The sequence below is a fragment of the Pleurodeles waltl genome, chromosome 6 (genome assembly GCF_031143425.1).
Source record: "Pleurodeles waltl isolate 20211129_DDA chromosome 6, aPleWal1.hap1.20221129, whole genome shotgun sequence".
Lineage (NCBI taxonomy): Eukaryota > Metazoa > Chordata > Amphibia > Caudata > Salamandridae > Pleurodeles > Pleurodeles waltl.
Window position 1 is genome coordinate 386,554,079 of NC_090445.1, and position 72,089 is coordinate 386,626,167.

Consider the following 72,089-nt stretch of genomic DNA (forward strand, 5'->3'; position numbering starts at 1 on the left):
CAGTCTTAGATATCAGACATTAAAGCTCTATTTTGGTCCATGGATGGTGCTTCCGATTGTGCTGGTCTTTTGGAGCAGATTGATCGCCAAGTGGAGTATATGTCAGACATTTCTTTTGATGTTGTGAGGACCACAGCTCTCTCTGGGGCGCATGTGTGGCTGCTTGATGCAATTTAGTGTTGAAAGACTGACACAGGGATTCATTCAGTTCAGAAGGTGTCAGCTCTCAGGCTTCCTTTTGAGGGTAACCAGTTTTTTGGGGCAGAGCTAGAGGACAAACTCCACAAATTGTTTGAGGAAAAAAACATTCTACTTCTTTAAAGCAGTCTTCTTCAGACAACCAGCCAGTTAAGCCTAAGTCTCCTTTTCAATAGCCCTCTTGCAGACAGCCTCTACCCTCCCAGCATAAGTTATGGTCAGAAAAGAGAGGGACGAGAAGGCTAAATCTCCCCGTAAACCTTGCTCCTGACAGTACAATAGAGGGCCAGGAATTTGTGGTCGGAGGCAGGATTCAACACTTTCTGCTGGAGTGGGGTGGGTCTACTTTTAACACATGGGTTCTGGGGATTGTGGAAGAGGGATACCGAATAGAGCTTGCCACACTTTCAAAGGACTGGAGATCAGGCCAACTCCATGGCCCTCAGGCAGAGCAAAGAGTGTGTTTCTTTGGCAAGGGGCCAAATCCCTTTTCCAACAGGTGACAATTATGGAGGTTCCTCGATCAGAGAGTTGTAAGGGGTTTTACTCCATTGTGGTTCTGGCGGAGAAGTTAATGGGAGGCTTTCAATTGATGTTGGATTTGAAGGCCCTCACCAAGTACATTCAGACCCTTTCTTTCAAACTGGGGACTCTTCAGCAGATCATTCTGTTAGTGGTCAGGGGACGTCTTCAATATATATTAGATCTGCAGGATGCCTACTATCTTGTCCCTTTTCATTCTCTGTACCAGAAGTTCCTCAGGTTCTGCATTAGGGGGAGCCACTTTCAGTCCCCAGTATAGTCCTTTTACTTGAATTATGTTTCCTATTGCGTTCACCAAAGTAGTGGCTCCTTTGGTGGTATCTTTTCATTTGAAGGGAATTTAACTATGTCGGTAACTGGACATCTGGCTTGTCCATGCTCCTTCAAGGGGCCAGTTGCTTTAGAATCTGGCTCTGGTGGAGGCCCATCATTTCATCTTAACTAGGGAAAGTGTCAGTTGACTCCTGCAACAAACAGGACTTTCACTGAAGCCAGGTCATGCATGGACTTAATAAGGGTTTTCTTCCAGAGGCCAGGGAAGCGGTGATGGGGTCAATTTCCCTACAACTAATGCAATGGCTGGCCACTCCGTTCCTGTGCGACAGTGGTTGCAACACGTCGGTCACATGGCAGCAAATTTTCATCTTCGACCTCTGGTTTCTTTTGCATTCATTTTGGGATCCAAAGACTTAGAATTTTTGGTCCAAATGACAAAGAGAGTAATCCAAGAGTTACAGCGTTGGTTTCGGCTGGCCTCCCTTTACAGGGGTGTGTCTCTTCAGCCAGATCTGCCATCAATCCTGACAATGGATGCCAGCTCCTTTGGTTGGATAGCCACTGTGCAGGAGTTGTCCCAGCAGGAAATGTGGTGTCTGCACGAAAGCAGACGATCTTCCAATTGAAGAAAGCTGATGACTGTGTTCAGAGCAGTCTTGGGGTTTCAGCAGTATCTGGTGAGTTGCAGTTTGGTAGTCAGATGATGCAATTAAGTGACTGTGGCTTACTTGAACAGTAAGAGGAGTAACAGTAACAGTAACAGGAGATCCTGGTAGAGTTCTTTGAATGCTGTTGCTATCCTGCTGTTTCAGTGGAGGGAAATAAACTTGCAATCTCTGGTGGTGGTGCATATCAGAGGGGTGGGAAATGTGGTATAAGAGTCCCTCAGTCAAGTTTTTTCCTTCCTCCCAGGAAAAGGCTTTGACCAGGGCAGTCTTCCTTCAGCTGTACAGGTCGTTTGGTGTGCCTTTTCTGGATCTCTTTGCCTACTGGCACAATGCGCAAGTTCCCAGACTTTGCTCCTGCAGTTCAGAAATGTGGGTCATGGGGAGTGGATGCTTTGACTCAGCTTCGTCTGATGAGCTTCTGTATATGTTTCCTCCTCTACCTCTGATTTCAAGACTGTTGGTTCAGCTGATAAGGGAGGTCAGGGTCTCAGTGGTGCTCCCGTGCTGGCCTTGGCACTCTTCGTTTCCCAGGCTCAAACTTTTGTCAGTCCAAGATCTGTGAAATATTCTGTGTTGTCCCTTTCCTCTCAGGGTATCTCCCTTCCTGTCCATTCAGAAGTTACATCTAATGGTTTGTAAGTTGAGAGAGGGAGTTGCAGCGAAAAGGGCTGCCTCACCTTTTAGCCAAAGCTGTTCAGTTCAGCATTCCTGAAAGACATTCAATTTAAAGTCCTATGAAAAGCTTTGGAGAAGTTTTCAGAAATGGTTTAGGACTCTCCAACTTTCACCTTTTGAATGTCATTTGAATGGTGTATTACAGTTTTTGTGGGAAGGTTTTGAGAAACATTTATCAGTCTTCACTTTGAGAGCACAGTGGACAGCTATAAAAGCATCCAGGTCTCTGTGGGGTAATTTGGCAGATGCAGAGGGTCTGGTAGCACAGGTGCTGTACAGATTTGCCCTGTCAAGACCTTTGGTTTAACCTTTGTTTCCATTGTGGGATTTGCCTCTGATGCTGAAGGCATATATCTCCCCTTCTTTTGGACCTTTAGGATCCGTGGATATAAAATTCCTGACTTTCGAAATTGTGTTTTTGATGGCCATGACATCTGCAAAATGGACTGGAGACTTGGGGGCTACTATGGCAAGTGAGCCATTTTTGTCTTTCTCTGAGAATAGAACATATAACACAATTTAGCGTTTTTAAGGGGCAAAATGGGAAAAGGTGCTGTGCAATACAGCATTTGTTTTTTTTCTAAAAATGAAGTTCACCATCTTCCTAGCTTTCAGGAACAAGCAAAGATGTGTAAAAAACATTTTTCACCACAGTTGTGGCATTTTTCCAATATGTTGTCCATTTTGGGATTGAAGTTTGTGGGAGAAACTGGAATGAAACCCATGGGTGATGCCAAAAAAGCTATGCATTACTGAAAGTAGAGAATATTTTAATATCAATGAGGGGCCATTTGCGTACATACCTTGATATTTCTCAAATAAACAAATTGTTAATGTCAAAAACTAAAGAAAATAAGTGGAACAAAATAGCAGTTGGTGACAAAGGCCCTCATTACAACATTGGCGGAAAAAGCCGCTTACCGCCGTGCAGAAGACTGCCAACACACCGCCGCGGCAGCGGAAATCCGCCACAGCTATTATGACCCGTAGCTTGGAATCCGCCAAAATTCAGACACCCACACAAGTCCGCCTCACCAAAGGTGTGAGAAAGTAGCCTCTTTCTAGCCTTGTTACCTCCACTTTGGGCCTGTTTGTGAATGTATGTCAGGGTGTTTTCACTGTCTCACTGGGATCCTGCTAGCCAGAGCTCAGTGCTCATAGTGAAAACCCTATGTTGTCAGTATGTTTGCTATGTGTCACTGGGACCCTACTAGCCAGGACCCCAGTGCTCATAGGTTTGTGGCCTATATGTGTTCCCTGTGTGATGCCTAACTGTCTCACTGAGGCTCTGCTAACCAGAATCTCAGTGGTTATGCTCTCTCTGCTTTCCAAATTTGTCACTAACAGGCTAGTGACTAAATTTACCAATTCACATTGGCATACTGGTACACCAATATAATTCCCTAGTATATGGTACTGAGGTACCCAGGGTATTGGGGATCCAGGATATCCCTATGGGCTGCAGCATTTCTTTTGCCACCCATAGGGAGCTCTGTCAATTCTTACATAGGCCTGCCAGTGCAGCTTGAGTGAAATAACGTCCACGTTATTTCACAGCCATTTACCACTGCAGTTAAGTAACTTATAAGTCACCTATATGTCTAACCTTCACCTGGTGAAGGTTGGGAGCAAAGTTACTTAGTGTGTGGGCACCCTGGCACTAGCCAAGGTGCCCCCACATCGTTCAGGGCAAATTCCCCGGACTTTGTGAGTGCGGGACACCATTACACGGGTGCACTGTACATAGGTCACTACCTATGTACAGCGTCACAATGGTAACTCCGAACATGGCCATGTAACATGTCTAAGATCATGGAATTGTCACCCCAATGCCATTCTGGCATTGGGGGAACAATTCCATGATCCCCTGGGTCTCTAGCACAGAACCGGGTACTGCCAAACTGCCTTTCCGGGGTCTCCACTGCTACTGCTGCTGCTGCCAACCCCTCAGACAGGTTTCTGCCCTCCTGGGGTCTAGGCAGCCCTAGCCCAGGAAGGCAGAACAAAGGACTTCCTCTTAGAGAGGGTGTAACACCCTCTCCCTTTGGAAATAGGTGTGAAGGCTGGGGACGTGTAGCCTCCCCCAGCCTCTGGAAATGCTTTGATGGGCACAGATGGTGCCCATCTCTGCATAAGCCACTCTACACCGGTTCAGGGATCCCCCAGCCCTGCTCTGACGCGAAACTGGACAAAGGAAAGGGGAGTGACCACTCCCCTGACCTGCACCTCCCAGGGGAGGTGCCCAGAGCTCCTCCAGTGTGTCCCAGACCTCTGCCATCTTGGAAACAGAGGTGTCTGTGGCACACTGGACTGCTCTGAGTGGCCAGTGCCAGCAGGTGACGTCAGAGGCTCCTTCTGATAGGCTCTTACCTCTCTTGGAAGCCAATCCTTCTTCCTAGGTAGTCAAACCTCCTTTTCTGCCTATTTAGGGACTCTGCTTTGGGGATCTCACCAGATAACGAATGCAAGAGCTCATCAGAGTTCCTCTGCATCTCCCTCTTCACCTTCTGCCAAAGGATCGACCACTGACTGCTCAGGACGCCTGCAAAACCGCAACAAAGTAGCAAGACGACTTCTAGCAACCTTGTATCGCTTCATCCTGCCGGCTTTCTCGACTGTTTCCCAGTGGTGCATGCTCTGGGGGTAGCCTGCCTCCTCTCTGCAGCAGGAGCTCTGAAGAAATCTCCCGTGGGTCAACAGAATCTTCCCCCTGCAACCGCAGGCACCAAAAGACTGCATCACTGGTCCTCTGGGTCCCCTCTCAGTACAACGAGCGTGGTCCCTGGAACTCAGAAACTCTGTCCAAGTGACTCCCACAGTACAGTGACTCTTCAGTCCAAGTTTGGTGGAGGTAAGTCCTTGCCTCCCCAAGCTAGACTGCATTGCTTGGTACCGCGAGATTTGCAGCTGCTCCGGCTCCTGTGCACTCTTCCAGGATTTCCTTCATGCACAGCCAAGCCTGGGTCCCCGACACTCATTCCTGAAGTGCACAACCTTCTGAGTTGTCCTCCGGCATCGTGGGACTCCCTTTTGTGACTTCGGGTGGACTCCGGTTCACTTTTCTTCTAAGTGCCTGTTCAGGTTCTTCTGCGGGTGCTGCCTGCTTCTGCAAGAGCTCCCTGATTTCCTGGGCGCCCCCTCTGTCTCCTCCTCCAAGTGGTGACATCCTGGTCCCTCTTGGGCCACAGCAGCACCCAAAAACCCTTACTGCAACCCTTGCAGCTAGCAAGGCTTGTTTGCGGTCTTTCTGCGTGGGAACACCTCTGCAAGCTTCATCGCGACATGGGACATCCATCCTCCAAAGGGGAAGTTCCTAGTCCTCTTCTTTCTTGCAGAACTCCAAGCTTCTTCCAACAGGTAGGAGCTTCCTTGCACCCTTAGCTGGCATTTCCTGGGCTCCTGCCCACTCTTGACACTGTCACGACTATTGGACTTGGTCCCCTTGTCTTACAGGTACACAGGTCCGGAAATCCACTGTTGTTGCATTGCTGGTGTTTGTTCTTCCTGCAGAATCCTCCTATCACAACTTCTGTGCTCTCTGGGGTTAGTAAGTGCACTTTACACCTACCTTTCAGGGTCTTGGGGTGGGCTATTTTTCTAACCCTCACTGTTGTTTTCGTACAGTCCCAGCAACCCTCTACAAGCTCACATAGGTTTGGGGTCCATTTGTGGCTCGCATTCCACTTTTGGAGTATATGGTGTGTGTTGCCCCTATACCTATGTGCTCCTATTGCAATCTATTGTGACTGTACATTGCTTGCATTACTTTTCTTGCTATTACCTGCATAATTTTGGTTTGTGTACATATATCTTGTGTATATATCGTATCCTCTTACTGAGGGTGCTCACTGAGATACTTTTGGCATATTGTCATAAAAATAAAGTACCTTTATTTTTAGCACTTCTGTGTATTGTGTTTTCTTATGATATTGTGCATATGACACCAGTGGGACAGTAGGAGCTTTACATGTCTCCTAGTTCAGCCTAAGCTGCTTTGCCATAGCTACCTTCTATCAGCCTAAGCTGCTAGAAACACCTCTTCTACACCAATAAGGGATAACTGGACCTGGCACAAGGTGTAAGTACTTCTGGTACCCACTACAAGCCAGGCCAGCCTCCTACATTGGTTGTGCAGCGGTGGGATAAGTACTTGTAACTACTTACCACTTTGTCATTGTGTACTTTTCATAAGAGAATAATATACAAAACAGTTCAGTGTATGTAACCAAAAAGTTTTGCTTTTCTCCTCTTAAACTTTTTTACAAAGTACTGAAAAATATTCTAAAGCTTCTAAAAGTTTCTAAAAAGTTAGAAAATGTTTTTTTCTCTGTTCTTTAAAAAGTTCTGAAACTTTTTCTTCCTTCTCACTATTTCTAAACCTTTCACTATCATGTCTGATGTAGAGTCTGCTCTTAAAATGGTCAATACTACTTATGACAATTTAAATTACAAGAGCCTAAGGAGTCTCTGCTTAGATAGAGGTTTAGTGATAGGAAAGAACCCAACAAAAGAGTTTCAATTTAACATGCTTATTATGAATGATGAGTCCCAAGCAGGCACTTCAAATGAGAGGTTAATAGAAGGTTCTAATTCTGACTCAGGGGATCTCTTTGAGGGAGGTGGGGAGGGTTCTGTACCAGATCTGCCCCCTAGCAGGACACCTAGTAATGTTGGTAGTAATGGAGGTTCCCATCATAGTAGGGGAGTCTTTATTCCTGGAGGTCAAGTTGCTAGGGTTCAGTCAGTTAGGGACAGATCCCCCTCTGTTGTTTCCAATTTATCTTCTGTGTCCAAGCATTCCCACCCACCCACCCTGAAGACAATATGCTAGAAAGGGAACCCAAAAAGTTGAGAGTTGAAGAAACCAGACTGAAGCTTAAACAGCAACAGCTGGCCTTAGATAGGGAATCCTTAGACCTGGATAAGGAGAGACAGAGATTGGGGTTAGGACCCCATGGTGGCAGCAGCAGTATTCCAGATAGTAATCCTGTTAGAGAACATGATTCCAGGAATCTGCACAAGATAGTCCCCCCTTACAAGGAGGGGGATGACATCAACAAGTGGTTTGCTGCACTTGAGAGGGCCTGTATGGTACAGGGGACCCTCAAAGGCTGCTATATTGTGGCTATCTTTCAAAGGAAAGGGTAGGGATAGGTTCCTTACTGTTAGAGAAAGTGATGCTAACAATTTTGCAGTTTTGAAGGATGCACTCTTGGATGGATTTGGCTTAACCACTGAACAATACAGGATTAAGTTCAGAAACACCAGAAAAGAGTCCTCACAAGACTGGATAGACTTTGTTGACTGTTCAGTGAAGGCCTTGGAGGGGTGGTTACATGGCAGTAACATTTCTGACTATGAAAGCCTGTATAATCTTAGTCTGAGAGAGCATATTCTGAATAACTGTGTGTCTGACTTGTTACACCAATATCTAGTGGACTCAGATCTGACCTCTCCCCAAGAATTGGGAAAGAAGGCAGACAAATGGGTCAGAACAAGAGTGACAGAAAAGTTCATACATGGGGTGACAAGGATGGCAAGAAGAAAGATGGTGAGAAATCTGAGGATAAGCATGGGGATAAGGGTAAAACCAAAGATCCTTCTTCAAATCCTAAACACTCTTCAGGGGGTGGGGATAAATCAAATTATTCCTCTTCTTCACAACATACACACATTAAAAAGCCTTGGTGCTATGTGTGTAAAAATAAAGGCCATTGGCAAGGGGATAAATCCTGTCCAGGTAACCCCATGAGCCAACCACCACTAATACATCAAACTCTAGTGCCCCTAGAAGTAGTGGTAATAGTGGTGGGACTGCTGGCAACAGTCAAAATAAGGGTGTAGTTGGGTTCACTTATGGGTCCATCATATAAACTGGGATAGTCAGTCCCAAGACAGTTTCTGTCACACCTAGTGGCATTGGCCTTGCCACACTTGCTGCTTGTCCCCTTACAATGGATAAGTACAGGCAGACAGTTTCAATAAATGGTGTTGAGGCCCAGGCCTACAGGGACACAGGTGCCAGTATCACTTTGGTGACTGAAAACCTAGTGTCTCCTGAACAACACATCATTGGACAACAGTACAATATTATTGATGTCCATAACTCCACTACGTTTCTTCCCTTAGCTATAGTTCAGCTTAGTTGGGGTGGAGTTACTGGTCCTAAGCAGGTGGTAGTGTCACCTAGCTTACCTGTAGACTGTCTCTTAGGTAATGACCTAGAGACCTCAGGTTGGGCTGAGGTAGAGTTTTATACCCATGCAGCCATGCTGGGTATCCCTGAGGAATTGCTTCCTCTCATTTCTACTGAAATGAAAAAGAAAAGGAGAGGAACAGGCCTGAAAACTCAGGATCCTTCTCCAACAACAGGTAAAAAGGGCATCACAGTATCCCCTACCCACCCTGCCATTCAGGATACCATTCCTGTGGTATGAGAAACCTCTCCTGGGGTAGCACCTGGACCAAGGGAACCATCAGCTGCCACAGCTGTACTCCCTGAGGTAGAAGTACCTCTCTGTGGGATAACTAATATTGGTGAGAAAAAGTCCACCATTGTAGTTAACATGGAGCATCCCTCCAACCCTCACAGAGAAACTTTAGTGCAGCAACCCTGCACTGCCTCAAAACACTTAGGACAGCAGCCCTGCCCTAGTGTGGAGCTCATAGGACAGCATCCCTGCCCTGCTTCAAAACAAGAGAAACAGCATCCCTGTTCTCTCTTACAGCCATATGGACAAAGTTTTTGCCCAGCTATGGCTTTACTGAGACAGCATCCCTGTCTGGCATTCTCATCACTAGAAATAGGTCCAGTGGACAATTCCCACTGTTCTAAACTAAAACTTACTGATAGGAACTCTGAAAATATATCTTCACATTGTTGGTTAGCTAAAAAACTTCAAACAGGGTGGTTTACATCCCCACAGGGAAGTAACCATATAGTGGATGATAAAGGGAGTAACCAGTCTATTGCAGAGCTATTCTCCACTTATCAACACTTAGAAAATAAAGACTCAATTGGCGAAGGTTAGCCTTATTGTCCTTCGTTTGGGGGAGGGTTGTGTGAGAAAGAAACCTCTTCTAGACTTGTTACCCCCACTTTTGGCCTGTTTGTGAGTACATGTCAGGGTGTTTTCACTGTCTCACTGGGATCCTGCTAGCCAGGGCCCAGTGCTCATAGTGAAAACCCTATGTTGTCAGTATGTTTGTTATGTGTCACTGGGACCCTGCTAGCCAGGACCCCGGTGCTCATAAGTTTGTGGCCTATATGTGTTCCCTGTGTGATGCCTAACTGTCTCACTGAGGCTCTGCTAACCAGAACCTCAGTGGTTATGCTCTCTCTGCTTTCCAAATTTGTCACTAACAGGCTAGTGACTAAATTTACCAATTCACATTGGCATACTGGTACACCCATATAATTCCCTAGTATATGGTACTGAGGTACCCAGGGTATTGGGGTTCCAGGAGATCCCTATGGGCTGCAGCATTTCTTTTGCCACCCATAGGGAGCTCTGACAATTCTTACACAGGCCTGCCAGTGCAACCTGAGTGAAATAACGTCCACGTTATTTCACAGCCATTTACCACTGCAGTTAAGTAACTTATAAGTCACCTATATGTCTAACCTTCACCTGGTGAAGGTTGGGTGCAAAGTTACTTAGTGTGTGGGCACCCTGGCACTAGCCAAGGAGCCCCCACATCGTTCAGGGCAAATTCCCCAGACTTTGTGAGTGCGGGGACACCATTACACGCGTGCACTGTACATAGGTCTCTACCTATATACAGCGTCACAATGGTAACTCCGAACATGGCCATGTAACATGTCTAAGATCATGGAATTGTCCCCCCAATGCCATTTTGGCATTGGGGGACAATTCCATGATCCCCCTGGTCTCTAGCACAGAACACGGGTACTGCCAAACTGCCTTTCCGGGGTCTCCACTGCAGCTGCTGCTGCTGCCAACCCCTCAGACAGGTTTCTGCCCTCCTGGGGTCCAGGCAGCCCTGGCACAGGAAGGCAGAACAAAGGACTTCCTTTGAGAGAGGGTGTAACACCCTCTCCCTTTGGAAATAGGTGTGAAGGCTGGGGAGGAGTAGCCTCCCCCAGGCTCTGTAAATGCTTTGATGGGCACAGATTGTGCCCATCTCTGCACAAGCCAGTCTACACCGGTTCAGGGATCCCCAGCCCTGCTCTGGTGCGAAACTGGACAAAGGAAACGGGAGTGACCACTCCCCTGACCTGCACCTCCCAGGGGATGTACCCAGAGCTCCTCCAGTGTGTCCCAGACCTCTGCCATCTTGGAAACAGAGGTGGCGGTCTTTCAACCGCGGTATTCCGTTGGCGATACACACCGCCGCGCTCAAAGTACACACACATATACAAAACACAGCCACATTCGACAAGTCTAAATACACACACCTGATACACATGCACACACCACTCCCACACACCCATTACAATATAAAACACACACCCACATCACCCACAAACCCCTACGACAAAACTACTGAGAGAAGGCCAGAGAGAGACACCACAAAGCATCCATATGCACACAATACCATCACCCACATAACTTCCACGCACCTCACACTACACACCACTAAATATCACCCCACTTATCACTACACACACCACCCACTCATCACCCACACCACCACATGGCACGGCAAAGACACCCCAGGTTTCTCTGAGGAGGAGCTCAGGGTCATGGTGGAGGAAATCGTCCGGGTAGAGCCATAGCTATTCGGATCACAGGTGCAGCACACCTCCATAGCTAGGAAGATGGAGCTATGGCGCAGAATAGTGGACAGGGTCAACGCAGTGGGACAGCACCCAAGAAATAGGGATGACATCAGGAAGAGGTGGAACGACCTACGGGGGAAGGTGCGTTCCGTGGTATCAAGACACCACCTTGCGGTTCAGCGGACTGGCGGCGGACCCCCACCTCCTCCCCCACAACTAACAACATGGGAGGAGCAAGTCTTGGCGATTCTGCATCCTGAGGGCCTTGCAGGAGTAGATGGAGGAATGGACTCTGGTAAGTCAAATCTTAACTATTACATCCCCCACCCTACTTGCATGCTATCACATACCCCCACCCTCACCCTCACCCCATCACTCCAACTCCTCACAAATGTCCCAACATCACAAACCACACATCCTAACACCAAGCCCTGCATGTAACAACAAAGCATGGACACCCATCACCAAAGCATGGACACTGCACATACCCATACACCCCCCTAAACCACCATCACACAAGGACCCACACAGGAATGCAAGCACTGGGGTACACGGTCACCCACCCATTGCACACCATGGCACACACAGATGTAATAAACATCCTTTTAAACCCCTGCAGGACCTCTACCCAACGTCACCGGACAGGAGGGTCCACACATGTCCACACCACCAACAGAAGAGGCCCACAGTGATGACAGCAGCTCTGTCCAACTGGATCTAGATGACCAGACACAGTCACAGGCCACCACAGAACTTTCTCCCTCTGGAAACACCAGCACAGCACCCACCCAGCGGGCCCATACCCCTGTCCCCAGGACATGTCAATCAGCAGTGTGTCCACCACTACAGGGAACCCAGGGTAACCCACCACCCCAACTACAACAGGGACCTGGGGGCAGTGGCAGTGGGCACACAGTCCAGGGAACGGAGGCACCGGAACACAGGGGAACAGAGAGGGCTGCTGTGCGACAGGGGGAGGACAGGCCAAGGGAACCCACTCTCCACAAGGCCCTCTCCAACATCATGGGAGCCTACCACCATTCCCAGGAGACGATGGCAACGGTACTGGCCAAGTTTCAGGAGACCCAGCGCCTGCAGGAGGAACAGTATTTGGGCTTCAGGGAGGAACTCAGATCCATCAATTCCACCCCAGGCACCATCGTGGGGGTGCTGAAGGAAGTACTCAACACCAGGAGGGACACTGTGGCACAACAAGGGGCCCCTAACACTAGCCTGGACGATGAAATGCCCACCACCTCCGCTGGCGCTAGTGGACAGGAGGCACCACCACAGGACCACCACACCAGCACCCCACCCCTTGCAGAGGGAGAACCACCCAGCAAACGGTCCCTGAGATCCAGGACAAAGACAGAGAACGATGCCAAGACCCCTGCCTAGTAATTAGACCGCCCTGAATGTCATCCTTTTGTCCCACTTTGTCACCCTGTCCATCCTCACACTGCCCCAGCCTCACTTCCTATGCCCATTTGGGCAATGCACCTGTGAGACTAATAGACTGGACTCTGCCATGGACATTCCTCCACCATCACCCCTCACCATTTTACAACCCCCTCCAATATTGAGCACTTAAATAAACACCCTTAAAGCGCAAAACAATCTGGAGTCTGTCTGTGATTTCGAAATAGGGCATTAGCAATTACAGTGACAAAATGCTCTTTCAAATGTAATGTCAACATACCTATATCACACAGCTCTAGTCCATGAGGAAACAAAGCAGATGTCACACAGTAGGACCCACATCTGTGAAATCGTAAGTGGGAAAGTGAAAACTCAGTGACCATACACTGGGTGTAAACGACAGACAGTATAGAGGTAGTAGTGTTAAAGTAAATGTAGTAGGCAGGGTTGTCTCCTTACCTGTGTCTCACTGGAAGTATTGCAGGATAACCGAGTTCCTGTTGTCGATGTCCTCTTCTTCTGCTTCCTCGTCTTCACTGTCCACAGGCTCCACAGCTGCCACAACACCGCCATCTGGACCATCCTCCTGCAGAAAAGGCATCTGTCATCGCAAAGCCAAGTTGTGAAGCATACAGCAGGCCACGATGATCTGGCACACCTTCTTTGGTGAGTAGAACAGGGATCCACCTGTCATATGGAGGCCCCGGAACCTGGCCTTCAGGAGGCCGAAGGCCCGCTCTATAATCCGCCGAGTTCGCCCATGGGCCTCATTGTAGCTTTCCTCTGCCCTTGTCCTGGGATTCCTCACTGGGGTCAGTAGCCATGACAGGTTGGGGTAACCAGAGTCACCTGCAAATGCCGCGGGCAACTGTTAGACACACACTAACCTGTATGGATATCCCCAGACCCAGACAATCATTCCCACTGACTTGCTTCCAGGTGCTCACCTAATAGCCACACACGGTGCCTCTGGAGTTGCCCCATCACATAAGGGAAGCTGCTATTCCTCAAACTGTAAGCGTCATGCACTGAGCCAAGGAATTTGGCATTCACATGGGAGATGTACTGCTCTACCCAACACACCATCTGCACATTCAGGGAATGATAACTCTTCCGGTTTCTGTACACCTGTTCACTCCTGCAGGGGGGGGACCAAAGCCACATGTCTCCCATCAGTGGCACCTATGATGTTGGGGATATGTCCCAGGGCATAGAAGTTACCTTTCACTGTAGGCAAATCCTCCACCTGAGGGAAAGCGATGTAGCTCCGCATGTGTTTCAGCAGGGCAGACAACACTCTGGACAACACGTTGGAAAACATAGGCTGGGACATCCCTGATGCTATGGCAACGGTAGAGGTAATGCATGCACTCAACAGGTTGTACTTCTGTCCCCCCCCCTTTTTGTGGTCTCCCTGTTCTTGTGTGCATTTGCATCATCAGGCGGAGGAGCAGTGGCACCGGAGCTGGAGGGAGCTGCATCCCACATGGCCCTGGAGGGGGACACAATGGACATGGATTTCACCAGTGGGACGGAGGGCGAGGGGAGCTCCACGGCGGGGACAGGAGCTGACACCAGTGATACGGACTCGTCCTCTGATGGGAGCTCCCTTGTGGTGGTGGCAACATCTGTGCCCCCCGCATCTACAGGTACAGCCACCACCCTCCCTACCAGCACCGCCCTCCCAGCAGCCCCTCAGCCTTTTCCCCGTGCCCGCTCACCCAGGAGGGTGGGTATCACCTTCGCCCCAGGCACCTCAGCCCCTGCCCCAGTCACAACTGCTGCCCTCAGTGAGGAGGCCATTGACCTCCTCAGGTCCCTCACTGTTGGGCAGTCTACCATTTTTAATGCCATCCAGGGTGCAGAAAGACAGTTGGAACAGACAAATGCATTCCTGGAGGGCTTTCATTCTGGTCAGGCAGCCCTTCAGAGAGCTTTTCAGACTCTGGCCTCAGCACTGATGGCAGCTATTGTCCCTGTCTCTAGCCTCCCCTCTCCAACTTCCTCCACCCAGACCCAATCCCCAGTACCTCAGCCTATCCCCAGCACACCTTCAGACCAGCATGCACACACCTCACACACAAGGGAAGCTCAGGCAAGCATAAGCACCACACATCCCACAGGCACTCACGCAAGCATCACACACATGCAGACACACCAACATCCACTGCCTCCACTGTGTCCCCCTCCTCCTCGTCTCCCTCCTCCGTCCCAGTCTCGTCTCCACTCACACCTGCATGCACTACATCTACAGCCACTACTTCCATCACCAGCACACCCACCACCACACCCGACACCACACCCCGCTCACGTGCAGTCACCACCCCACTACCATTCACACGTCCCCTGTGTCCTCTACCAGTGTGTCTGTGACGCCACCTCCCAAGATACACAAACGCAGCCACACACCCACCCACCCAACAGCCATCCACCTCACGACAGCCTCCAGCGCATGCACCTTACACAAAGTCACCAAATGAACACCTCCTACAACCACAACCTCTTCCTCCACTCCCAATCCCCCTCCAGCTACCCTTTCCAGTGTTCTCAAAAAACTTTTCCTGTCCAGCCTTGACCTCTTTCCCTCACCTCATCAAAAGTTGGCCAGTGTCCGGCGGGAGAGGGAGAAGACTCCAGCCACCAAAGCCGCTCCCAGGGTTGCAGGTGGGAGTGTGGATTCAGCTACAACACCTTCTAAGGTGGGGAAGGGGCACAAGAAACTCAGCAAGTCTGGGAAGAGCAGCACGGCGGAGAAGACCGCCATCATCCCCGCTGCCCAGGAGGCCACCGCCAGCACCAGCCCTGCTGCACAGGAGGCCACCGCCAGCACCAGCCCTGCTGCCCAGGAGGCCACCGCCATCATCCCCGCTGCCCATGAGGCCATCGCCATCATCCCCGCTGCCCAGGAGGCCACCGCCATCAACCCCGCTGCCCAGGAGGCCACCGCCAGCACCAGCCCTGCTGCCCAGGACAGGACCACCAGCCCTGCTGCCCAAGACAGGACCGCCAACACCTGCCCAGCTGCCCAAGACAGGACCGCCAGCACCAGCCCTGCTGCCCAGGACAGGACCGCCAGCACCAGCCCTGCTGCCCAGGACAGGACCGCCAGCACCAGCCCCGCTGGCCCATAAAGGACAGCCAGCACCAGCCCCGCTGGGCCATAAAGGACCGCCAGCAGCTGAGTCACTGCCAAGGACCCCGCCACCACAAGCACAGCTGAACAGGACACTGCTGCCACAAGCACCTCTGCCACGGACACCGCCGCAACAAGCACCGCTGAACAGGACACTGCCGCCACAAGCACCGCTGCCAAGGACACCACTGCAACAAGCACCGCTGGCCCATGAGCGCCAAGGGCACTGACGCTACTGGGTCCGTCACGAGCAGGATGAAGCACTCTGGGCACAAAGCCCCCTCCAGAACCAGTGAAGAAAGGCATCCACTACCTCAGTCCTTGGCAGGATGAAGCACTCTGGGCACAAAGCCCCCTCCAGAACCAGTGGAGAAAGGCATCCACTACCTCTGTCCTTGGCAGGATGAAGCACTCTGGGCACCAAGCCCCCTCCAGAACCAGTAGAGACTGTTATCCACTTGAGAGACTGTGGCTTTGAACTCAACAGGATTGAACAGTGGGCAAACCACCCACTGTAGAGACTTGAGAGACTGTGGCTTTGCACTCCCCAGGATTGAACAGTGGGCAAACCACCCACTGGTGAGACTTGAGAGACTGTGGCTTTGCACTCCCCAGGATTGAACAGTGGGCAACCCACCCACTTGTGAGACTTGAGAGACTGTGGCTTTGCACTCCCCAGGATGGAACAGTGGGCATGTGGCCCCCCTCGTGGATTTGGCATTGTGTACTCAACCGGCTGAGGTGCCCCCTTTCCCTTCCCCCTGAGGTGCCTGTTTTATTGCTATCTGATGCCCCTGCAGTGTTCTCTCCATCATGTTCGGGGATTGAGTGTGGGCCTCGCCCATACCGTGTGGGCCCAGTGTTGCACGGACTTCAATGGAGCACTACCTGGACTACTATTCTTGGTGTATATATTTGTTAATAGTGTATATATATTTTTGCGTACTGGATTTTAATATATTACAATGGTTACACTCATTTCCTTTTGTCCTTGCATTCTTACAGGGGGATTGGGGGCGTGACTGTAATGTATCATGCTGTATTATTGTGTGTTTTGTCGTGGGTGAGGGTGGGGGTGTCGCATGTTGTGTGTGTGTGTCACAGTTTTTTCCCTCCCCCCTCCCCTGTGTCGTAGGTGCAGTACTCACCGTGGTCTTCGCCGCCGGCGTTCGTGCTCCTGGTAGAGGAGCAAGAAGATAAGGGCTGGCAGGATCTGGAGCTCGGGTTCCATGGCGTCCGGATTCCTTGTGGGGTGTGTTGAGGTGAGCGTTTTCCCTTTGGAGTCCTGTTTCCGCCGTGTTTTTGTTCGCAGTGAATCTACCCCGGAAAATGTGGCGGATTGGCCTCTCCTGATACTGTGGGCGGTACATTGTCCTCCGCCTGTCTGTTTGCAGTGACCGCCGAGCTGTTTGTTTGCACCGCCGTGGCGGTCGGAGTGTGAAAGTGGCTGTCTTTGTTGGCGGTTCCCGCCACGGTCGTGATTCCATTTTTTTTTCTCGCCGGCCTGTTGGCGGTCTTACCGCCGCTTTATCACCAACCGCCAGGGTTGTAATGACCACTAAAGTCTCCATCTGTAATTTTTTGTTTCTTTGGTCAATTTACTAAAGCAATATCCTGTGTTGTTAGCCAGATCATTGTGGTCAAAAAGATATAAAGGGTTTGTACGCTTTCTGTAAACATGTAATACCCTGTGCCAGTAACTAAGTTGCAGCTTATATATTTTTTTCACATGTGCCAACCTTGCTTTCATATGATTAAGAAGACATTTTGTACAATGGTTTTTTCTTCCACACTGGGTTATATTTGGACACAGAAAATGCACCGAAATCCAAATTGTAATAACAAATACTCTACTATTCTGTGTTCCCACACAGTTTCCAATAAAAATGGTACTCATGTGGCTGTAACTAGCATAAGCACAAGGATTCCAAAACGTGAACTGGAGGCATCAAATTTCACCAGGCAAAAACAATGCTGTTTATAATGTGGTTACCTTAAAATTACACACCCAGGAAAATCCATAATGGTGTGACTTGTGTGGATCCCGCAACATTTTCCTACCCATACGGCCTTTCAAATTTCAAACATTGGCGACAAACAAACATTTTCCACACATTTCCATGAGTCAATGTTCAGGAATCCATGGGATCCACAATTTTCCTAGGTGTCTGGTTGGTTTTCTACCCCCAGGAGTGCAGATTGTGGGCAAAAATCCACAATCTGCCTCCCAACAGGGGGAGAAAGTATGCATTCACCTTGCTTTTGGGGAGCAATGACTTTTACCCAAGGGGCTACAACTCCGTTGGCAAAATAAGTCCCTGGAGGCAAGTGAGATTTCAACTCCTGGGTGGGGGTGGATTGGGGCCATAACTCCTGGGGGCAGAAAGACTACAGTGGTCATTATAAACATAGCTGGAAACACTGCCAATCACCGTGGTGACAGTGAACAGAAGACCGCCATTGGTGGTGGACAGCACAACGCCATATAATTATGCCAAAACCAGAAACCAGCAAAAATTCTGCAACCTCCAGCCACCGCCAAGCAGACAAATCCTCCGCCCACCAAATAATGATGCAATGGGACCCAACAGAAAGAAATGCAGACATTGGCAAGTTTGAAACTCACACACCTGACGTACATCCACAACACTATAAAACACTCACATACACACCCCAGCAATCCTTTGCAACGCCAAGTGCACGACAGATATTGAGAACACTACACGCGTACACTGTACACAACATAACAAAAGGCACACACAGATACACAAAAGCACCCTCACCAATACACCCAGAACCCAACACCCATAACACCCACCATGGCACTCCCTAAGCACTCATACTTCACAGATAGGGAGCTAAGGACCATGGTGGACGAAATACTGAAGGTCAAGCCACAAATCTTCGGGGCACAGGTCCAGCACACACCCATCGCCAGGAAGATGGAGTTATGGCAGACGATTGTAAAACAAGGTCAACACAGTGGGAAACCATCCACGCGCAAGGGACAACATCCGCAAGAGATAGAACGACCTGCATGGGAAGGTGAGGTCAATGACATGCAGGCACAACATTGCGGTCAAGAAGACTGGGAGAGGACCCCCACCTACACCCCCGACTACACCTACTGTGAGGAGAAGGTACTGGCTATCCTGCACCCTGAGGGCCTCACTGGATTCACTGGAGGGCTGGACTCAGGTAAGTCATCTACAATTACTTCACATCCACCACGCTTGTAATGCATGTACCACCCCACCCCTCCAACTACCACCAGGACCACTACCCCACCCAGGGCACAATAACTACATCCAGTCACCCTGCATGCCCACAAACCCACTAACAGGCCCACATCCCTCCCCCTGTGCACAGTCACCTACCCCTGCAAGGAATCACAATGGCACTACTGCAACCTCAATGCACCTCCACATCCCATACAAAATATAAGGACAACACACACAATAGGTCCTAGCATGGCCAGACGGGGGAATAAACAGCACAAAATAGGGCAGAACTGTGCATCCTTATTCAAATTAGTACATGTAGCACACATGTTGATTCCCCCACAGGTACAACCCCCCATGCCACCCTGACGGAAAGGCCAAGAAGTGCCAGCACCCCACACAAAGACAGAGGCCCCATTCAGGCGACTGGAAAAGGATGTGTGGACAGTGCGGATTACCCTGGGCTGTCACACAGTCCTGGGCTGTTACCCTCCAGCATCCCCACCTAGGATACCCTACCACCCAGCCACCACCATCAGCTTAGGCCAAACGACCCCACACCAGTGTCTCCAGGCCACAGACTGGCAGACGACATGTACAGAGGCCAGATTCACCATAAACTAACAGGCAGGATGATGATGGCCCCAGTGCAAGTGGGACTGCCAGACCTGTGCAGGGGACACAGGCACGGGGGGCTAGGCCAGTGGGAGGGCATCAGTGGCCAGGGGGGAAGGACAAACGATGGATGCTGCAGCCCAGAAGGTAATCTCTGATGTCCTGGGAGCATACCACCATACCCAAGACAGGATGAGCCAGATCCTGGCCACCCTGGAGCAGAGTCAAAGGCTGCAGATAGCCCAACACCAAGAGAGCATGGAGCAGTGGAAACAACTCAATGCCACCATGGCCACCATTGCAGAGGTGCTGCAGCACCACTACTTATGCCAGCCTGAGACCCCCACAAACCTGGAAGCCCCTACCACTGCCCAGGACACAGACCTGCCCTCTACATCTGCAGCAGCACCTGGACTGGTGGCACTGGCAGAGGACACACAAGAGACCAGCACCCCTACCTTGCAGGCCAGCACCAGTCACTCAAACATGCCCTCAGACTCGGATATGGCACTGGAACACCTGCCAAGACCAAGGCCCCCACTAAGAAGTGACTTTGACCTGAACTGTCTCCCAAGTATGCCACCTTGCTACCATCTTCACCCGCCGATAGCAACATAACAACTTGCAAGGGACATATGGACCAATACTCACTGCCACCAATCGCTGAGCTTATGTACCTGGTATGGACATCCACCATGATCCCACTCCCTATCACTGTACAGTGCACCTTTGCAATTGTGACACGTAATAAAACACATTTACACCAATTTGTATGGCCCCTGTCACTATGAATATTCAATTGTAAGTGTGAATGCATTAGCCAGTCAATTCAATTTTCATACCTTTATTGCAGAAATGGTACCCCACACACAACATCGTCTGGAGTAAATCAAAATGTACACCACGTTTGTTTCCATGGCGCATGCAACCTCAGCCTTCAGGTAACACTGTCAATGACTAAGGACACCACATCCCCAAACAGATGAGTCAGCCAAACATGTAGTGCAGACAGCATCATCATTTAACAGTACCTCATAGTCACTAGAAGTATAGGTGGATCAGCTGGTTCCTGGAGTAGACATCACCCCCTCTTCATCCTCACCATCACTCTCATCCCCTCTCAGAGGTAGCAGGGCTGGATGTACAGCACCCTCCTCCTCTAATAGGGGGATAGCTCTCCTCACAGCCCCGTTGAGCAGCATTCAGCAGGCCACCACTAGTCTACACTCCTTTTCAGGGCCATAGCACAGGGATCCCCCAGAGAGATGGAGGCAACGAAATCTAGCCTTCAGGAGACATATAGTGCGCTCAATCACCCTTCTGGTACGTCCATCATTATAATTCCTCTCTACATCTGTCCTGGGATTTCTCACAGGTGTCAGGAGCCATTGCAAGTTGGGGTAGCCAGAATCACCTGTGAAACAGGACTGTAACAAATTGCCATTATTTGCATATAGCCTGTCTGTCAGCTATGTACTGATCCAGTGTCATACACTGTCACCTATGAGCCATCCTCTGTCCCTTTGTAGTTGTTCCATCATGTGTGGAACACTGCTATTCCTCAGGACAAAGGAAACATGAACTGATCCTGGAAACCTAGCATTTACATGTGAGATGTACTGTCAGCAGTACACTCCAATTGTATATTCATTGAGTGGAAGTTCTTTCTGTTCCTGTCCATCTCTCCATTCACTCTTGGGGGGAAGAGAGCTATGTGGGTGCCATCAATGGCACCTATCACATGGGGAATGTTAGCAAAGGCATACAATTGAGACTTGATGGCCTGGAGATCAGCCCTTGGGAAAACTTGACATATGTCTGCATGTGTTGTACGAATGCATCCAGGAATTTGGAGGGGAAGAGGCGAAACATTGGCTGTGAGAACCCTGAACCCATGCCCACTGTCACCTGAAATGAGCCCGTAGCCAAGAAATGGAGTACAGAGAGCACTTGCACTTCAGTAGGGATGGCATGCTGAGTCTCAGTACAGGATCCAGTAAAGCACATAGGTCCTGGATTGTTGTACGATTGAGTCTGATGGGGCTCTCCCTCACCACATGGGTCTGTACCTATGGGGAGGAAAGAACACATATGAGGGACACACAAGCAAAACATGTTGTGTATGAATAACTGGTGTACAATACGTAGGTTACACACACAAGCGATGTATGATGTACAACTTTAGGGACATGTATGCAGTGATACCTCTGGTCTGAAGTGAGGAACAGACACTCATATGGGCAGGCGACTAAGGGCTGGGATCTGAAGGCCCTGAATGGGGCCCATGACCAGGAAATATGTATGTGGTGCTAGCAAAATGGCAGCCTCCTGCCATCCAGATAAGAAGGAGTGGAAGTGACATCATTCCGCTGGCGGTAGTTGTCATGGCGGAAGGCGGTGTTCATCGCCGTGCACCCATTCATTGGTTTACATGGTTGTCTATGGGGAAACTGGGCCTATCATGATCGCCACCGGCAGTGACGGTGCACACCGCCGTGGAGCGTACACCATGTGGTCACCCCAATTTCACTTGACTCCAGAATCCTGTTCATGCAAATACTCCACTGAGTGTGCTGCTGTGTCCTGACTCTGGCTACTCCAATGGCACGAGTCACAGGGGAAAGGGCCACGGCATTCACCATGAAGGAGCTGGAGAAGCTGGTGGACGGGGTCCTACTCCTGTACGGCAAGTTATATGGGCGACCAGAGGAGCAGGTGAGTTGCTGGTTGTCTTGCATGGATGTGAGTGATGGTAGCGGATGTCTGTATGCATGTGTGCTCGATTTGTAACTGCACAGGCATAGATTGCGTGGCAAGCACTGTTAGTGAGGTGGTAAAATGATCCTGTGAAGTTTCTGTCCCATTGGACAGTTGTATCAGATGGACATATCCTGACGTCTGTTTTTCTTCTCTGTGTGTCCCATACAGGTCAGAAGATGGGGACTCTGGCAGGCCTTTGCCAGGGAGGTGTGGACCCTGGGGGTCTACAACTGGCAAAGCACCCACTGCAGGAAGTGGTGGGAGGACCTGCGGTGCTGGTCCAGGAAGACCTGCCAGGCCCAGATGGGGAAGGCCTCCCAACGAGGAAGGGGTGCCCGTCGGACCCTGACGACCCTAATGTCCCGCATTCTGGCAGTGGCATATCTGGATTTGAATGGGCGCTTGCAGGCAGCACAGCAGCCACAAGGGGTGAGTACCAACACTATTTGATACCACTTTGATGGATGTGTTTGGGTGCTGTGGTATGTATGTTGTCTAGTGCCAGGCACTCTAACAGGTATGTTCCAGCAGTCCTGCCCCCCATGGGCACGGAAACGGTGTGGGGCAGGTGTAAACAGTCACAATAGGCCCTTGAGGATTGATGTACCTGTATCTGTACTGGAATCCACATGGACTAGTGGGTGCATTGGCTGGCCATGGTCCCCCATGTGTGTAGTTCACACAGTTCATCAGGTCTGTGTTTCATATAGGAAATGAGTTATATTCTGGGGTAGTGGCCACTAGTCAGGGGCATAGTCATGACTATTGTTGTAGGTGCTGCGTGTAGGTGTGTAAGCTGGATGTCATTGTATGTACATCCATTCACGTATTTTCAGATATCTCTCATGTTTTGTCTCCCCACCCCTATGCTCCTGTGTTCTTTGTGTACATCAGCATTATCTAGCGAGGGAGCAGTGGCACCGGCGAGTGGGGATGCAGCGGCCCACGGTTCCAAGGAGGCAGAGTCGGTGGAACCAAAGGGGAAGAGTAGGTTGAAGGGCGAGGGGAGTACCACGGGACAGGCAACTACCACTGGCGGTAGTGACTGATACCTTCTCCGATGCGAGCTCCTTGGTGGTGGCGGACCCTAGTAGGCCCACCCATTCTGTGTCATCTTATGCCACCCCTATACCACCATCCCAGTGGCTCCCCACCCAGTTGCCTGTGCCCGCTCACCCAGAAGGATGGGCATCTCTTTTGCCCCAGGCACCTCATCCCCTGCCCCAGTCAGCCCTGCTGCCCTCCCAGAGGAGGCTATTGGCCTCCTGAGGACCATATCTGTAGGGCAGACAACCATTGTGAATGCTATCCAGGGGCTAGCATCTCAGATGCAGCAAAGCAATGCATACCTGGAAGGTATTCACAGTGCCATGACTGGCCTACAGAGATCTCTTCATGCTCTGGTCTCCTCTTTGATGGCAGCCAGTGTCCCTGGTCTTTCCGTCCCCCCTCCAACCACCTCTACCCCTTCCAGCACCCCACTCCCTTCACCCATCCCAAGTACATGTTCAATCAGCCATGCACACACCTCAACAGACAAGAAGCACACACAGAAAACAGAAGCACCACACTTCCCAACACAGGCATACACACAGCCAACATACAAAGGCACAAACAACAACACCTCTCCCGCCTTCCTGTCTGTCACCTCAACATGCACACCCACAAGCACTGCACCCTCAGTCACTGCCACTGGCCCCATTCTTGCAGTCACCACAACATCTGACATCCAGTCATCCACCCCAGACACCACACCTGCACTCACCACAACCACATTGACTTACAAATGCAGCACACTCACCCGACCTGCAGACACCCAGACAACATCCATTTACACTGGCAGCCTGTCTTGTCCCACTGTGCCCACCCCCTCACCTCCCAAGACACTCAAAAGTTCCCAGATACCCACTCAACACACATCCACCACATGTCAGCATACTGTACAGGCACCTGCATCCACGTCCAGCACACCTAGACCTGTTACAAACACTCCCTCTACCTCCACTCCCACACCTTCCTCCATATCCACCCCAACTGCCCCTAAAAAACGTTTCCTGTCCCGTGTTGACCTGTTTGAACCCACTGGCCCACCCCGTCTCGTCCCTATACGTGCCTATCTCCTTCCCCTGTCCACTCCTTCCTCATCTAAGTCTGCCCCAGTCCACCCTTACCATTCCCGTGCCCCTTCCACAAAGAGAAAGAAGGTCCATGCTGCTCCAGGTCCCTCTGCCACCCCCGGTTCCAATCCCGCACCCCCACCTTCCAAGGACAAACCCAAACCCCCTCCACCTCCCAAATGTAAGCCCAAGCCCCCCCCTTCCAGGTGTAAGTCACCACTCCCGCCACCCCCTGTTCCCTGAGGTGCATAGCTGCCACACTGATGTCCCTTCACGGTAGAGTACCCTGTGCATATGTGGGAGTCAAGTCCGGGCCATTTGGGCCCTTCAGGGTATGGGAAAGTAGCCTCTTTCTAGCATGGTTACTCCCACTTTTGGCCTGTTTGTGAGTGTGTGTCAGTGTGTTTATACTGTGTCACTGGGATCCTGCTAGCCAGGAACCCCAGTGCTCATAGACAAAAACCTATATGTCAGTATGTTTTGCCTGTCTCACTGGGATCCGGCTAGCCAGGACCCCAGTGCTAATAGTTTGTGGCCTAATGTGTATGCCTGTGTAGTGCCTAACTGTGTTACTGAGGCTCTGCTAATCAGAACCTCAGTGCTTATGCTCTCTCTGCTTTTAAATTTGTCACTGTAGGCCAGTGACCTCATTTACCAATTCCAATTAGCACACTGGACTTCCCTTATAAGTCCCTAGTATATGGTACCTAGGTACCCAAGGCATTGGGGTTCCAGTAGATCCATGTGGGCTGCAGCATTTATTTTGCCACCCATAGGGAGCTCAGACAAACCCTTACACAGGACTGCCATTGCAGTCTGCGTGAAATAGTGCACACACTATTTCACAGCCATTTTCACTGCACTTAAGTACCTTGTAAGTCACCTATATGTCTAACCTTCACTTGCTGAAGGTTAGGTGCAAAGTTACTAAGTGTGAGGGCACCATTGCACTAGCAAAGGTGCCCCCACATAGTTGAGGGCCATTTCCACAGACTTTGTGAGCGAGGGCACGCCATTACACGCGTGCACTACATACAGATCATGAAATTGTCCCCCCATTCCACATCTGGCATTGGGGAGAAAATTACATGCATCCTGGGGGCTCCACCATGGACCCCAGTACTGCCAAACTAGCTCTCTCTCTGAGGCTTGCACTGCAGCTACAGCTACTGCCAACTCACAGACAGAGTTCTGCACTCCTGGGGTCTGGGCAGCCCAGTCCCAGGAAGGCAGAACAAAGCATTTCCTCTGAGAGCAGGGTGTTACACCCTTTCCCTTTGGAAATAGGTGTTACAGGCTTGGGAGGGGTAGCCTCCCCCGGCCTCTGAAAATGCTTTGAAGGGCACAGATGGTGCCCTCCTTGCATAAACCAGTCTACACCGGTTCAGGGACCCCTTCTCCCCTGCTCTGGTGGAAACTGGACAGAGGAAAGGGGAGTGACCACTCCGCTGTCCATCACCACCCTAGGGGTGGTGCCCAGAGCTCCTCCAGTGTGTCCCAGACTTCAGACATCTTGCTTTGCAAGCTGTGGGGGCATTCTGGAGGCCTCTAAGTGGCCAGTGCCAGCAGGTGATGTCAGAGACCCCTCCTGATAGGTCCGTAGCTGATAAGGTAGCCAATCCAACTCCCAGGGCTATTTAGGCTCTCTCCTGTGGGTTCTCTTCAGATTCTGCTTGCATGTTTCCTTCAGGAATCCTCTGCAACAACTTCAGCATCCTGTGACCTCGGATCTACGACAGCCTGCTCCAAGAAATGCTGTAACTGCAACAAAGTGTCTACAAGAGACACTGTTCTTCAGCAACCTCAGCTCCAAGCCAGCAACTGCAACAGTTTACATGGAGTTCATGCTCTGGGGACTCCCTGTGTTCATCCTGCACTAGAAGGATCAAAGAAGTCTCCCGTGAAGTGACGGAGTCACTCTCCTGCTTCGAGCAGGCACCTTCCAAGGCGATGACTGGTACCCTGGGACTCCTCTCATGGTGATGAGCGTGCTCCTAAGGACACAGAGTATGGACATCATCGAGATAGACTGTTCTGAGGTCCTGATGACGCAATTTGGAGGAGGTAAGACCTTGCCTTCCCAGAGAACAATAGTACCCCTGTGTTTTGTGTTTTCTTCTTCTCCTGAGGCCTCTGTGCACAAAATTCCTTCGTGCACTGCCTGGCCCAGTTCCCCAGCAATCCACCCTGCAATGCTCAACTCGCTGAGTTGTTCTCCGGTGGCGTGGGACCTTCTTTTGGTGTGCTGCATCAACTGCGTTTTGCACCTCCTTTGAACCTGGATCCTGTGGCTTCTGGGGGTGCTGGCTTCCATCCTGAGGGCTCTCTAAAGTACTGAGAGCCCCCTCTTTCTCCTCACACAGAGTTGTGGCCCCCAGGTCCCTTCTGGGTCCATCCAGCGCCATTTGGATGAAAAATGCACTTTTTCCGTAGCCAAGGCTTGTTGGTGCCTTCCAACATGAAATCTCATCTGCAATGATATTCAAGCCGTGGGACATCTTTTGCATCATGCAGGAACCTGCTGGCATCTTCCAAGGGTGGATTTCTGCAGTCTTCTACTAACCGGGGACTTTTCTTTTGCACACTCTTCTGGGTTGGCAGGGGCTCCTGTCCTTCCTGGAACTTCTTTCGACTTCTGGACTTGCACACTTCCTTTGCAAGTCTTCAGGTCCAATAATCCAGCAGTTGTTCTTTGCAGACTTGGTTGGCTGCTGCAAAATCCCAATAACGAGATGTAGTGTGTCCTAAGGAAACTTGCAGTACTTTACTCCTGCTTTTCTGGGCTCTGGGGTGGGGTAATTTACTTACCTTTACTCTATTCTTACTCTCCCAGCGATTCTGCGCACACTACACTTGTTTAGGGGGAATTCGTGATTCACATTCCACTTTTTTAGTATATGATTTCTGTTGCCCCTAGACCTATTTTCTCCCATTACATTCTATAGGATTTCCTACTGTTTGCATTGTCCTATGACTATTTACTTCTCAAACTTTTGGTGTCTAGTGTATATATTGTGTATAATACTTACCTCCAGAAGGAGTATTGTCTCTAAGATATTTTTGGTACTATCACCCAAATAAATACCTTAATTTTTAGTAACACTGAGTATTGTCTTTACTTGTGCATAAGTACTATGTAACTATAAGTGGTATTGCATGAGCTTTGCATGTCTGCTAGTTCAGCCTAAGCTGCTCTGCTATAGCTACCTCTATCAGCCTAAGCTGCTAGAACACTACTACATTCACTAACAAGTTATAAATGAACCTGGTGTAAGTACCCAAGGTGTCCCACTACAAACCAGGCCAGCCTCCTACACAGGGTATTTATCATGGACTGGCCAATGGCCTTATTTTGACATTCATGTATTACTTTTGTAATAAGGTTTGTGTGCCCCATGGTGGTGTTGGCACAATATGGAGACGTGGTTCATCGTTTCATTGTACGGGTGTGGTGTTCACATGTGTGTAATTTCGGCAGGTTTTATTTGCCTTGTGTCGGGTAAGTACCTCTTATTCTGGTGTGTATGGCTTGTGATGGGGTGAGGGGTTTGGAGTGCAAGGGTGGGTGGGTGTGTAACTGTGCCTTTTCTTCCCTTGTTTACTAGGTTACCGTCACCATCTTCTTTGGCGGTCACGTTCGTGGAGGTATATTGCAAGGAGCAGGACTGCCATTATTTGCAACTCTCCCTCCATGTCTGCTTTGGCGTGTTGTGTGTGCCTACGGTGAGTGTTTCCTTTTATTTGGTTTGTTTCCGCCTTCCCGCCCCGGTCTTCCAGGTCTTGAGCTTCATTATTTGTTGAGTGGGTAGGGCTTTTCCATCGGCCTGAGGGCAGCCTCTTCCATCATTGTCGGCACTCCAATGATGGCGGAGCTTTTGACCATGTTGACTGGGACATCCTATGGAGAAAGCTGTGTCAATGAAATGTTCCACATAGAGTACTGCGAGGGATAGAGCAACTTTACAAAGGTATCTGGGTCCATGTCAAACTGGGTGATGGCACATGTATATCAGAAATATTTTGAATAACAGGGGCTTAAAGCAGGGTATGTTTTGGGCCACTCACCTTTTCAATTTATTTATGGATGAGGTTAATTCTGATGCCCTTTGCCTGTGTTCCCTCCAACTGATGCACCTTGCCTATGCAGACAACATTGTGCTGATGGGTCTAACAAAGGTGGGTCTGCAAAGATTGTTAAACGAGTTACAGAATTACGTAAAAATGAACAAACTGGAAATACACTTTACAAAGACAAAAGCTGTGTCAATGAGTCGGGAGACTGACTCTCTCAAAATCTGGTCAGATGGCCAATTTGGAAGAGGTCAATTCCTATAAATACCTGGGTATTTATAATGACAGCAGATTTAATTTTCAGGAACAGAAACATAATCAGCTAAAAAAGGATCAAGCGTTAGTTCTGACCTTCAGGACATTAGCAAACAAGCTGGACAGATCGTTATTCAAACCACTGCTGTTAGAAATGGGGTGTTTGGTTGGCAGTCAGGTTACCCCGTGTCCAAGCAAGGACCCTCACTCTAGTCAGGGTAAGTCACACACAATCCAAATTATCCTGTGCCAGCCCTCTGGTAGATTGGCACTGAGCAATCAGGCTTAACTTAGAAGGCAATGTGTAAAGTATTTGTGCAATAAATCATGCAATAACAGAGTAAAACACCACACAAATACACCACACAGTGTTTAGAAAAGTGTATAATATTTATCTCGATAAATGCAGGTCAAAACGATTAAGATGCAATAAGTATATGTTGCGAAAATGATATAAAGTGTCTTTAGTCTTTTAAAAGCAATAAATGTCTCTTTCAAGCACAAATGTCTGGAAAGAACCGCAGAGGAAGAGATGCGTGAAAAACAAGGAGGTCTGTGTCAATTTCTTGGGCCGCACATGGCGATGCGTCGTTTAGTTTTCATGCAGGGACGGCTGTGTGCCGATTTCTGGCACTCGGTTGTGGATCCTCTTCGGGTTGCGGGGTTTTCGGATGTCCTGGGGACGATGCGTGGATTTCCCACGCTGACAGGTCGAAGTCACAGGGGCTGCGTCGATCTGGTGGGCTTTGCGTGGAAATTTCTACTGCACAGCAGCTTCTCCTCCAGCAGGGGGACTGGTAGGGAGCTCCCAAGGGGCTCCTGAGACATCTCAGAATGGGGAGCAGTAGTTCCAGGGGTGTTGCACCCCTTCTCCATTCACACCAGTTCAGGGGTGGGTCCTAGATACTGGTCACTCAGCCCAGGGTCTGTACACTGAGACTGAACAGAGGACAATGGTGAGTCTTTCCTCACCTTGCCTACACATCTGGGCTCACGTACCCTCCTCTGGGGAGTGGTACTGCCAGATAGCTGAACTGTCAGGGCACCCTTAAGCGTCAACCCTCTCAGTTCTCCTGACACTAGGGGTAACTCGTTCCCCAGAATGCAGTCAATGGGCAGCTGGGGACTAACTATGAACCGCCTCTGGGTCACCTCCCCACCCCACCAGAACCACCACCCTGTTTCTCAGATGGGGCATGGGAACCCTTTCCTCCCTCTTTACTCTGGGACTTGTCTGGGTCACCTCTAATCTCCCCCTCACTCCGTTGGGGGGAACCGGAACCACCCTTTTTGGGGTCACTCCCAGGTACTTTTTGGACACTCTGGTACTAGTCCAGAGGTCCGCCTCCTCAGCAAGCTTCCTAGGATCAGTCAGCTTACTGTCAACCAGGTGCTGGCACAACTCTGTAGAACAAAGACTGAGCATATGCTCCCTCAGAATTAAATTAAATAACCCTGTGTAATCATCTACTTTCACTACAATGCAGGCTGTGCATCGGTTTTCGCTGCAAAAGGAGTCCTGAGACTTCATGGAACAGGAGGCAAGCTCTTTCCAAGCCCTTGGGGAGCACTTCTCACCACAGCCAGAGAGCAGCAAGGCAGCAGGGCAACAGCAAGGCAGCAGTCCTTCACAGAAAGCAGTCGGGTGAGTTCTTTGGTAATCCAAGCAGGTCATCTTGGCAGGATGCAGGTTCTGGTTCACGTTCTCTTCTCCAGGAAGTATCCTGTCAGGTAGAGTGTCTACCTCAGAAGTGTCTGAGTTGGTAGGGGTAGATACCCAAATGTGCCTTTAAAGTGGGGGAGACTTCAAAGAGTGGCTTAGAGGTGCACAAGGTCCCCTTTCAGTTCAATCCTGTCTGCCAGGGTCCCAGTAGGGAGTGTGGTAGTCCTTTGTGTGAGGACAGACTACTGTCCTTTGACATGTAAGTGGCAAGCCCTCCACCCTCCCAGCCCAGGAAGACCCATTCAAAATGCAGATGTATGCAAATGAGGCTGAGTATCCTCTGTCTGGGGTGTGTCTGGGTGAATGCACAAGGGAGCTGTCGACTAAACCTAGCCAGACATGGATTGGAAGGCACAGAATGATTTAAGGGTAGAGAAATGCTCACTTTCTAAAAGTAGCATTTCTAAAATAGTAATATAAAATCCAACTTCACCATTAAGCGGGATTTTGTATTACTAGTCTGGCCATACTAAATATGACCTGGTTATTCCTTTCAGATCAGGATCTACCACTTAAACAGTATATTAAGGTAGCCCCAATGCTATCCTGGAGCAAAGTCACCCAAGACCAGCTGACCAGCGCCCTTGCCCAGAACCCGCCCAACGACCCCACCGACCCAGACACCGCCGCCCATAACCTCAGACAGTGGATCAACGACTGCGCCAACTCACTCGCACCACTAAAGAAAACCTCCAACAACCAAGCCACCAAGAAAGCCACCTGGTTCACCGAAGAGCTCCAGACCTCCAAGCGCACCTGCTGTAAACTTAAGAATAAATGGATCACCGAACACACACCTGACAGCCTCACGGCCCACAAAGACGCCACCCGCAGACACCACCAACTAATCAGACTAGCCAAAAGATCATCCTTCAAAGACCGCCTAGATAACAAAGCACACGACAGCAAAGAGCTCTTCAGCATCGTGAAAGAACTCTCCAACCCCATCACCAACGTCAACGACATTCCACCCTCACAAGAGCTCTGCAAGTCACTGGCCACATTCTTCCACCAAAAGATCACCGACATCCACGACAGCTTCAACACCACAGCCGTCCCCACCACGCCAGACACCACCCCCACTAACACCACCCGCTCCGATCGCCTAACCTCCTTGGCCAACGTCAGTGACACCGAGACACGCAAATTCATGAACTCCATCCACTCCGGATCACCATCAGACCCATGCCCCCACCACGTGTACAACAAAGCAACGCAGCCATCGCTCCCCAACTACGGAAGGTCATCAACATCTCCTTCGAAACAGCAACATTCCCGGAAAGCTGGAAACACGCCGAAATCAACGCCCTCCTTAAGAAGCCCAAAGCAGACCCCCAGGACCTTAAGAACTTCCGATCCATCTCCCTACTCCCGTTTACTGCGAAGGTCAGCGAGAAAATCGTCAACGCACAACTAACTCGCCACCTCGAAAACAATGACATCCTGGACCCCTCCAAGTCCGGCTTCCGACAAAACCACAGCACCGAGACCGCGCTCCTCGCCGCCACAGACGACATCAGACGCCAAATGGACAACGGCAAAACATCAGCCCTCATCCTCCTGGACCTGTCAGCCACCTTCGACACAGTATGCCATCACACTCTGAGAACCTGCCTCTTTGAAGCGGGAATACAAGACAAAGCCCTCGAGTAGGGTACATCCTTCCTCTCCGACAGAACCCAGAGAGTCCGCTTCCTTCCCTTCCTCTCCAAAGCCACCAAAATCATCTGCGGCGTACCCCAGGGCTCATCCCTCAGCCCAACATTATTCAATATCTACATGGCACCCCTCGCTCAAGTAGCCCGCCAACACAGCCTCAACATCATCGCCGACGACACTCAGCTCATCCTCTCCCTCACCAAGGACCCGCACACCACCAAGTCCAACCTCCACGAAGGAATGCAGGCCGTTGCCGAATGGATGAGAAACAGCCGCCTGAAGCTGAACTCGGACAAGACGGAGGTCCTCATCCTCGGACCCAACCCCTCCGCCTGGGACGACTCCTGGTGGCCAACATCTCTAGGAACCCCACCAACACCGACCGACCACGCACACAATCTGGGCTTCATCCTCGACTCCTCCCTCTCCATGTCAAAACAGGTCAACGCAGTCTCCTCCTCCTGCTACAACACTCTCCGCATGCTCCGCAGGATCTACAAGTGGATCCCAACAGACACAAGAAAAACTTTGACACAGGCCTTTGTCAGCAGCAGGCTAGACTACGGCAATGCACTCTACACAGGCATCCCCACAAAACACCTGCAGGGCCTCCAACGCATCCAAAACGCCTCCGCCCGACTGATTCTCAATGTACCCCGCCGCAACCACATCACACCCCACCTGAAAGACCTCCACTGGCTCCCCGTTGACAAGAGGATCACTTTCAAGCTCCTCACCCACGCACACAAAGCACTCCACAACACCCGACCTGCTTACCTCAACAACAGACTCAGCTTCTACACTCCCACCTGCCAGCTCTGCTCCACAGACCTTGCACTTGCCACCGTCCCCCGCATCCACCGTAAGACATCTGGCGGAAGATCCTTCTCCTACCTCGCCGCCAAGACGTGGAACACTCTCCCAACCCACCTGCGACTGACCCACGACCTACTCGCCTTCAGAAGACTCCTCAAGACCTGGCTCTTCGACCAGTAGCAGCTCACCCCTCCTCCCCTCCTCAGCGCCTTGAAACCCTAACGGGTATGTAGTGCGCTCTATAAATAGATTGATTGATTGATTGATTGATCCTATGAAAGGAACAGGCCTCACAGCAGTGTAAAAAAATTGAGGAGTTTTACACTACCAGGACATATGGAACACACATGTTCATGTCCTGCCTTTTACCTACACAGCACTCTGCCCTATGGGCTACCTAGGGCCTTCCTTAGGGGTGTCTTATGTGTAAAAAAGGGGAGTTTATGGCTTGGGAAGTACTTTTAAATACCAAGTCGAAGTGGCAGTGAAACTGCACACACAGGCACTGCAGAGGCAGGCCTGAGTCATGATTAGGAGGCTACTTATGTGGGTGGCACAACCAGTGCTGCAGCCCACTAGTAGCATTTAATGTACAGGCCCTGTGCACATGTAGTGCACTTCACTGGGACTTACAAGTAAATTAAATAAGCCAATTAGGTATAAGCCGATGTCACCATGTTTTAAGGAGAGGGCATATGCACTTTTTCGCTGGTTATCAGTGGTAAAGTGGGCAGAGTCCTAAAGCCAGTAAAATTGAGATCTGAAAAAGAGAAGGAGGAAGGCAAAAACTTTGGGGGTGACCCTGCAGAAAGGCCATTTCCAACAACTGCTAACTGTAATGGCTACAAAGATGTCACCTGTATTCTCTTAGAAGAACGTATTTCAGACCCCCCAAAAAGCATCACCTGTTCATGGATGCTTAGAATTTAATCTGATCAATGAAACTCTGGGGCGAATGCAGGCGTTTAGTAAAAGCTGCTACAAAATCAAGCACAATAAAGACCAATCTTAATTATGCAGCGCAGTATGGTCAGGGTTGGTCGACGACCACAAGTCGACATATAATCAGTTTCTGAAAAAGGCTCTACCGGATACAAATGCAAAAGTTTTATGGCATATGCAACTGCCTTTTGCTTCTTTTAGGAACTAAACAAAGTAGTAAGACAACATTCTTTTTTAAGTAGATAAAAATACATTCAGCAGCCGTTCGAATTCATGGATGGTGCTCAAATATTTTGAAATCTTAAATCCTGAAGCATTATGGTCTCTGACATTCCCTGCATATATGAAATTGATGTGTGTTCGGTTTTGTTGTCTTCCAACACTGGCTGATTAACCATCATGGAGCTATAGTGGCGATGTCTCATGTAGACTCTGTGGTTCTAAGCTAGAGGATTTCACATATTTGATTTGCATATGCCCCCAGCTGTCTACACCCCAAGTTGTGCTGCTAAAATATGTGTTTAATGCATGCAGTTTTAGAATGTGCAGAGGGGCAATTATAAGAAGCCTTGATGAGCTAATCCTCAATTAAATACAAGACTGGTTAAGATTTTACTTCTACATGCACAAGCAATTTCTACTTTATGCACCTGCTCTCTATAGTAGAGCATCTACTCTTAATCGCACAAATTTTAGCCTGGTCAATTTACTCTTAATTTTGCACACATTTTAGCATGGGCAAGACTCTGGCAGGTATTCATGCTGTTTTCTTATTAACAACTTTCTAGGCCTATTGTGATATTGACCAGACTAGTATATATGTAAGTACTTTAGTGTAATAACTGTCAGTTTAGCAGGTGAAACTCATTTGTTTAATCCCAGTCTGCTAGAACATTATGACCCTCATTATGACATTGGCAGTAAATCCCGCTTACTGCCACGGTAACGGGCGCCAACATACCGCCACAGTAACGAATATCCTTTCCCCCTATTATGACACGCACACCAATGCGACAGAATACAGCCACATACACAAATCCGCCAGCCCAAATGTCATGCTAAAGTGGCAGTCCCAACACCAATACAGTTACGCCAACAGAACAACGCCCACCACATTATGACCCACGAATCACCACGGTGGACATTCAATGGCGGCAAACCATTGGCGGTACATACCCACATACAAAACAACACTACATTGGCCAATACTAAAAACACACACCTGACTCTCTCACGCACATCACACACACCCACCCACAGCACCATAAAACACACCTCCACATTACCCACAACCCTTTACAAACACCACTTACTTCCAGGAGATTGACACGAACAGCACAGAGACAACTAGACACACACACCACATACACCCATACATCCCTCATGCACCCCACATCACACACCCCACCACATTACTCAACACAATCTCACCAACACACATCACACAACACCCACCACCCACGTCCCCACAAAGGCACCCCCGTTTCACTGATGAGGAGTTAAGGGTCATTGTGGAGGAAATTGTCAGGGTAGAGCCACAGGTACAGCACATATACATTGGCAGGAAGATAGAGCTATGACAGGGTGAATGCCATGGGGCAGCATCCAAGAACAATGGACAACATCAGGAAGAGGTGGAATGACCTACGGGGGAAGGTACGTTCCCTGGCAGCAAGGCACCAGCTGGACCCCCACCTCCTCCCCCACAGCTCACAGCATGGGAAGAGAAAGTCTTGGCATTACTGCATCCTGAGGGATTCGCTGAAGTAGCCGGAGGACTGGACAGTGGTAAGTCAACATTTACTACTTATCACCCCCCACCTGCATGCCATCACACCCCCAGCCCTCACTCCCATCACTACACTCCATCCCACACACTGCACCTACACATATGACTAACCCCAATGCTTAGCCCTGCATGCTATACCAATGCATGGACATCCCTCCCAGCCCTGCATGGACACAAATCACTAAAGCATGCACAACATAGGGAAACTAACAATCACACAATACATCACCATACACAAATAAAAGTGGCAGGGCAAAAGCAACAATAGAGTGGAAGCCAAGGCTGTACAATATGTAACAGACATGAAGCATAATACATCACTTACATCCCCACAGGTGTCCCAGTCAATGTCAGCGGAGAGGAGGTGCCACAATTATCCAGTCCCCCAACAGAAGATGCCCCCAATGAGGACAGTAACTCTGGACTTCAGGATCTAGACCAACAATCTGGCCCATCAGGTCCACTGGACAGTCGGTCAACCAAGCCCACTCACAGTCCACCACAAAGCACCCCCATCAGTATCCAGCACCACAGCACCCACATGGCATACCCACACCTCTGTCCGCAGGACACATCAATCAGCAGTGTGTCCACCTGTACAGGGACCTCAGGCCACACCTCGCTCCTAAGACAATCAGGGACCTGGGGTTAGTGGCATTGGGCACACCGTTCAGGGGACAGAGGCACAGGCCAACAGGGACACTGGGAGGACTGCTGTACGCCAGGGAGAAGACAGGCCTAGGGAATGAACTCTCCAGGTGGCACTCACCGAGATCCGGGGAGCATACCAACATTCCCAGCATTATTACAATAATTGGCAGGTGGCATGGGATCCGGGTGGTGGGTGTGAGTTAGTGGGTGCCCCAAAGGCCAGGCTAGACATTGTAGCGTGATCCAGCTCAAGGGTAATGGGTGTATGGCAAATGCAGGTAACCTAGCTTCTTAGCATTTCAAGTCAGTCAGGGCTTTGTGGGTCTCAGGAGGGGAGCAGTTGGCGGTGTGTGGCCCTCATCTTGCCGTGGCATCTAGCCAAATCACTGGCAGTGCAATGCATAGTGCTCAACCCTGATCCCTGTGCGTGACAGTACTGTGTATGCCACCTGTGGTATTGGTGCAGTAATTGACAGTGTTTCCTTTCTCTCTCTCCCCCCTTTTTTCTTCTGTCATCCTGTCCATGTGTGCATTAGCATCATCTGGCTGAGGAGCAGGGGCACCAGTGACAGAGGAAGCTGCATCCCACAGGACCCTGGAGGCAGAGTCCACCGACGCCAAGGGAAGCAGTGGGACGGAAGGCGAGGGAAGCACCCTGGTGGAAACAGTAGGCAACAACACAGACTCAGATACCTTCTTCGATGGAAGCTTCCTGTTTGTGGTGGACACCTCTGTGACCACCCCAGCCGCAGGTACAGCCGCCACCCCCCATACCAGCACCACCCTCCTAGAAGCCCCTCAGTGAGTTGCCCGTTCCCACTCACCCAGGAGGGTGGGCATCTCCTTTGCCACAGGCACCTCAGGCCCTGCCCCAGTGAGCCGTGCTGTCCTGAGTGAGGAGGCTATTGACCTCCTGAGATCCATCTCTGTGGGGCAGTCAACCATTGTGAATGCCATCCAGGGGCTGGCATCCCAGATGCAGCAATGCAATGCATTCCTGGAGGGCATCCATGGTGGATTGGTGGCCCAACAGAGATCAATTCAGGCTCTGGCCTCCTCTCTGATGGTAGCCATTGCCCTGTTCCTACCTCCCCCCCTCCAACTACCACTTCCCAGTCACAGTCTCCACAACCTTAACCCATCTCATGCACACATACAGACAAGCATGCACACAAGACAACACAGAAGAGTGGCACAGTCAAACACAGGCACCACACTTCATCCCACACACACTCACACAAACACCAGACAGTTGCAGACCCAACCATATCCACTGCCTCCACTGTCTCCCCCTCCTCCTCCTACACCTCCCTCAGTGCCTTGTCCACACTCACATCGGTATGCACTGCATCAACATTCCACCACCAGCATCACCACACCAAGCAGCACACACCTCACTAGCAGACACCTCCACAACATCCATGCACACATCCCCTGTGTCCTCTCCCACCCTGTCTGTCCTCCCTCCTCAAGGACACAAATGCAAGCACTCACACACCTAACAGCCATCCACCTCACATCAGCACACTGCCCATGCACCTGCACCCAAGTCCAGCAGACATACACCTCCAACAACCACTCCCTCAACCTGCACTCCCATCCTTCATCCCGCCCCACTATCCCTAGGAAGCTTTTCCTTGCCCAACTTGACCTCTTCCCTCCCCCTTTCCCCCAGCCTGCCAGAATTAGCAGGGTCCCAATGACTCAGGCCAGCACCTCAGTCAAACAGTCCACGCGGACAGTGGTGGCACCACCTAGTCGTGGTGGCAAGTCAGTGAAGGATCCCACTCCACCAGCCAGGAAGGTTAAGGATCCCACATCTCCTGCCATGAAGGGGAAGGAGTCCACACCTCCTGCCAAGAAGAGGAGGAAGCCCTTGACTCCTGCCAGGAAGGGTAAGGAGCATGAGCATCCTGCCATGAATGGGAAGAAGCCCTCAATCCCTGCCAGGAAGGGGAAGGATCCAGTGCCTCCTGCCTTGAAGGGGAAGAAGCCCTCGACTCCAGTGGAGGCTGTCAGGATGACACCACCACCAGTGGTCACGGGGCCCTCACCGCCAGCTGAGGAATTGCATCCCTCACCTCCACCAGAGGCTGCCCAGGAGGCACCTCCACCTGCCAACACAGTGCATCCCTCACCTCCAGCAGAGGCTGCCCAGGAGGCACCTCCACCCCCTGCTGAAACAGTGTAGCCCACACCTCCAGTAGTGGCTGCCCACAGGGCACCTTCACCTGCTGACACTGTGCAGCCCTCACCTCCAGATGACACATTGCAGCCATCATCACCAGTGGAAGCCATGTAGGCCACCCTCCAGGGACTGCTGTACAAGGGTCCCCCCAGGTCCCCCCAGGAGAAGTGGGCATGTTCCCCACCTGAGAGACTGTGACCTTGCACTCCCCAGCAAAGAGAAATGGGCAAGGAGCCCCCTCCAGAACCAGTGGGAAAGACACCCACTCCAGAGCCTGAAGCCTTGCATTCTCCAGCAAAGAGAAATGGGCATGCAGCCCCCTCCAGAATCAGTGGGAAAGTCACCCACACCAGAGACCGTGCCCTTGCACTCCCCAGCAAAGAGAAATGGGCATAGAGCCCCCTCCAGAACCAGTGGGCAAGTTCCCCACTTGAGAGACTGTGACCTTGCACTCCCCAGCAAAGAGAAATGGGCATGGAGCCCCCTCCAGAACCAGTGGGAAAGTTACCCACTCCAGAGACTGTGGCCTTGCACTCCCCTGCAAAGTGAAATGGTCATGGAGCCCCCTCCAGAACGAGTGGGAAAGTTGCCCACTCCAGATACTGAGGCCTTGCACTCCCCAGCAGAGAGAAATGGGCATGGAGCCTCCTCCAGAACCACTGGGAAAGTCACCCACCAGAGACACTGTTGCCTTACACTTCCCAGCAAAGAGAAATGGGCATGGAGCCCCCTCCAGAACCAGTGGGCCTGTTCCCGTATTTGGCTGAGGGGACCCCCCACCACCCAACCCCCCGAGGTGCCTGCCCACTTCCAAACTGATGCCCTTGCAGAGTTCTATCCGGGTGAAGTCAGAATTTGAGTTGGGCCTTGGAATATGCCCTGCGGCCATGTGGGCACTTAGTACATTGGACTGGACATTGGCCCTTTGTGTACATTTGTACATATCTGATTTTCATACAATTGGTTCATTTGGTAGCTGTTCATATCAATACATTCTCATTACTGCATTCTTGTTGTCCTTGCATTATTCTGCCGTGTATCGTGTGCCATTGTTTTTCATCTGCTGCTGGTTGTGTGTATGGTGTGTGTGTTGGGTGTGGGTCGTGCGTGTGTGTGTCACCCTCGTTTTCCTCCCTCCCTCACTTGTGTACTAGGAGGATGTACTCACCGTCATCGTCTTCGTCGGCATTGGTGTTCCAGGTGGAGCATGACGTAGATGAGCATCGGGAAGGTTTGCAGTTCTGGTTCCATGGCAGCGTTGTTCTTCCCTGTGTCTCCGATGGGGAGTCTTTGCTCTTCTGTGATGTGTTTCCACCATACAAAATATGGTGGGCGGTACTTTGTCTTTCGCCTGGCTGTTGTTGGCTACCGCCCGGGTCAGTGGTGTTAACGCCCTTGCGGTTGGTGTGGTACATTGGCTGTCCATGGGAGTTTTCTCCACCATGGTCATACTTTGATGGTAATTAGCGCCAGCCTGTTGGCGGTATTACTGCCACTTTATCACTCACCGTGAGGGTTACAATGAGGGCCTATGTGAACAAAATCATAGTAGCTATTTGTTTTAATTTTCTTGTCAAGTTAGAGGAGTTGATACTTTTTGATGTTATAGCATTCATTTGGTCCTGTAATTGTGCATTTTAAAGAATGATTAGTTGTTAATTTTGTCTTCCAAGTGCCTTAGAATTAGAAGTTGTCAGAAATCTAGTTTAGCCTCACAATTATGATTATGATTATGATTATAGACACATTTGTCGTCTGGACTTTTAATAATAATCTATTTGATAGTATTTTATATAGTGACTACAATGTGTTTGATTGTTTTGGTTTTTATTAACTCAACAATAAAGCATATCTAGCTTCCTGGATGTAAGGGACACTGTTCCCTTGCTCGCATCCTGACTTTGATTTTCAAAAAGAAAATGCTTCTGCTTTTGAAATGGAACCATTTTCTTTTTCGGTGCTAAGGAGGTCAATGTGCCATTCAGAGTTCAAAAGAGGTTAAATTGTGAAGAACACGTTTTTTTCACCTTCAATAATGTTGTAATGGAAAAGGAGAATTGAGGTTCTGTATTTCATGAGTTGCAAAGAATGAATAGGAAAGCAGGAAGTGATTGATGGAATATGGGGAAAATTATTTCCTGCCATTTATTGGACAGGGCAAGTACAATTTCTATAGGTGATTTTTCAAAACTACGAGGTAATGACAACATAACAATAGCTATTCCAAGGGAGAAGCTGTTATTTGTTGAAGTCTGTTGCTAACTCCGTTTAATAATTACTTATCTTCTTGGTAGGTGAAAGGCTAAAATCAGATATCTATCTCATTCTCTTTATGGTTTGCTTGGGCAACAGAATGATGAGAATTTTTAATAGAGCCTTGAATCAAGATGCAGGGCCATATTATAAGCAGTGCCAGGCATGTGAACCCTTTTTGTACCCCTGGTGCATTGTATTATTGCAGAAGGGGCTACAGGAGCTTCTGAAGGCCCTTCCGTAATACAGTTAGTGCTCACACCTGCTCACTGCTGGAGCTATCTGAAGTGGACTTTCTCTCATTTGCATGGGAGTGTGAACCCAGTTGAAGCGCCTCACCTCTGCACCTGTACGAAGCTGTATTATGGATGGGGGCACTGAGGTAAAAAGGGAAACAGGAGGTGCACTGATTATGCTCCACAAACACCTGGTTATTGTAGATAGCAATTAAGAATTTGAAGTGAAATGCATACTTGATTCCAAACATTCAAGGGATAAAATATTTTATGTAGTGGAATAGAAAACATATGAACGGAGGACAGGTCATGGGTACTACTAGCTCATGTAAGCTATTCTCCTAGTCTGGTTTGAGTGTTTCATCTACAGCATCTGGAAAATCACATGTGGAGGGTACTGGAGGGAGTACTGTCAGGGCCAAGGGAGTTCCCGGGGCTTGTGTCCGTGGACTCTCAGTACATTTCCAACCTCATCCTGAAATTTTCGAAAAGCTCCTAATCCAAAATTTCTCAAACTTCTCAAGGAGCAAGATCTCCAAAGAAACAACCTTCCTGTCATTGGATGCACATCATAAGGTAATGGTGACTTTCAGTGTGATATAGTTTTTAACAGGATGGTGCAGGAAGTCAAGTCATCTTAGGTGTGACTTACTATATGAGTCATGTCAGGAAGAAGGCATACCTCTTGCCTACTCAGTCCCAGACCAATTGTTGAGTCCCATTTGGGTAGCAAGGGGTAAGCAAGGGCTGCAGTGCCTCGGCCCTTGGGGGGAGGTGTTAGCTTATTTGCCTCTGATGTCACAGGGTCTGCCATAGTATAGCTCTGCATATGTGACTTAATACTATGCTTTCAACAGTTAGGACCAGATGTACAAAGCTTTTTTCTTGTCACAAACAGCCTGATTCTGTGAAAGAAAGAAAAAAGCATTTTGTGATGCACTGACCTACTTTTGCAATTCTGTAATCTATTTACCGACTTGCAAAAAGGGTTTGCGAGTCACAATTAGGAAGGGGGATTCCCTTGCTAATTGAGAGTTTCAGTGCAATGTATGATTGTTAATGCGGCCAAAAATCAATCACAGCTAGCACCAATTTCAAATTTGGTGCTAACCCATTTGCAAATGGGGAGGAGTCCCCTCTGGACCCCTTCCCCGATGTGAATGGATGCAAAAATATTTTTTCAGAATTGCCAGAGGTCCCACGCACCACTGCCTGCTCTGAAAAAATTAAAAGATTTTTTTTTAATGCGTTCTTTTTCCCTTTAAGGAAAAAAGGCTGCATTACAATTTTAAAAAACATTGCTTTATTTAATCCCTTCGCTGCCAGGCCTTTTCCCCCTCAGGTGACTAGCCTTTTTTTGGCTATTTGGGGCAGTTCACGCTTAGGACCTCATAGCTTTTTGTCCACATAAGCTACCCACGCCAAATTTGCGTCCTCCTTTTTCCAACATCCTAGGGATTTTAGAGGTACCTAGACTTTGTGGGTTCCCCTGAAGGAGACCAAAAATGAGCCAAAATACAGCAATTTTTTTTTTGTTTTAAATAAATGGGAGAAAAGGGCTGCAGAAGAAGGCTTGTGGTTTTTCCCTGAAAATGGCAACAACAAAGGGTTTGCGGTGCTAAAATCACCATCTTCCCAGCTTTCAGGGACAGGAAGACTTGAATCAGAAAACCCCATTTTTCAACTCAAGTTTGGCATTTTACTGGGACATACCTAATTTTTACTATTTTTTGTGATTTCAGCCTCCTTCCACTTAGTGACTTAAATGGGTGTGAAACCAATGCTGGATCACAGAAAATAACAGCTGAAATAAAAAATATTGAAATTGAGGTAAAAAAACTGCCATTTTTCTCTGTAACTTTTTCCTGCGATGTCAGATTTTTGAAAGCACTATACCGTTACATCTGCTGGACTCTTCTGGTTGCGAGGATGTATGGAGCTTGTAGGTTCATCAAGAACCCTAGGTACCCAGAGACAATAAATGAGCTGCACCTTGCAATGGGTTTTCATTCTATACCGGGTATACAGCAATTCATTTGCTGAAATATAAAAAGTGAAGAATAGGTATCAAGAAAACCTTTGTATTTCCCAAATGGGCACAAGATAAGGTGATGAGAAGAAGTGGTTATTTGCACATCTCTGAATTCTGGGGTGCCCATACTAGCATGTGAATTACAGGGCATTGCTCAAATAGACATCTTTTTTACACATTGACTTACATTTGGAAGGAAAAAATGTAGGGAAAGACAAGGGGCAATAACACTTGTTTTGCCATTCTGTGTTCCCCCAAGTCTCCCGACAAAAATGGTACCTCACTTGCATGGGTAGGCCTAATGCTCGAGACAGGAAACGCAACATGGACACATCACATTTTTGCATTGAAATCTGACATGTTTTTTGCAAAGTGGCTAACTGTAAATTTTGGCCTCTAGCTCAGCCGTCACCTAGGGAAACCTACCAAACCTGTGCATTTTTTAAACCTAGAGACCTAGGGGAATCCTAGATGAGGTGGGACTCTGACCAGGTTCTGTTACCAAGAATCCTTTGCAAACCTCAAATTTTGGAGAAAAAAACACTTTTTACTCTCATTTCGGTGACAGAAAGTTCTGGAATCTGAGAGGAGCCACACATTTCCTTCCACCCACCATTCCCCAAGTCTCCTGATAAAAATGGTACCTTACTTGTGTGGGTAGGCCTAGCGCCCGCGATTGGAATTGCCCCAAAACACAACGTGGACGCATCACATTTTCCCAAAGAAAACAGAGCTGTTTTTTGCAAAGTGCCTAGTTGTGGATTTTGGGCTCTAGCTCAGGGAAACCTAGCAAACCTGCACATTTTTGAAAGCTAGACACCTGGGGAAATCCAAGATGGAGTGACTTGTGGGGCTCTCACCAGGTTCTGTTACCCAGAATCCTGTGCAAACCTCAAAATTTGGCCAAAAAACACTTTTTTCTCTCATTTTGGTGACTGAAAGTTCTGGAATCTGAGAGGAGTGTTTTACTTTCACTAATGACCGAGCTGAAAACAATCTCTGGAATGCACTTCTTAGTTTAAAGAAGACATTTATTATTACTTCACCACGAGGTTCCTGAGAGAGGAGATTAGTAGGTTGGAGGCACACGTTTAAAAATAGTCACACCAATGAAAGGAAAATATATCAAAGTGATTCTCAATTGCAATTTGCACAGCAAATATATGTGATTATATTATAGCATAACTTCAAAGCAAAGAATAAAAGTCAAAATTCATCACCGTAGGGCCTATCACTGCTTATCATCTTTCTCATGCCCGCAAGCTGATGACTCCTGTTCAACTGCAAGAAAGAGATTTTCCACCCTTACGGGACAGGTCACGCAGCTGACATCCACTCCTGACTGAAGTCTCGGAAAATTCCCCTTGATGCTGCCCAGGGACACTTTTTATAGATTGAATAATGAAAAAGCCTGCTAAAAGGCCCTTCCCTCTAATAGTCAAAACATGCTGGCTACTGTAGGTCAGAGTTGAAAGAAAACAAGCCTTGAAAGTTATCCAGGTTTTCAAGGCTGTCTTTCCCAGAGAAAAACACAAAATATGCGCTTCCTTATCATGCTAGTGTTCGGTGAGAATCTGCGAAAAACACAAGCTTGGTTTACCATGTGGAAAAACACAGCTCATCTGCAATGCCTCAACTGGAATGTCTAACGTCACGATAAAGCCAATGGGCAGCTAAACTGAATACAAAATGTCTAATGCCACGTTAAAGCCAATAGGCAGCTAAACTAAATACAGAATGTAATGTCTAATGCCACGTTAAAGCCAATAGGCAGCTAAACCGAATACAAAATGTAATGTGCTATTGGTGAACATTGAACAACTAATATGCACAGTGGTGAAACACAAAGTCAGTGGTCAAACTTACTTAATGTCATTACAGAGGAGCCACAAATGTCCTTCCACCCAGCGTTCCCCCAAGTCTCCCGATAAAAATGGTACCTCACTTGTGTGGGTAGGCCTAGCGCCCCAAACAGGAAATGCCCCAAAACACAATGTGGACACATCACATTTTCCCAAAGAAAACAGAGCTGTTTTTTGCAAAGTGCCTACCTGTGGATTTTGGCCTCTAGCTCAGCCAGCACCTAGGGAAACCTAGCAAACCTGCACATTTTTAAAAACTAGACGCCTAGGGGAATCCAAGGTGGAGTGACTTGTGGGGCTCTGACTAGGTTCTGTTACCAAGAATCCTTTGCAAACCTCAAAAGTTGGCCCAAAAAAAACTTTTTCTTCTCATTTCGGTGACAGAAAGTTCTGGAATCTGAGAGGATCCACAAATTTCCTTCCACCCAGTGTTACCCCAAGTCTCCCAATAAAAATGGTACCTCACTTGTGTGGTTCGACCTAGTGCTTGCAAAAGGAAATACCCCCAAACACTATCTGGACACATCAAACTTATGAAATACAAAACTACCTGTTTTTTTGTGGGGGGGGGGGGGGGGCACCTGCGTTTTTGTTCCTTGGCTCAGCAGCCATCTAGGGAAACCTACCAAACCCAGCCATTTCTGAAAAATAAACATCTGAGGGAGTCCAAGGAGGTGTGACTTGCGTGGATCCCCCAATGATTTCTTACCCAGAATCCTCAGCAAACCTCAAATGTAGCTAAAAAATTACCGCAGCGGGACAAATTTCCTACCACCCAACGTTCCCCTCAGTCTCCCGGTAAAAATGATACCTCACTTGTGTAGGTGGGCCAAGTGCCTGTGACAGGGAAGAGCCAAAAACATGTTGAACTTGAGGGAGAAACAAAGTGGGTCCAAAAGGGCAGTTTGAAAAAAAAAATTTTTAGGCTGACAAGTGCAGCAGAATTGTTATCGGTATAGATGAGACAATGTTGCGTGGTAGGAATTTTGTGGATTCCTGCAGATCTTGGAAGGATCCATCACAAAAATGTGGGAACAATGTGTGATTTTCAACAAGGTTGGGGGTTTGCAGGGCATTGTGGGTAAGAAAATGGTGCAGGGAGCATGTGAAGCACACCACCCTGGAATCAACCAGATGTTTAGTTTTCAGATGTGTCTGGGTCTTGTGGATTGTTCTACATGGCAGTGTCCCAAAGTAAAAAAAGTGCAGCTTTACCATTCCAAGTGGGACGATTTTGAGATTTACCAATCTCTCAAGGCCCAAATGTAAAACAAAACCCAAAATAATCAAAGTCTTCTTGCTTGCCGTGGGATAAGATGTTTTAGTGTGCGGGGGGAGAGCTGAAACACTATTACCCCATCCCACAATTTCTTTTTTATTTTTTATTCCATGGCATCTAGTAGACTTTCTGCCCCCCGGGTTGTGGATCGGGGTAATTTCCCCATCTGCACACTGGTGGGCAGAACAACTTTGGCCCCATTTATTGGGGTGGAGGTGGGGGTATAAAATATCTTCCCTGGTCTCTGGTGGGCTTTCTGCCCCCTTTGGGGGCAGATGGGCCTTCCAAAAATAGGCAGATCTGCCCCCGGGGGGGCAGCTATGGCCAACAGGAATGTGCCCCCATGGGGAGCGACCCTTGCCTAAGGGGCAGCCCCCCAAACAAAACACACTCATACACACAGACCAGTCCCTGGTGTCAAGTGTTTCCTGCCCATCTTGGGGGCTGATTGGCCTCACAAAAATAGGCTGATCTGCCTCCAAGGGGTGCAGAAAGGTCTAAATATAATTTGCCCCCCAGGGGAGCAACCCTTCACTAGGGAGTCGCTCCTCACGCATAAAAACCTAAAGTAAATAAAAATATATATATTTCCCTGGTGTCTAGAGGTTTCTTCCCCCTTGGAGGAAGTTCGGCCTAATTATATTAGGCCGATCTGCCTCTGGAGGGGGGCAGAAAAGGGCTAAAAATATTTTGCCCCCCTGGAGAGCCACCTTTGCCCAAAGGGCCGCTCACCTTATGTGTTAGTATTAAAAAAAAAAAATCCCTGGTGTCTAGTGGCTTCTGACCCCCCCCCCCCCGGGAGGCAGATCGGGGGGGGGGCAGAAATGGCCTAAAAATTATTTGGCCACTGGGGGAGCGACCCTTTCATATAAAAACTTTCTTTGCATACCATACCAATAGCTAGTGACTTATCAAGTAGAATTCAGTTGAGTGCACACAAAGGAGTTTTCATCATTTTCCTAAACACCAGAGAATTAAGTGGTCAACAATGACATTTTAGAACTTTTAAAGCAAGCAGGAGATCAGATAATAAATACTTCTGATGTTGTATTATCCAATATAGTTTCCAATTGTTGGGTCAAAAGAATCCAGGAAGATAGGTAGGTTTTCTTCAGTATGTCACTGAAAAAGAAGATAATCAATAGAAAATGCATGATATTAGTGTGTTCAGTAAGTAACCAAGAATGTTTGGTACCTGTGTGCATTAGAATCTAGTTCCTTTTACAAGAATTTTCTCGGCTTGATAGTATATACAAAAAGTGACCACATTTTGTTGAAAGTTATATGTTGAATTAAAGTGAATTATTTTGTATTATGTTTATCAATTCTAATTGTGTTAAAGTATGTTTATTGTTACAGTTTACAATTTTAAATTAGTAAACCAAGAATGATGGAATGATAAATAATGTTATTTTTTTTAAAAACAAGTATACAAACAGAGACAGATAGATAGATAGATAGATAGATAGATAGATAGATAGATAGATAGATAGATAGACAGACAGATAGATAGATAGATAGATAGATATAATTAATTGTGCAATGCCATTGCATGCATTATTTCTAATGGAGTGTTTTTCAGTACCAGTGGATGCTCATGTGTGATGATTCACTTACAGCAAGACTTGGCTGGAGTACCCGTGAACCTTGTTTGACACAGTTTGGGCTAAAGTAACACTAGAGGTGTGCTTTGTGAATAGTAATGACCTTTTGTGGGAGTGTACATTTCCCTTAACTGCTCCCATTTGATAGTAGATATATAACATTTCCCCACCATTCCCCTGATCCTTCATACATTTACTATAAAAGCGCATACCTACATTTGGTGTGATCCACACAGACGAAATAGGAGAGGTAGAGGTCTCTTGCCATAGGTTTATGTAGTACATCAATAGAACTAATTAACTACTACACTACCTGCTAAAAATGCAGTTTGTTAATCAAACCATGTATATTGAAAATATTCAAATGCATACAGTTAGATTTTAAGCCATAGTGAGCATCAGGATATTTGTGTAATATTGAACACTTCAGTCATTGCTGAGAAAGAGTCACATGAATTGTATTATCTGCATTTAATTCTGGATGTTGCAGACTGTAGTGATTAGGTTGTATGGTCTCACTTAGTTTCAATTTATATGAAAAAGAACCTGTGATACAGATACATTTCAGAAGTACAAAATTACATATATTCACATTGTTTATTTTAGGCTTAGTGTGCAGGGGACCAAAAATGGTACTGACAGGCATTAAAGATCAGTTTTCAGATGTCAGAAAATTTTAGAGCTGTCAACAAGAGCTGTGTAAAAATAGAGGTGACTGCTCATGAATACCAAAGATGCAACTGTGAATACAAAAGGCGCAAGTGAGAAAGTGAAACAAATTAATGCTTTTAAAATACATTTTCTGAATCAGATGAGTCCAGTGGATGCGGTGATGAGCTCCCCAAAAACTCTCTACATCTACACCAGCAGTTTTGCTTGGGATTGTTTTGAATATTAGCCAGTTCTAAACCAAAGAGTTCAATAAATTTAAAGCACCAATCATTACCTCTTGGTGGAGTGCTATCCAGCTAAAGTTTAGCAATGTAAATCCTTTCTGCAACTATTGCAGGAAAATAATTCCTTCATACTTCATAGATAACTATGGATTTGTGCTAAGCATTTGAAGCAGGAAATGATTTAATCTGTGCTTTTCCTAAAAAATGTGTCATATCTTCCCTAATATTTGAAAAAAAAAAAATTAATATATATATATATATATATATATATATATATGTACATATATATATATATACCGAATTGTTCCTTTACCAAAAGGAAACGCCGCAGTCACTTGCTTATGCGATCCACAAATGTAATCAGGCAAAACCAAAAAAAGGCACTGAATTACACAATCCATCCGACGCGTTTCGGAAGACCTCGCTCCCTTGTTCACGGAAATACAATAAACCCTCCTTCAATTTCCATATTACCTTTAAACATAAACATAAAAGACGGACTACAATCCTTACGTACTAATGGTGGCCATCTTTAAACATGTTACTCCACATATAAATACTTAACAATATAATCAGATATGGAACATAAATGCTTATTACCGTATTTGCTTTTAACTTTGTTGCTCATTAATATCAAATAATTTTATCCATTAGTTTTACCCCATCAATCAAATGGTACAAACCTATTACCATAAATTTTACATATCCCATATACACGTACTCACTTACTGTGCAAACAGCCATCTTTCTTATAATTCACCCTTTACATAGTCCTAATTTCATCATAGATATAATAACTCCTTTGCTTTTTATTGTGTTCCTTTAACAGTCAATGCCTCTGTCAACACTAGAAATAGAATAAAGAACATTTAAAAACTAAGTAAATTACATGAAATCGATTTCAAATAGATGTTTCACTACACTAGTTTACATTTTTGGATTAGTGGTAATCTGATAGCACAATAACAAAAGGTGTAAATAAAAGAAAAAGTACAGAGTACATTATTAATTAATACAAATGGACCGATAGTTCTTCATCCTTATTCTTTCCGGCTCCATTCTGTTACACCCTATAATTAATTGTGATTCAAGTTTTCTTAGATCTAACGTCCTATTGTCACCTCTCATACTCATTGTGACCCTATCAAGGACCATGAACTGTAATTTGTTTACATTTTTATCATGATACTCCTTAAAGTGTCTTGCCACTGGATATGATTTGTCCTTATTCTTAATTGCTCTCATATGTTCCAGAATTCCCCTTTTCAGCATGTATATTGTACTACCTATGTAGAATCTATTACAGGGGCATTTTAAAACATAGACACAATAATCCGAGGAACAAGATACATTTTCCTTATTACAAAGGTTTTTTGTACCCCTGGAAAATGTATCTCTTTGCAGTTAACACTGTGCCTACAAGCGTTACATTTACCACAAATAAAGACACCTTGAATAGGTTTCACTTTTTCAGTACTCGGTATTAAACTATGACTAAGCATATCTTTCAGGGATCTACTCCTCCTAAAAGTGAAAGCAGGATAATCATTAATTGTTTCTCCTATATTTTCATCAGTTTTAATAGCCGGCCAAAATATATATCTATGGAACATTTTAGGTGTGTGATGTATATCCTTAACCATTTTGCAACTATGTGACTTGAGATGCGATACAGTGTTCACCTTTTGCCCTTATATCAACATTTTAATAACGTTGCCCTTGCTATACCTTCCCATGTTTTATTTGACAATCTGTTTAGTAGATGGAGCACGTTATCTGGGTTGAGTGTGTAAAAATAATTTCCAAAATTCTTTGCCAGTTTAATTATCTAGGAGATTAATATATGAAAATAGTTTACTCTTAGTTCTATGGTATGCACAAAAAAAGAAACTAGTGCATCTGCCAATAGTTAAAAAACACCTCTTGATGGAACAGAGTGTTGAGATATAAGTGAGAAGAAGGTTGAAATATGGTCAATCAAATAGATGGCCTGCATGTTGTAGTTTGGAGATAGACTACAAAATGAATAAAAACGTTTGAAACTATAAGAAATAAATTGTTGTGCCACAGAAAAGTCTATTTATTAAATTTAGATATGTCAAAGAATGTTGCAGATCTGAACTATAAGTAACTAAAAACTGAGAAGGACTTAGATTGTCTTTTCCTGGAATACAAGGGATCAAAACCATGTATCAATGATGAAAGATCGTTATAGAGGGCCCTTGGTGGGGTGCAGTCACTTATAAGGCAAAGTAAATATGAACATCTAGGTGAGGAAGCCGACCAATAACAACATTTTAAAACAAGGAAGGGCCAATATGTCCTGAAAAAGGGGTAACTGAAAATTTCAGATAGCTGTGAGTGGACCCTTATACTACCAAACAAATTAAATAAAGAGCTGAATCAATTCTCATAAAAAAGGTGTGGTACAAATAACAGTAAAACTCTGACCAAAATAAAGAATTAGGCAGAATTATCAATAAGATAACATGACTTCTTCCGATCATCCCTAAGGGGAGCCTGTTCCAATTTTGTCAAGTAGCTAAAAGTGTTTCGTACTTAAGTTTATTGACTCGATAAACCTGAAATAATTTCACTCTGAAATATGTAGCTTTCAAGAAGTACTTGGGAGTCGCAATTAAGAGAGTTTCCACAGTGCATGTTTTGATTCTTGTTCTGTTTCAATACATATCCTGAACGATCTACACATCCAACCATTGGTGATTGGTGACAGGAGGAGCCAAGACCGGAACATTAGTAATGTCTTCTGCATAAATAGATAGTTTGATATCTTTTCTGTTGACTCTAAAAATCTGGCATATTTGTGTTCATCCTTAGGTGTTTCAGGTATGGTTCAAAGCACAATGAAAAGAGAAATGGAGACAAAGGGCGTCCTTGACGTGTTCCCATTTGAATAGCAAATATGGGTGACAACATTACATGAAGAATGTACCAAGAGTGAAGTGATGCAGAACCTGCCATAGAAAAGTTCAAGAGACCCTATTGAAAGCCTTCTTGGTGTCAAGCATTATTATTGTTTCTGGATTACCTGTATCTGTAGCAACATCAAGAATGGCTGTGGCCAAATGTGATATGATCAGTCACATCCAGTGATGGAGAAAATTCATATTGGATAGGACACACCCATTATTCAATCTATGCTGAAATTTTATTTGCTAAATCTTTGTGGAGACCTTAGAGTCACAATTGGTATGAGAAACTGGCCTATCTAATGTGCATTGCTTATGGCTTTTGCCCTTTTTTCAAGCATTACTATTATAATTTCTTTCCAAGAGGAAGGAGGCAGAGCCCCTGAAGCAAAATAGCGGAATATTAATAGGAATAAGGGTTATAGAATTCTACTGAAGATTTTATTAATGTCCAGACTATTAGCCTTGTCATCGGTAAGCTATTTAATACACTTAAAACTTCCTGCATGGTACTGGGAGTGTCCAACAGATTAATTTGTGTCTCCATTAATTTAGAGAGATGCTGATGGGTTTAGTATGACATATTCTGATCTGATAGGCATTATGGCCCTCATCATGACATTAGCGGTAAGTGCTGCTTATCGCCGTGTGATGGCCGCCAACATACCGCGACCGTGGCGGTATTCCGCTACACGTATTATGACATACACCTAGAAATCCGCCACTATACAGACACACACACAAGTCCGCCAGCCCAAAGGTCAGTGATAAAAAGGTGGTAGCAAAACCCACACCCACAAAACAGAAATATGCCCACAGCATTATGACCCACGAATCACCACGGCAGACATTCAACCGCGGTAAGCCATTGGCGGTACAGACCGCCGCTCTCAAAATACACACACACTAACAATACAACACCCCATTGGATAATACCAACTACACCCACCTGGCACACATACACACACCACACCCACACCACTATAAAACACACACTCGCATTACCCACAACCCCTCATGACTACAAACCATTGGCACGAGACAGACACCACAACCACAGACAAAATCAGAGCCACACACCACTCACATCTCTACACCACCTACGCACCCCACATCACACACCCCAACACATCAACCTACACACCCTCACCTACACAACTCACACAACACCCATTACAAGACAGAGACACCCCAGATTCTCAGAGGAGGAGGTAAGGGTCATGATGGAGGAAATCATCAGAGTAGAGCCTCAGCTTATTGGAGCACAGGTGCAGCAGATATCCATTGCTAGGACGATGGAGCTATGGCGGAGGGTCGTGGATAGGTTCTACGCCACGGGACAGCACCCAAGAACCAGGGATGACATCAGGAAGAGGTTGAACGACCTACGGGGAAGGTGCATTACAGACACTGGCTCACCGTACAGAGGACTGGCGGTGGACCCGTACCTCCTCCCCCACAACTAACAACATGGGAGGAGAACGTCTTGGCAATCATGCATCTTGAGGGCCTGGCTGGAGTAGGAGGAGGGCTAGACTCTGGTAAGTCAACTCTCAATTACTATCACCCCTCCTAGCTGCATGCCATCACAAACCCTCATCCTCACAACCATCACTCCACCACCTTACACACACCCCACCATCACATCCCCCATCCCAATGCCAAGCCCTGCATGCACCACCAATGCATGGACAACACTCACAGCCCTGCAAGAACACCTATCATCAAAGCATGCGCAATAGAATCAGCTAGCCCACCACATACCAACCTTCACAAGTTAAAGCTGCCAAGGCAAATACAACCAAATAAGGCAACCCACCGATGGACAATATGTCACGCACAGAAATAATAACACACGAGTGACATCCCCACAGGTATCCCAGCCAATGTCATAGGAGAAGAGGTGCCAGCACTATCCAGTCCCCCAACTGAGGAGTCCCACAGTGATGACAGCAACTCTGATCGCCTGGATCTGGATGACCAACCTGGCCCATCGGGGACCTCTGGACAGTCGGTTACCCAGGTATCTGTACACAGGACACGTCAATCAGCAGTGTGTCCACCACTAAAGGGACCACAGGACACACCTCACACCCAAGACAATCAGGGCCTGGGGTCAGTGGCAGTGGGCACACGGTTCAGGGGACAGAGGCACAGGACAACAGGGAAACTGGGAGGACTGCTGTGCGCCACGGGGAAGACAGGCCCAGGGAACCTACTCTCCAGGAGGCACTTGCAGAGATCCTGGGAGCCTACCAACATTACCAGGATATGCTGGGCCAGATCTTGGACAATGTGCAGGAGAACAGGCGGCTGCAGGAGGGACAGTACCAGGGGATCAGGGAGGACTTGCAGGCCATCAACAACACCCTGGTCTCCATTGCAGGGGTACTGGCAGACATGGCAAACATTATGAGGGAGGTAGTCTCACACCAGCAGGCCCCTGCCACTAGCCAGACATCTGAACTGCCTACCACCTCCGCTGCCGCTAGTGGACAAGAGGCCCCGCCACAGGACCAACAGGCCATCAGCACCCCTCTCCCTGCAGAAGGTGAACTACCCTGCAAACATCCCCTGAGATCCAGGCAGAACCCAAAGACTATTGCCAAGACTCCCGCCAGGAAATGAGACCATCCTGATTGTCACCCTTGTGTCCCACACTGTCACACTCTCCCCCTTGAATTGCCATTGCTCCCCTTCCTATGTCCTCTTAGACAATGCACCTGTGCTACAAATAGACTTGAACAATACCCTGTACTTTCCTCTATTATCACCCCATCCCAATGCACTTGCCCCTCTTCTTCTTAGCACTTCAATAAGCACCCTTAGAAAAAATACAGGTATGGAGTATGTAATATGTTTTAAGTATGTATTTGTTTAAACAGGTTCAAACATTGCAATTGAACTGTACAGTAATGTTCACAAAGGAAAGCCCTGTAGTTTCCTGCAGTGATCACATCAGAAACGATAGTGGGGCACCAACATGTGCAAAATGAATTTCCAAAGGGTACAGTGAGTGGACATAGAAGTGGGAAATAACAGCATGCCACTGCCAAAGATAATCTAAATAATGACAATGAAATATGAAGTAACACTGCCTTAGATGTGTGTCATTGGAAGTATTGTCTGATCACTGCTGTTCTGTTGTCCTCATCTTGATCCTCTGTCTCCTCATCCTCACTGTCCACAGGGTTCACTGCTGCCACATGGTCATTTCCAGCCTCCTTTTCCTGCAGAAAAGGTACCTGGTGTCTCAAGGCAAGGTTGTGGAACATGCAGCATGCCACGATTATCTGGCAGACCTTCTTGGGTGAGTAGCACAGGGATCCACCTGTTAGATGGAGGCACCTGAACCTGGCCTTCAGGAGGCCAAAGGTTTGTTCGATTATCCTTCTTGATCGCCCATGGGCCTCATTGTAATGTTCTTTTGCCCTTGTCCTGGCATTCCTCACAGGGGTCAGTAGCCATGATAGGTTGGGGTAAACTGAGTCACCTGAAAATGTAGCCACACACTATCCTAAATGGCCCACAACACACCCATACACCAACATATACTGGGTGGAATCCAGGGCTCACCTATTAGCCACACCCGGTGCCTCTGTAGTTGGGCCATCACATTTGGGATGCTGCTATTTCTCAGGATAAAGGCATCATGCACAGATCCTGGATACTTTGCATTGACATGGGAGATGTACTGGTCCACCAAGCACACCATCTTGACATTTATGGAGTGGAAACTCTTTCAATTTCTGAACAACTGTTCATTTCGAAAGGGGGACAAATGCAATATGGATCCCATTAATAACCCCAATTATGTTGGGGATATGTCCCATTGCATAGAAGTCAGCCTTCAATGTGGCCATATCCTCCACTTGGGGGAAAACAATCTAGTTGCACATGTGTTTAATCAGGGCAGACAACACTCTGGTCAGCACTATTGAGAACATTGGTTATGACATTCCAGCTGCCATGCCCACAGTCACTTGGAAAGAACCAGTTGCCAGGAAATGGAGCACAGATAGGACTTTCACAAGAGGTGGGATCTCAGTGGGGTGACGGATAGCAGATATCAGGTTAGGCTCCAGTTGGGCACACAGCTCTGTGATTGTGGCACTGTCAAGTCTGTAGGTGAGGATAATGTGCCTGTCCTCCATTGTTGCCAAATCCACCAGGGGTCTGCACACAGGGGTATGTCTCCATCTCCTATTCATCCACTGTGATTGCAATCTATGGGGCAAAAGAGTGAGGAACCGGTCACAAACTGAACATTGGAGACACAACAGTACAATACATGATGTTAAACTTTTTATGGGTAAGTGGGATTGTCCTGTATGTCCAATTTTAACTATGACACAGTTTTTATCCAGCACCTGCTTCCCCCCCTTGAAATGGCGTCTGCCTGTCCTGTGTGGAGGGACAGGTGGAAGTCAGGTAATTCTGCTGATCTTGTTGCGGGAGGTGGTCAGGAACTGCCATGCAACTCCTCATTGGTTCTAATAGGGCCCTATGGAGTACAGTGGGCAATGGTGATGTACGCCGGCAGTGACGGTATGCACCGCCGCGGACATGACCACCATTTTCTATATGATCACTCACTTATGACCTGACCTTCAACTTGAGAGGACCTACACTGCATGTGCTGCTGTGACCTGTGTCTGGAACCTACCATGGCCCATGTGACTGGGAAAAGGGCTCCTGCCTTTACCTCGGCGGAGGTGGAGCGACTGGCGGACGGGGTCCTACCCCAGTACAGACTGCTGTACGGGCCTCCAGACCAACAGGTTAGTACACTGTTGGCACAATGCATGTGCCATGAATGCATGGGGTGGTGTTTGTGAAGGCCTCATGCAGGGGGGTGGGTGGATGTCCCCTGGGCAGCATACAACATGTGAGCTGGGCCATGTGTGTGCAGATGGTGTTGTGAAGGGCTATGGTGGGCCATAGGTGTAACAGGCGGGACGCTCTGACTGACACTATTTCCTGTGTGTATTTCCTCTGCAGGTCAGCGCCCATTAAAAGAAGGGTATATGGCGTGCCATCGCCAAGGATGTGTGGACCCTGGAGGTCTATGGCAGGTGGAGCACCCAGTGTCGGAAATGGTTGGAAGGCCGTGAGATGCTGGGCACGGAATCACGCGGAGGCCCAGCTGGGGATGGCCTCCCAACAAGGAAGGGGTGCCCGTCGAACCCTGACCCCCCTGATGGCCTGCATACTGGCGGTGGCCTATCTGGAGCTGGCTGGTCGCTTGAGGGCATCACTGCAGCTACAAGGGGGTGCGTACAGTTCTCATCATTAGAACCTATGCATGGTAGGGTGGTATCCGGGTGGGGGACGTGGGTCAGTGGGTGCCCCTAGGCAAGTCCTGACATTGCAGAGCATGTCCCCTGGTGGCAAGGGTACTGAAGGGAGAGTCCTGGTACCTAGCTCATAGGCATCCTCTACTGGGCAGGGCTGCGTGGGTCCCAGGTGTGCTATATTTGGCGGTGTATCCCCCTCCCCATGCCTTGGTAGCTAGCAGTATCACTGGTAGTGGAATGCATAGTGCGTAGGGCTGTTCCCTGTGTGTGATGGTGGTGTGTACGTCAACGGTGGTGTTGGTGCAGCCATTGACCAAGTGTATCCTTTGTCACTTCCCCCCCTCTTTGTTTTGTCATCCTGTCCTTATTTGCATTAGCATCATCTGGCAGAGGAGCCGAGGCGACGGCGACGAAGGGAGATGCATTCCTCAGGACCCAGGAGGCAGAGTCACCTGACGGTGAGGGCACCAGTGGGACGTAGGGTGAGGGGAACACCACAGCAGAGACTGGAGGGGACAGTTCGGACACAGATACCTACTCCGATGGGAGCTCCTTGGTGGTGGTGGACACTGTAGGAGGCTGGCCTGGCTTATAGTGGGTACCTGATGGTACCTACACCTTGTGCCAGGTCCAGTTATCCCTTATTAGTAGATTAGTAGTGTTCTAGCAGCTTTAGGCCGATAGAGGTAGCTATAGCAGAGCAGCTTTGGCTGAACTAGGAGACCTGCAAAGCTCCTACTATACCACTTATAGCATATAGCACTATATCATAAGAAACACAATACTCAGAGTTACTAAAAATAAAGGTACTTTATTTTAGAGACAATGGCCCTCATTACAACATTGGCGGCAAAAGCCATTTACCGCCGTGCAGAAGACCGCCAACACACCGCCGCGGCAGCGGAATTCCGCCACGGTCATTATGACCCACTGCTTGGAATCCGCCAAAATGCAGACACCCACACAAGTCCGCCACACCAAAGGTCAGTGATAAACTGGCGATAACAAAACCTCCACCGTCACGCCAACAGAAATATGCCCACACTATCACGACACACGAATCCACGCGGCGGTCTTTCAACCGCGGTATTCCATTGGCGGTACACACTGCTGCGCTCAAAATACACACACATATACAAAACACAACCACATTGGACAATTCGAAATACACACACCTGATACACATACACACACCACTCCCACACACCCATTGCAATATAAAACACACACACACATCACCCACAAACCCGTACGACAAAATTACAGAGAGAAGGCCAGAGAGAGACACTAAAAACTACCACCAAGCATCCACAGGCACACAATACCATCACCCACATAACTTCCATGCACCTCACACTACACACCACTAAATATCACCCCACTTATCACTACACACACCACCCCACACATCACCACACACCACCCCTTGGCACGGCAAAGACACCCCATGTTCTCTGAGGAGGAGCTCAGGGTCATGGTGGAGGAATTCATCCGGGTAGACCCACAGCTATTTGGATCACAGGAGCAGCACACCTCCATAGCTAGGAAGATGGAGCTATGGTGCAGAATAGTGGACAGGGTTAACGCAGTGGGACAGCACCCAAGAAATATGGATGACATCAGGAAGAGGTGGAATGACCTACGGGGGAAGGTGTGTTCCGTGGTCTCAAGACACCACCTTTCGGTTCAGCGGACTGGCGGCAGACCCCCACCTCCTTCCCCACAACTAACAGCGTGGGAGGAGCAGGTCTTGGCGATTCTGCATCCTGAGGGCCTCGCAGGAGTAGATGGAGGAATGGACTCTGGTAAGTCAAATCTTAACTATTACATCCCCCACCCTACTTGCATGCTATCACATACCCCCACCCTCAGCCCCTTCACTCCAACTCCTCACAAATGTCCCAACATCACAAACCACACATCCTAACACCAAGCCCTGCATGCAACAACAAAGCATGGACACCCATCACCAAAGCATGGCCACTGCACATACCCATACACCCCCTAAACCACCATCACACAAGGTCCCACACAGGAATGCAAGCACTGGGGTACACATTCACCCACCCATTGCACACCTTGGCACACACAGATGTAATAAACATCCTTTTATACCCCTGCAGGATCCCTACCCAACGTCAATGGACAGGAGGGTCCACACATGTACACACCACCAACAGAAGAGGCCCACAGTGATGACAGCAGCTCTGTCCAACTGGATCTAGATGACCAGCCCGGCCCATCAGGGACCTCTGGACAGTTGGTTCCCCTGACACAGTCACAGGCCACCACAGAGCTTCCCCCCTCTGGAAACACCAGCACAGCACCCACTAGCGGGCCCATACCTCTGTCCCCAGGACACGTCAATCAGCAGTGTGTCCACCACTACAGGGAAGCCAGGCTAACCCACCACCCCAACAACAACAGGGACCTGGGGGCAGTGGGCACACGGTCCAGGGGACGGAGGCCCAGGAACACAGGGTAACTGGGAGGGCTGCTGTGCAACAGGGGGAGGACAGGCCCAGGGAACCCACTCTCCACGAGGCCCTCTCCAACATCATGGAAGCCTACCACCATTCCCAGGAGACGATGGCAACGGTACTGGCCAAGTTTCAGGAGACCCAGCGGCTGCAGGAGGAACAGTATTTGGGCTTCAGGGAGGAACTCAGATCCATCAATTCCACCCTGGGCACCATCGTAGGGGTGCTGAAGGAAGTCCTCAACACCAGGAGCGACACTGTGGCACCACAAGGGGCCCCTGACAGTAGCCTGGACGATGAACTGCCCACCACCTCCGCCGGCGCTAGTGGACAGGAGGCACCGCCACAGTACCACCACACCAGCACCCCACCCCCTACAGAGGGAGAACCACCCCACAAATGGTCCCTGAGATCCAGGACAAAGACAGAGAATGATGCCAGGACCCCCGCCAAGAAATGAGACCGCCCTGAATGTCATCCTTTTGTCCCACTTTGTCACCCTGTCCATCCTCAAACTGCCCCAGCTCCACTTCCTATGCCCATTTGGGCAATGCACCTGTGAGACTAATAGACTGGACTCTGCCATGGACATTCCTCCACCATCACCCCTCACCATTTTACAACCCCCTCCAATATTGAGCACTGAAATAAACACCTTTAAAACACAAAACAATCAGGAGTCTGTCTGTGATTTCGAAATAGTGTATTAGCAATTACAGTGTCAAAATGCTCTTTCAATTGTAATGTTAACATACCTATGTCACACAGCTCTAGTCCATAAGGAAACAAAGCAGATGTCACACAGTAGGACCCACATCTGTGAAATCGTAAGGGAAAGTGACAACTCAGTGACCATACACGGGGTGAAAACGACAGACAGTAGAGAGGTAGTAGTGTTAAAGTACATGTAGGAGGCAGGTTTGTATTCTTACCTGTGTCTCACTGGAAGTATTGCAGGATAACTGAGTTCCTGTTGTTGATGTCCTCTTCTTCTGCTTCCTCTTCTTCACTGTCCACAGGCTCCACAGCTGCCACAACACCTCCATCTGGACCATCCTCCTGCAGAAAAGGCACCTGTCGTCGCAAAGCTAAGTTGTGAAGCATACAGCAGGCCACGATGATCTGGCACACCTTCTTTGGTGAGTAGAATAGGGATCCACCAGTCATGTGGAGGCACCTGAACCTGGCCTTCAGGAGCCCGAAGGTCCGCTTTATAATCCTCCGAGTCCACCCATGGGCCTCATTGTAGCGTTCCTCTGCCCTTGTCCTGGGATTCCTCACTGGGGTCAGTAGCCATGACAGGTTGGGGTAACCAGAGTCACCTGCAAATGGCGAGGGACAACTGTTAGACACACACTAACCTATAGGGATATCCCCAGACAACCATTCCCACTGACTTGCTTCCAGGTGCTCACCTAATAGCCACACACGGTGCCTCTGGTGCTGACCCATCGCATAAGGGATGCTGCTATTCCGCAGGATGTAGGCATCATGCACTGAGCCAGGGAATTTTATATTCACATGGGAGATGTACTGGTCTGCCAAATACACCATCTGCACATTCATCGAATGATAACTCTTCCGGTTTCTGTACACCTGTTCACTCCTGCGGGGGGGGTACCAAAGCCACATGTGTCCCATCAATGGCACCTATGATGTTGGGGATATGTCCCAGGGCATAGAAATCACCTTTCACTGTAGGCAAATCCTCCACCTGAGGGAAAATGATGTAGCTCCGCATGTGTTTCAGCTGGGCAGACAACACTCTGGACAACACGTTGGAAAACATAGGCTGGGACATCCCTGATGCAATGGCCACTGTTGTTTGAAATGACCCACTTGCGAGGAAATGGAGCACTGACAGCACCTGCACTAGAGGTGGGATTCCTGTGGGATGGCGGATAGCTGACATCAGGTCTGGCTCGAGCTGGGCACACAGTTCCAGGATTGTGGCACGATCAGCCTGAAGGTGATGATCACATGTCTTTCCTCCATTGTCGACAGGTCCACCAGTGGTCTGTACACCGGAGGATCCCGCCATCTCCTCACATGTCCCAGCGGACGGTGCCTATGAAGGACAACAGCGAGCACAGAGTCAACCAACTCAGAGGTACGTACCCACCGCTTACACAGAACACGAATCATAATCCGAAATTTGGCCTGTATGAGTGTTGAGGCAAGGCCTAGGTATGTATGGCGCAGTTAATAATTAAGCCATGTGGGCCCCTGAAATGGCGGCTGCCTGACCTGTAAAGTGGGACAATGGGATGTGAGGTAACTGCGCTGGTGTTGTACACCGTCGCGGTAGGCGGTCGAAGACCGCTGCGCAATTCTGCATTGGTTAACATTCGACTCTATGGGTCCCAGGAGCCAATGACGATGTACACCGGCGGTGACGGTACGCACCGCCGCGGTCGTGCCCGCCATTTTCTATCTGTTTAATCACTCGATACCTGATCTTCGACAGGAGAGGACCTACACTGCAAGTGCTGCTGTGACCTCAGTCTGGAAGAGACAATGGCTCGTGCGTCTGGGGAAAAAGCCCCTGCCTTCACATCGGAGGAGTTGGAGAAACTCGTGGATGGGGTCCTCCCCCAGAACACGCTACTGTACGGTCCTCCAGACAAACAGGTAAGTACACTGGGAGCATGCTGTATGGACTATGCCTGTGTGGAGGAGGGGGGTGGATGAAAGATGGGTGGGGGAGATTGAGGCGTGCATGAAACGACGGTGAGTGCATGTGCCACATGGCAAGGGTAGGGATGGGGGCCAATGACTGTGATGGTGCAGTTGGTAATAACTTTCCTTTTTCCCCTGTACAATTCATGTAGGTCAGCGCCCACCAGAAGAAGGACATCTGGCATGCCATCGCCAAGGACGTCCGGACCTTGGGGGTCTATCACAGACGGAGCACCAACTGGCATAAGAGATGGGAGGACATTCGCCGCTGGAGCAAGAAGACAGCGGAGGCCCAGCTGGGGATGGCCTCCCAACGCGGGAGGGGTGCCCGTCGCACCATGACCCCCCTGATGTTCAGGATGCTGGTGGTGGCGTACCCGGAGTTGGATGGGCGCTTGAGGGCATCACAGCAGCCACAAGGGGGTGAGTATACTCTCATTCAGCTGATTTTGCGTGCAGTGGAGGTGTTTGGGTGGGGGAGGTGGGCTGTGGGTTTCCCTAGGCTAGGGCGAGTGTGCTAGTTAGGTCCCCTTATTCTGGCAGACCCTGTGACACCCCACCCGTGTACAGTGCCAAGTACACCTAGTCAGACTCCTGTAACATCCATGTGTGCAGATGTCGGCCATAGCCTTGTAGGCCACGTCCCAGGGATTGAACAGTGGTCCCCAAGTGCGCGGCGTAGTGCAGGGGGCTTCTGTGTCTGTCGTGTCTGCCAACGGCAGCGGTAATGCATGCACTCAACATGTCTTTCTTCTGTCGTTCCCCCCCTTTTTGTGGTCTCCATGTTCTTGTGTGCATTAGCATCATCAGGCGGAGGAGCAGTGACACCGGAGCAGGAGGGAGCTGCATCCCACATGGCCCTGGAGGGCGAGTTACGGACTCGGAATTCACCAGTGGGACAGAGGGCGAGGGGAGCTCCACGGCGGGGACAGGAGCTGACACAAGTGATACGGACCTCGTCCTCTGATGGGGCTCCCTTGTGGTGGCCCCCGCATCTGTGCCCCCTGCATCTACAGGTACAGCCGCCACCCCCCCACCAGCACCGCCCTCCCAGCAGCCCCTCAACCTTCGCCCGTGCCCGCTCACCCAGGAGGGTGGGCATCACCTTCGCCCCAGGCACCTCAGGCCCTGCCCCAGTCACCCCTGCTGCCCTCAGTGAGGAGGCCATTGACCTCCTCAGGTCCCTCACTGTTGGGCAGTCTACCATGTTGAATGCCATCCAGGGTGTAGAAAGGCAGTTGCAACAAACAAATGCATTCCTGGAGGGCATTCATTCTGGTCAGGTGGCCCTTCAGCGAGCTTTTCAGACTCTGGCCTCAGCACTGATGGCAGCTATTGTCCCTGTCTCTAGCCTCCCCCCTCCAACTTCCTCCACCCAGACCCAATCCCCTGTACCTCAGCCTATCCCAAGCACACCATCAGACCAGCATGCACACACGTCAACACACAAGGGAAGCTCAGGAAAACACAAGCACCACACATTGCACAGGCACTCACGCAAGCATCACGCACATGCAGACACACCAACATCCACTGCCTCCACTGTGTCCCCCTCCTCCTCGTCTCCCTCCTCCCTCCCAGTCTCGTCTCCACTCACACCTGCATGCACTAAATCTACAGCCACTACTTCCATCACCAGCACACACACCACCACACCCCGCTCACGTACAGTCACCACCCCACTACCATTCACACTTCCCCTGTGTCCTCTCCCAGTGTGTCTGTGATGCCACCTCCGTGGATACAAATGCAGGCACACACCCACCCATCAGCCATCCACCTCACTACAGCCTACAGCGCATGCACCTTCACCCAAAGTTACCAAACGAACACCTCCTACAACCACAACCTCTTCCTCCACTCCCAAACCCCCTCCAGCTAACCGTCCCAGTGTTCCCAAGAAACTTTTCCTGTCCACCCATGACCTCTTTCCCTCACCTCCCCCACCCCGTCAGTCTCTTAGGGCCCGACTCTCCAGGTCCCAACCTAGCACCTCAGCCACAGCATCTCCGGGACCAGTGGTGCCTGTAGTCACCGGAATCTGGAGTGCACCGGGCAGCAGGGCAGCCAGTGTGGCACGGAGCCACAGCACAGACAGTCCCCCACCTGTCAAGCATCAAAAGTTGGCCAGTGCCCGGCGGGAGAGGGGGAAGACTCCAGCCACCAAAGCTGCTCCCAGGGGTACAGGTGGGAGTGTGGAGTCAGCTGCGACACCTTCCAAGGTGGGGAGGGGGCACAAGAAACTCAGCAAGTCTGGGAAGAGCAGCACGGCGGAGAAGACCGCCATCATCCCTGCTGCCCAGGAGGCCACCGCCATCATCCCCGCTGCCCAGGAGGCCACCACCAGCATCATCCCCGCTGCCCAGGACGCCACCAACAGCACCAGCCCAGCTGCCTAGGAGGCCACCGCCAGCACCATCCCCGCTGCTCAGAAGGCCACCACCATCATCCCCGCTGCCCAGGAGGCCACCACCAGCACCGGCCCAGCTGCCCAGGAGGCCATCGCCAGCATCATCCCCGCTGCCCAGGAGGCCACCGCCAGCACCAGCCCAGCTGCCCAGGAGGCCAGCACCAGCCCCACTGGGCCAGACAGGACCGCCAGCACCAGCCCCGCTGGGCCATAAAGGACCGCCAGCACCAGCCCCGCTGGGCCATAAAGGACTGCCAGCACCAGCCTGCTGGGCCAGACAGGACCGCCAGCACCAGCCCCGCTGGGCCATAAAGCACCGCCAGCACCAGCCCCGCTGGGCCATAAAGGACTGCCAGCACCAGCCCCACTGTGCCATAAAGGACCACCAGCACCAGCCCTGCTAGGCCAGACAGGATCGCCAGCAGCTGAGTTATTGCCAAAGAGCCCGCCGCAACACGCACCACTGAACAGGACACTGCCGCCACAAGCACTGCTGAACAGGACACAGCCGCCACAAGCACAGCTGAACAGGTCACTGCCGCCACAAGCACCGCTGAACAGGACACTGCCGCCACAAGCACCGCTGAACAGGACACTGCCGCCACAAGCACCGCTGAACAGGACACTGCGCCACAAGCACCGCTGCCAAGGACACAGCCGCAACAAGCACCGCTGGCCCATGAGCGCTAAGGGCACTGATGCTACTGAGTCCGTCACGAGCAGGATGAAGCACTCTGGGCACCAGGCCCCCTCCAGAACCAGTGGAGAGATACATCCACTACCTCAGTCCTTGGCAGGATGAAGCACTCTGGGCACCATGCCCCCTCCAGAACCAGTGGAGAGATACATCCACTACCTCAGTCCTTGGCAGGATGAAGCACTCTGGCCACCAGGCCCCCTCCAGAACCAGTGGAGAGATACATCCACTATCTCAGTCCTTGGCAGGATGAAGCACTCTGGGCACCAGGCCCCCTCCAGAACCAGTGGAGATTTACATCCACTACCTCAGTCCTCGGCAGGATGAAACACGCTGGGCACCAGGCCCCCTCCAGAACCAGTGGAGATTTCCATCCACTACCTCAGGCCTTGGCAGGATGAAGCACTCTGGGCACCAAGCCCCTTCCAGAACCAGTGGAGACTGTGATCCACTTGAGAGACTGTGGCTTTGCACTCCCCAGGATGGAACAGTGGGCAAACCACCCACTGTGGAGACTTGAGAGACTGTGGCTTTGCACTCCCCAGGATTGAACAGTGGGCATACCACCCACTGTAGAGGCTTGAGAGACTGTGGCTTTGAACTCCCCAGGATGGAACAGTGGGCACACCACCCACTGTAGAGGCTTGAGAGACTGTGGCTTTGCACTCCCCAGGATAGAACAGTGTGCAAGCCATCCACTGTAGAGACTTGAGAGACTGTGGCTTTGTACTCCCCAGGATGGAACAGTGGGCAAACTACCCACTGTAGAGGCTTGAGAGGCTGTGGCTTTGCACTCCCCAGGATTGAACAGTGGGCATGTGGCCCCCTCGTGGATTTGGCGTCGTGTACTCAACCGGCTGAGGTGCCCCCTCTTTCCCTTCCCCCTGAGGTGCCTGTTTTAATGCTATCTGGTGCCCCTGCAGTGTTCTCTCCGTCTTGTTCGGGGATTGAGTGTGGACCTCGCCCATGCCGTGTGGGCCCAGTGTTCCATGGACATCAATGGAGCACTACCTTCTTGGTGTATATATTTGTTCATAGTGTATATATATTTTTGCGTACTGGATTTTAATATATTACAATGGTTACACTCATTTCCTTTTGTCTTTGCATTCTTAAGGGGGTTTAGGGGTTGTAACTGTAATGTATCATGCTGTATTAGTGTGTGTGTTGTCGTGGGTGAGGGTGGGGGTGTTGCGTGTGTGTGTCCCTGTTTTTTCCCTCCCCCCCCCACCCCCTGTATCGTAGGTGCAGTACTCACCGTGGTCTTCGCCGCCGGCATTCGAGCTCCTGGTAGAGGAGCAAGAAGATAAAGGCTGGCAGGATCTGGAGCTCGGGTTCCATTGCGTCCTGATTCCTCGTGGGGTCTGTAGAGGTGAGCGTTTTCCCTTCGAAGTCCTGTTTCTGCCGTGTTTTTGTTCGCGGTGAAGCCGCCCCGGAAAAGGTGGCGGATTGGACTTTTTGTGATACTGTGGGCGGTACATTGTCCTCCGCCTGTCTGTTGGCGGTGACCACCATGCTGTTTGTTTGTACCGCCGTGGCGGTCGGAGTGTTAAAGTGGCTGTCTATGTTGGCGGTTTATACCACGGTCGTGATTCCATTTTTTTTTCCCGCCGGCCTGTTGGCGGTCTTACCGCCGCTTTAACACCGACCGCCAGGGTGGTAATGACCACCAATGTGCCAAAAATATCTCAGAGGATATACTCCCTTAGGAGGTAAGTAAAATACACAAAATATACACACAAACCAAAATCAGGTAAGTAAACAGTTAGAAAATTAGTGCAAACACTGTAGAATACAATAGGATGCGATAGGCCTAGGGGCAACACAAACCATATACTCTAAAAGTGGAATGCGAACCACAAATTGACCCCAGGCCTAGTGTAGTGTGTGGGGGGTCACTGGGAGTGTAAGAAAACACGAAGGGTGTCCAAGACACACCACCCCAAGACCCTGAAAAGTAGGAGTACAATTATCCTACTTCCCCAGAAACACACCAAAGTCGTGATAGGAGGTTCTGCAAGGAAAACAACTGACTGCAAAGCACTGAAGACGGATTCCTGGACCTGAGGACCTGTAAAGGAAGAGGACCAAGTCCAAGAGGCACGCAAGTGTCCAGGGGGGCAGGAGCCCACTAAACCCCGGATGAAGGTGCAAAAGGGCTGCCTCCGGGTGGAAGAAGCTGAAGATTCTGCAACAACGGAAGATGCCAGGAACTTCTCCTTTTCACAGAAGATGTCCCACGGCGTGCTGCAGGATGCAGAGTTGTTTCCACACAGAAAGACCAAAAACAAGCCTTGCTAGTTGCAAGAGTAGCAGTTGAAGAAAATGGGTGCTGCCCGGGCCCAGGAAGGACCAGGAGGTCGCCCTTTCGAGGAGGAGACAGAGGGGGCGCTCAGCAATACAGAGAGCCCATGCAGAAGCAGGCAGCACCCGCATAAGTACTAGAACAGGTATTCAAAGAAATCTGAGCACAGCGGTCATCTCAGCACTACAAAAGAGGGTCCCATGAAGCTGGTGGTCAACTCAGCGAGTTGAGCAATGCAGGACTGAGTACGGGGGACCTAGGCTATGCTGTACGTGAAGGATTCCTTGCAAAAGTGAACAGAAGCCCTAGCAGCTGCAGTTCACGCAGTAAACAGGATTACCGTTTGGCATAGAGAGGCAAGGAATTACCTCCACCAAATTTGGACAGAAAGACCTCTGGACTGTCGGGGTCACTTGGATCCAGCTCCTATGTTCCAGGTACCGCACTCGTCAAGATGAGAGGGGATCCAGAGAACCGGTGATGCAGAAGTTTTGTGCCTGCGTTAGCAGGGGGAAGATTCCGTCGACCCACGGGAGAGTTCTTCTTGGCTTCTAGTACAGGGTGAATGAAGACAGCCCTCAGTGCATGCACCACCAGGAAACAGTTGAGAAAGCCGGCAGGATTAGGCGCTACAATGTTGCTGGTAGTCTTCTTGCTGCTTTTTTTCGGTTTTGCAGGCGTCCTGGAGCAGTCAGCGGTCGATCCTTGGCAGAAGTTGAAGAGAGAAATGCAGAGGAACTTTGGTGAGCTCTTGCATCCGTTATATGGTGAGAAACCCATAGGAGATACCCTAAATAGCCCTCAGAGGAGGATTGGTCACCTAACCAGGTAAGCACCTATCAGGAGGGGTCTCTGACGTCACCTGCTGGCACTGCCCACTCAGAGGCCTCCATTGTGCCCTTACACCTCTGCATTAAAGATGGTAGAGGTCTGGGACACACTGGAGGAGCTCTGGGCACCTCCCCTGGGGTGGTGATGGACAGGGGAGTGGTCACTCCCCTTTCCTTTGTCGAGTTTCACGCCAGAGTAGGGGCATCCCTGAACCGGTGTAGACTGGTTTATGCAAGGAGGGCACCATCTGTGCCCTTCAAAACATTTCCAGAGGCTGGGGGAGGCTACTCCTCCCCAGCCCTTAACACCTATTTCCAAAGGGAGAGGGTGTAACACCCTCTCTCAGAGGAAATCCTTTGTTCTGCCTTCCTGGGACCAGGCTGCCCAGACCTCAGGAGGGCAGAAGCCTGTCTGTGGGTTGGCAGCAGCGGTAGCTGCAGTGAAAAGCCCAGAGAGCTAGCTCGGCAGTACCCGGGAACCCCAGGGATGCATGGGATTGGCACCCCAATACCATATTTGGCATGGGGGGACAATTCCATGATCTTAGACATGTTACGTGGCCATGTTCGGCAAAGAAATGCTGCAGCCCATAGGGATCTCCTGGAACCCCAATACCCTGGGTACCTCAGTACCATATACAAGGGAATTATATGGGTGTACCAGTATGCCAATGTGAATTGGTAAATTTAGTCACTAGCCTGTAGTGACAAATTTGGAAAGCAGAGGTTCTGGTTAGCAGATCCTCAGTGATACCGTTAGGCACCACACAGGGAACACATATAGGCCACAAACTTATGAGCACTGGGGTCCTGGCTAGCAGGATCCAAGTGAGACAGTGAAAACACCCTGACATATACTCACAAACAGGCAAAAAGTGGGGGTACAAGGCTAGAAAGAGGCTACCTTCCTACACATTGTGACGCTACATATAGGTAGTGACCTATATGTAGTGCACACGTGTAATGGTGTCCCCGCACTCACAAAGTCCGCGGAAATTGCCCTGAACAATGTGGGGGCACCTTGGCTAGTGACAGGGTGCCCACACACTAAGTAACTTTGCACCTAACCTTCACTAAGTGACGGTTAGACATATAGGTGACTTATAAGTTACTTAAGTGCAGTGTAAAATGGCTGTGAAATAACGTGGACGTTATTTCACTCAGGCTGCAGTGGCAGTCCTGTGTAAGAATTATCTGAGCTCCCTATGGGTGGCAAAAGAAATGCTGCAGCCCATAGGGATCTCCTGGGACCCCAATACCCTGGGTACCTAGGTACCATACACAAGGGAATTATAAGGGTGTTCCAGTGTGCCAATCATAATTGGTAAAAAATGGTCACTAGCCTGCAGTGACAATTTTAAAAGCAGAGAAAGCATAAGCACTGAGATTCTGGTTAGCAGAGTCTCAGTGACACAGTTAGGAACCACACAGGGAACACATATAGGCCACAAACTATGAGCACTGGGGTCCTGGCTAGCAGGATCCCAGTGACACAGGCAAAAACAAACTGACACACAAGTAAAAATGGGGGTAACATGCCAGGCAAGATGGTACTTTCCTACAGACACCTCTGTGACCACCCCAGCTACAGGTACAACCGCCACCCCCGTACCAGCACCACCCTCCCAGCAGTCCCTCAGCAAGTTTCCCGAGCCCGCTCACCCAGAAAGATGGGCACCTCCTTCGCCCCAGGCACCTCAGGCCCTGCCCCAGTGAGCCCTGCTACCCTGAGTGAGGAGGCTATTGACCTCCTGCGATCCATCTCTGTAGGGCAGTCAACCATTGTGGATGCCATCCAGGGGCTGGCAGCCCAGATTCAACAGACTAATGCATTCTGGGAGGGCAGTCACACTGGCTTGGCGGCCCAACAGAGATCAATCCAGGCTCCGGCCTCCTCTCTGATGGCAGCCATTGTCCCTGTTTCCATCCTTCCCCCTCCAACTTTCTCTACCCAATCCCATTCTCCTCAACTCCAAACTATCCCGAGCACACAGGCAGACAGGCATGCACACAAGACAAGACACAAGGGTGGCACAGGCAAACAGAAGCACCACACATCATCCCACAGGTGCTCACACAAACACCATCCAGATGCAGCCATACCAACATCCACTATTTCCACTGTGTCCCCCTCCTCCTCCATCTCCCTCCCAGTTCCGTCTACACTCACACCTGCATGCACTACATCCTCATCCACTACCAGCATCACCACCACATCTAGCAGAACACACACCTCACTGGCAGACACCTCCACAACAGCCATGTACACATCCCCTGTGTCCTCTCCCACTGTGTCTGTCCCTCCTCTCCTAAGGTACACAAACGCAAGCACTCAGACACCCAACAGCCATCCACCTCACAACAGCCTCCAGCCCATGCACCTGCACCCAAACACAGCAGACAGACACCTCCTCTTCCTCTACTCCCAAACCTTCTCCCTCAGCCCACCTCAATGACCCTAAGAAGATTGTCCTCTCCACCATTGACCTCTTCGTTACCCCTACCCCCGTCCTTCACATCTGGCCAGAGTGACAAAAACCCAGGCAATCACCTCAGCCACGTAGTCCACGGGCCCAGTAGTCTCCACACCCACTCGTGGTGGGAAAGGATCCAGGGCACATGTACAGAGGTTGAGGGAGGCTGCAACAGGCAGCCACACGGAAAGGGTGCCTGCCCCAGCTATGGGCAGGAAGAGCAAGCAGCCAGTTCCAGCTGCTGCCAGGAAGGGCAAGGAGCAAGCCCCAGATGCTGCCAGGTAGGGCAAGGAGCCAGCCCCAGCTGCTGCCAGGAAGATCAAGGAGCCAGCCCCAGCTGTTGTCAGGAAGGGCAAGGAGCCAGCACCAGCAGGCAGGAAGGACAAGAGGCCTGGTGCAGGGACTCAGACGGAGCCCCACCACCAACCATGGTTGTGCAGCCATCCGAGCTCCCACCACCACCAGCAGCAGCACCACCAGTGGGCAGCCATCCGAGGCTGCAGGGGATGGGCTGGAGCCTCCCCCCACCACCACAAGCAGTAGCAGCAGCACCACCACCAGTGAGCAGCCGTCCGAGGGTGCAAGGGATGGGCTGGAGCCTCCCCCCACCATCACCAGCAGCAGCACCACCAGTGGGCAGCTGTCCCAGGCTGATGGGCTGCAGCCTCCCCCCACCAGCAGCAGCACTACCAGTAGGCAGCCATCCGAGACTGTAGGAAATGGGCTTGGGCCTCCCCCCACCACCACCAGCAGCACCACCACCATTAGCAGTGGTTAAGACACCCACCAACCCCATTTTACCCCAGGATGAAGAGCACAGGGCACGATGCCACCTCCAGAACCAGTGGGTAAGACACCCACCAACCCTAGCCTCCCCAGGATGAAGAGCACAGGGCACGATGCCCCTTCCAAAACCAGTGGGTAAGACACCCACCAACCCCATCCTCCCCAGGATGAAGAGTACAGGGCACGATGCCCCCTCCAGAAACAGTGGGTAAGACACCCACCAACCCCATCCTCCCCAGGATAAAGAGCACAGGGCACGATGTCCCCTCCAGAACCAGTGGGCAAGACACCCAGTCGAGAGACTGTGGCTTTGCACTCCCCAGGACCAAGCACAGGGCCTGTTGCCCCCTCCAGAGGCAGTGGGCAAGTGACCCACTTAAGAGACTGTGGCCTTGCACTCCCCTGGACCTAGCACATAGTATGTTCCCCCCTTCAAAACCAGTGGTCTTCTATCATCTGCCGGCTGAGGTGCCCCCCAGTTCCCCATCCCGCTGAGGTACCTTCCTATTTCCAACTCATGCCCCTGCAGTGTTCTCTCCATGTTGCTGCAGGTGACAGGTGGGGCCTTGGACTTTGG